This window comes from Squalius cephalus, assembly GCF_949319135.1.
Source record: "Squalius cephalus genome assembly, chromosome: 4".
In the NCBI taxonomy this organism is placed as follows: domain Eukaryota; kingdom Metazoa; phylum Chordata; class Actinopteri; order Cypriniformes; family Leuciscidae; genus Squalius; species Squalius cephalus.
This window is the reverse complement of record NC_137125.1, coordinates 8,052,204-8,124,292: the sequence shown is the minus strand read 5'-3', so window position 1 is coordinate 8,124,292 and position 72,089 is coordinate 8,052,204. Positions and strand designations below refer to the sequence as shown.

The window sequence follows — 72,089 nt, the reverse complement described above, 5'->3', positions numbered from 1 at the left end:
TTTTCCGCGAGCCGCGAGTGATCCGTGTCCATTCCGGCAGGAAGTCACACCAAGAAACACGAGACATCCGGTCAATTGTCAAAATATAAGCAATTTTCAAATTAAAATACCGCGAGAATTAACTAAACACACAAACAAACAGGGAAACAGCGAGAGAGAGAGGCAGGCAGGAGTTGATAAGAAGTGAAAATGGATGATGTCAAATTAATCATTGAAGTGGAGAAGTACAGGGAGTTGTATGACCCCCAGCACACGTACTACAAGGACAACAGCAAAAAGGACAAATGTTGGGAGGCTGTAGCAGCAGCAATCGGATCAACAAGTAAGTATAGCCTATCGTTTGAATCAAAAGGTGTCCCACAAGTTCTGTGCAAAAATAATTGTCCATAGATTGTGAAATATATTTCCTCTATAGATTAAATAATAGCCTACATCTTCAACACTGTGACCAAAATGAATCCTGCTACAGGGGCCACCAGACAGGGTCCCTCAGCCATTAACTCCACCATCCCCCATTAAAGACTACTCATTAAATGCAGTTTTACAGCAATATTATATAAGAAAAAAATAATATAGCTTACATACAGATAGGATAAATACAAGTATCATTGTAAATACAGCTTTAATTGTTTAAAACTTTTTACTTTTATTTAGACCTCATATTCCACTAGAGCAAGCTCATTTGGAAGAGACATGAAGTATTATTTTTATGTATTGCATATTGTGGTTGTACCTATAAAGTTTTGACAATAAATTTCTCCCATAATGTTAATATGTCATCTATTAACACATTTGGCTCATAATAACCCACAGATTTATCTTTATCTCTAAAGTATGTAAAAAAAAAAATCATACATAAAGATGTAAGCAATGCTTAAATAGTTCAGTGAAGACTGTAACTTTACTGTAAATAGACATGTAAATTCCTATCTAAAGAAGAGGTTGATGTCAGAGTCCATGAAATAATGACAAATAAATTGTTTTTCCTTCACATTTATTTCAAGCATAATATACAGCAAATTAAGGCCCTAAATAATGTGTACATCTATGTCCCCTCAAATCCAAGTCCCTCTAGCTGTGGTTCAGCATGTCACTCACACCATCCTATCCTGCCAGGAAACACTGCCCTCTGGAGAGAGGAAAAATGCACTGAGTTTTTCTCTTGTTTCATATGCATCCCTGCATCCTCTGTTGCCACCCATGTTCCTGGCATCCTGGAGATGTTCCCCTTGCTCTTCTGCCTCCTCCAACAAACTCTGATTTTCCACTGCGTTAAGGAGGTAGTTGTGCAGGATGCACACAGCCATAACAACAGCATCCACATTCTCTGGTGCCATTGCGATGTGTGTATAGAGAACTCTCCACCTTGCTGCCAGAATGCAAAAGGCGCATTCCACCACCATTCTGGCCCTGGACAGTCTGTAGTTGAATATCTTTTGCCACCGATCAAGGCGTTGCCCAGGGAATGGCCTCATCAAGTACCTCTTCAAAGGGAAGGCAGCATCTCCTACCATGGTGTATGGTACTGGCCCTTTTTGGACGGCTCCTGGTAGAGGACAGTCAGCAGGAACATGCAACGTTTTGTTCTCCATGCAAATTCCCAAGTCCGATCCACTGTACACACCTCCATCACTTGCCCGTCCATAGTCCCCCACTTGGATGTTGATGAAACGGTAGTTTGCATCTACCAGTGCTAATAAAACGATGGAAAATGTTTTTTTATAATTGAAGTACTGACTTCCGGTTTTTGATGGTGCTTTGATGTTTACATGTTTCCCGTCAATGGCGCCAAGGCAGTTCGGAAAATTCCACTTAATCCAGAATGCAGAGGCAATGTCTCTCCACATCTGCTCCGTGGGTCTGGGAAACTGGGTGTCCATCATCCGCCTCTCTATTGCCCGGCAGGTCATGTGTACGGAGGTGGACACAGTACTTTTCCCTAACCTGTACTGGAAAGCCAGGCTGGAAAATGTTTCCCCTGTACCAAGGAATCTGTGGAAATAAAGAAAATGTAACTAAATTTTAAATGATATCTGTGGGATAAAAACAGGAAAAAAATGTGAGTAAAAGTATATGATTCAAGAACAACAGTAAACAGTACTTAGTATTTAAAAAGAAATATCATAATAGAAATATCATAACTGTGTAATAATACAGATAATATTAAAAGGAGTTATTGCATTGTTTCCTATTAATTCATGTATGTTACTGTGTCACAGTGGAAGAATGCAAAAGGAGATGGAAACAATTACGGGACACATTTGTGAAGAACAAAAACAAAACTGCTCCGAGTGGGTCCGCTGGGGGCAGTGCAAGGGACTGGAAATATAGCACTATCATGTCCTTTTTGATACCTTATACCTTATACCTTATACTTTATACCTTATACCTGATACCTTATACTTGGAAAAAGAAGAACAACAACTGACCCAAGCTATCCAACCAACCCCATTATCTTGGCAGCAGCCAACCCAGTCACAAACACCAGATTATTCATATACATCAACATCCAATTATCAACGAAGCCACCTTCCACCCCCCACCCCATCATATCAACAACAAACACAACCCCCAATGTCCCACTCACAGCAGAGACAATACACCCCATTGCAAACTCCAGCTCGAGAAAGGAGCATGTCTATGCTTGAGGAGCTTGAAGACCTCTCGCCCCCCACAACATTCCACCATTTTTAGTAGAACTGGGAGAACCTGAATAAATCTTTGTTGTTTCAAAGACTTTCATTTTTTATTTATATATTTACATTTGTCTAAGAAGTTCTAATTTTGTTCAATTATATTGTTTTTTGTATTATAGTTAAGGTTTTAGATTGTAGTTTTGCAGTTAAAAAAAAAATAAAAAAATTAAAAAAAAAAAAATCACCCAATACATTGTGCTTAAAATGCTTATTTATTTGTTATCTTACCTCAGTGTAACAGCAAGACGTTGTTTTGGCTGGATAGATTCCCGGTAATTCGTGGTTTGTTTTGTTAGATCAGGCCCAATCAAAGACAGAAGATCATCCATCTTTTCAGCAGACATCCTGAAGTATTTCACATGGCGATCTCTGTCCAGGGACAATTCCGCCACAAGATGGTGAAACACACCAAATTCTTTTCTTTTTTTGTTAATGGGGTGGACCCACATTCTTCTTCTTCTCCGGCGACAACTGCAAAGTAATAGATATAGTGCAAGGGCTCTCCTCCTGTCTACTCGCACTGGGAAACAGGAAGAGGAAAATAGATTTAATAAATTTGAAGAGAGGATGTATATTTCAACGGTATATCTACACTACTACTGTCTACCATATTCTCTCTCTGGCTGCGTGTGTGTCTCGACAACGGATTAATAAAAGAAGTGTACAAACTTCTTGGTTACAGAAACATGGTGTATTCATTTTATGAGGTTATTTACTTACCCATGATGTAAAAAATAGCTCTGAATAAACAACAACTGAGCAGAAGCGCTTGTCGACCGTCGCGGAGAACACGCGTCTGGTGTGAACAGGCAGGCGCCGGACCGCGCGTGATTTTCCGTTCCGCGCCGCTTCCGCGTCCGGTGTGAACCAGGCGTCAGCCTACCTCCGCATCCGCGGTCGCTCACATGCCACGTGCCTCACATGTCCTCTCTCGTCATGTCCTCCTCTCTCGTTGCCGCCTGCCGCGGGCGCGCGCGCCCCCGCGATCCTCCTCTTCCCCCTCTGCTCGTGCCTCTCTCTCCCGCGGCCTCCCGCCGCGGCCACGGCCACGGTCACGTGCTGCCCCTCTCACAACCGCCAAAGTGTCCTTTTATGAGCCACCTTCCTCCTCCATGTCCCAATCACCATCCTGTATCCTCTCCTCTCACACCTGCCGCGAGTTTCCCTCATCAAGCCTCGTCCACCGCCATGACACTGACGTGGGAAACCGGAACCGTCCTGGTGTTTCCGCAGAAGCGCTCCCCGGTGGAAACATTCTCAAAAAAAAAAAAAGGTTCCCGCCTTCGTCACCCCGTGACAGTTGCCCGAATTTGATCTGAAATTACTATTCTTGGTCTTGCTCTTCGTTGTCCTTGTACTCTTCCTCCTTGTCCACCACCTCTTACACAAACTCGTCCTCCTCTGCCTCTCACACTGTTTCCATCCATTGCTGGAATCAACATTCAACGTACCTGGGCTCCCGTGCACTCTGAACTGGCTTATATTCTAGACCAGTGGTTCTCAACTCCAGTCCTCGTGACCCACTGCTCTGCACATTTTGTATGTCTCCCTTATTTAACACACCTGAACCAGATCATCAGCTCATTAGGAGAGACTCCATGAACTGAACTGAGTGTGTCAGATAAGAGAGACATACAAAATGTGCAGAGCAGTGGGTCACGAGGACTGGAATTGAGAACCACTGCTCTAGACAACTGATTTGATCACATCATTAGAAACAAGTGTGAACAATTTTGAGTTGTTGTGTGTAAACGATGACAGTGGTGTTGTAGTTGTGTTTAACTTTTGCCACATGTATTTACCATTTTGCAACACAGTGCAAAATGTGTTTTAGTGAGTGAGAATGTGTTTAGAGTTTTGCAAAAAGAGTGGATGAGATTTGCAAACAGTGTCTTAACTACCTGAACTTGTTTAAGGTTTTGCCTACAGAGTGACTGATTCGACAAATGGGTTTAGGCCACTGAGCATTTGGTTCAGAGAATGGGGTTTAGTGTTTTAGCAATTGTGAAATACTGTAATTGTCCTCGGTTCTGTACGCAGTCTCATCCCTGTTCCTGATGACAGCAACCACAGTTGTATCATCCATAAATGTGATGGTATGGTTTGAGCTGTGCTGGGCAGCGCAGTCGTGGGTGAGAAGGGTGAACAACAGAGGTCTGAGCACAGAGCCCTGGGGGACACCAGTGTTCAGCTTGATGGATCTGGAGGTGTTCTTTACAATACTGACAGACTCGGGCCTGTTAGTCAGAAAGTCCTGAATCCATATGCAGAGGGAAGTTATCATTCCCAGTAGGCTCATTTTCCCAATCAGCCTCATTGGGATAAATGTATTGAATGCTGAACTACAGTCTATGAACAGCATTCTGGTGTAGTGTTTTTTTCTTCTTCTGTGTAGGTGTGTGAGGATGAGGTGGAGTGCAGAGGAGATGGCATCATCATCATTCCTTCTGTTTATATTATATTTATAATATTTCTGAATCTAAACAAGTCACTGTCAAATATTACAACAGAAAAAAGGGAAAACAATTCCAACATGTATGGTGGTGGTGAGCAGGAGAGCAAAAATGTTACATCTCTTTGCTTGATGAGATCACATGACCACCGTTTGCAGACAAAGATTAGTTCTTATATATAGTTTAAACCAGGGAAATAGCATTTCTTACAACACTGCACTCAAGTTTTAGAAATTAAGGTAATGAAGTAACTGGACACACTTTTCAGTCCTGCAGTTCAAGTGTAGTAATTAGGATAAAGTATTACTGCAATTAGTAAAAGTGTTGTCCTGATTCTCAGTAACTTGTGTTAAATGAGTGACTGTCTGAGAGTGACATCTAGTGGATGATTTATGATGACTTTACAGCAGGATTCCTCTTTCTATTCCTGGAAAGACACAACAGAGTTTAGTTCCAACTCTTACTGAACATACCTGAATCAACTAAGTTTTTGCATTTAAAAAAACATCCAGGTGTGTGAGAGTGTGGTTGAAAATGAACTCAGCAGGAGTGAGGAAACTGCTTTACAGTTTTGCAGACAAGTTTTTCACACAAAACTCAAACACAGAACCAGGAAACAGGAAACTCTTCTGTTCAGGGAAACTGAAACTAAAGTGAAGTTGAGCTGTTGTGTGTTTGTGTCTCTGTATTCAAGCAGTAAAATGGCAGAAGCCAGAATTTCTCAAGATGAGTTCCAGTGTTCAGTGTGTCTGGATCTCCTGAAGAATCCAGTGACCATTCCCTGTGGACACAGTTACTGTAAGATCTGTATTACAGGCTGCTGGGATCAGGAGGATCAGATGAGAGTCTACAGCTGCCCTCAGTGCAGACAGACCTTCAGTCCAAGACCTGCTTTAGCTAAAAACACCATGCTGGCTGAAGTGGTGGAGAAACTGAAGACTAAACTTCCTGATGACTGTTACGCTGGAGCTGGAGATGTGCAGTGTGACGTCTGTACTGGAAGAAAACGCAAAGCCGTCAAGTCCTGTCTGGGGTGTCTGGAGTCTTACTGTCAAACTCATTTTGACTGCCATGAGGAATTTCACTCACGTAAGCCACATAAAGTGACTGATGCCACTGGACGACTGCAGGAGATGATCTGCCAAACACATGATAAACTCCTTGAGGTTTTCTGCCGCACTGATCAGAAGTGTATATGTGTGCTGTGTACGATGGATGACCATAAAAACCACGACACTGTATCGGCTGCAGCGCAGAGGACAGAGAAACAGGTATGAACTATAAAGTAGACACTGATGAAATAATGTTGACACTATTTATATTGGCACCCATATGATCAGGTAACATCATCCACACTGCAGACGTCAGCAGAAGTGAACAGAAGCTGCAAGCAGCTCCACAGTGAACTTAAAGGGATGGTTCGGAGTAAATTCAACCGAGGGTCCTTTGTACCATGACCCCAGCCAAACACCCCCCCAGAAGCTTTTTTTCCCTTGGTTGAACATTATTAAAGTTAGAGCTTATTTAGAGATATCAGCCGGATGGCTTAGTGCAGGCGCTAATGCATCCACGTTTGTATCATAAATTACCCCACTAATAATGCCCAGAATGGTACCAAACTTCTACAGTAGTACAAATAAGTTCTGTACTCAGAACTTATTTGGGTTCTCAAGGGGGGGGGGGGGGGGTGTTTGGCTCATGGTCATGGTGCAAAAGACCCTAGGTTGATTTTACTCTGAACCATCCCTTTAACAGAAAATGACTTAGAAAATTCACTGAACAGTGAAATGCAATTCATTGCAATTCAATCCATAAACATATTTATCAACACAAACTTTTGTAAAACAGGCTTTGATGAAGCAACATAAAATAATGGAAAATATTCACCTATTGTTTACAGACTATACCTCTGTCAGGAATAACGCAAGTTAAATGCAGTGACAGACAAAAACACTTTCTGCTCAGTAAATCTGATTTGTATTGTGTAATGCTAAGTATTGTGAAAAGTGCTATACTAATAAATGTGAAATGAGTTTTTTTCTGACTCGGTCCATTTGAACTCAGTTGTTTAGAGCTTCTCTTCAAACTTGGGCTTTTGTTCTGTGTAGACTAATCAGTTTTTTGATGGAAATATGATGCCAGTCTTCATGTTACTTAAAACGAATGATTCCCAATCAACATTTTATAATTGATGGCCGTTATTAACAGAAATACTCAATGTAGAGATCAGTTATACATTTTTTTGTCCTATAGAGCCACATTTCTGTTACGCAGCATAAACACTTTCAGTGTGAAGCTTTACATCTGTGTCAGTTTCACTTTTATGATACTTATGCTTTCAGTGTGAAACAGGCCTTATGCTTCATGTAAATTCATGTACAATGCTGGAAAATGACCCATCATCCCTTCAGGAGTTTGAACCTACAGCCATTGGTTATTAATTCTACTTTTACTAGATTCAACTCTTCACATGATGATATAGTGACAGCAGTATAAACTGACATCTCTGTTATTGATTTGTGGTGCAGAAGCAGCTGAAGGAGACGCAGAGGTCGTTCCAGCAGAGGATCCAGCAGAGAGAGAAAGATCTTCAGCAGCTGAGAGAGGCTGTGGCGTCTCATAAGGTGAGTCTGGAGAAGACGAGAAGTTTGAGAAGTCTCAGTCAGGACTCACTGAAGCTCACTGTGTGATTGTGATGTGTGTCCTAACAGCGCTCTGCACAGACAGCAGTGGAGGACAGTGAGAGGATCTTCACTGAGCTCATCCGCTCCATTGAGAGAAGCCGCTCTGAGGCGACACAGCGGATCAGAGATCAGGAAAAGACTGCAGTGAGTCAAGCTGAAGAACAACTTAAGCGACTGGAGCAGGAGATCAATGATCTGAGGAGGAGAGACGCTGAGCTGGAGCAGCTTTCACACACACAGGATCACATCCATTTCCTGCAGGTAACAGAGATCTAGAAGAACAGGATCATAGTGGACTTGAGCAAGAGACTCACAGAGAAATATTTCATGAGAGCAGAATGAGCTGTTGACTGAAGAGTTGTCAGGAATTCAGTTTGCGGGCATTTGTTTATTCACAGCTCTCTGAAGGCCCCGCCACGGCATTTCAATTGGGTTGAGGTCTGGACTTTGACTGGGCCACTGCAACACCTTCATTATTTTCTTTTTCAGCCATTCTGTTGTAGATTTGTTGGTGCCTTGGGATCATTGTCCTGTTGCATGACCAAATTTAGACCAAGTTTTAGCCATCGGACAGATGAAGGTGGACAGAGTAGTTCATGGTCGACTCAGTGACTGTATGGTGGCCAGATCCTGTAGCTGCAAAACAAGCCCGAAATCACCATCCCTCCCCCACCCTGCTTGACTTTTGGTTTGAGGTGTTTGTGCTGATATGCTGTGTTTGGGTTTTACTGTACGTTCACACCGCCGCCCTGCCTCTGACGCCGTAGAAAGATTCGGGGACGCTCTGACGTAGATTAAAATGCGTGATTTTTTTCCTCTCAGGCGGAGGACTTCTACATTCCGATTGGTTGCCGCTGGTTGCCGCCGAACCGCGTCATTACCATAAAGTTGACTTGATTTCAACTCCTCTCAGCGCTCTCGCCGTTCAAGATGCACTGCCCTCGCCGGAGCTCGCTGCCGGCTCTCATTGAAAATGAATGGCTTCCGGACACTTTGACGCTCTCGCCACCGGCGGTGTGAATGCACAGTTATAGCCAAACATCTCCACTTTGGTCTCATCTGTCCAAAGGACAGTCTTGACAGTACAGAGGTCTTGTGGTTTGTTCAGATGCAACTTTGCAAACCAAAGCCATGCTGCCATGTTCTGTTTAGAGAGAAAAGGCTTCCTCCTGGCAACCCTTCCAAACATGCTGTACTTGTCCAGTCTTTTTCTAATTGTCCAGTCATGAACTTTAACATTTAACATGTTAAAGGGATAGTTCACCCAAAAATTTAAATTAGCCCATGATTTACTCACCCTGAAGCCATCCTAGGTGTATGACATTCTTCTTTCAGGCGAATACAATCAGAGTTATATAAATAAATGTCCTTGCTCTTCGAGGACTTTTATCACGAATGGATAGGCTTTGATGGACTTCCAAAAAATATACCCATTGACTCCCATTATAAGGCTTGGAAGAGCCAGGACCTTTTTTTATATGACTCCGATTGTATTCGTCTGAAAGAATAATGTCATATACACATAGGATAGCTTCAGGTTGAGTAAATCATGGGGTAATTTTCATTTTTGGGTGAGCTTCTAAAGATCAACAAGAGCCGAACAAATATGACTGTAGTGAAGGTTATTGATGAAGGGTGGAGGTGATGAGCTTTGATTTCTGTTTTCTGTAGAGTTTCCAGTCTCTCTCAGCTCCTCCTGAATCTACAGACGTAAATGACAATCCCTTCAGTTCTCTCTCCTCTTTTGATGGAGTGAGAGAATCTGTCCATCAGCTGAGAAACAAACTGGAGGATTTCTGCAAAGAGGAGCTGAAGAAGATCTCTAACAGAGGTAAAGTCCAGGGGCCTCATGTATAAAACATTGTGTACATTTCATCCTAAAGGGGCAGATTATGAGTACACAAAAAAGTTTTCAAATTTATAAAACCATACATACACCCGAATCTGAGCAGAATTCCCTTTATAAAACCCAGTCAGTGGAAGATTGTGCATACATGCATCTCCACCCCGTTTTCTATGCCCATTTTGTGTATATGCAACGTTTATACCTCAGGAGATTCATCTGCTCTCAGAAATGATCCTCCATCATCTCATATCATGTAGAAGATCATATTAGAAATATCTTAGGAACAGGTGAATAGATATTTTTCTCTTGACATGATAATCACACTCTTCACATCTGTTGATTTCCACAGTCACTTTCACCAACATTGTTCCCAAGACCAGGAACGACTTCCTACAATGTAAGTCACTAAGAAAACAAGCAGAATAACTCACTGAGTGTGTTCATGTTCTTCTTGTAGAAGGTGAAAGAAAACATGACAGAAAAGTTTTAGAGGTGATCATGTAAATGATGATTTGCACAGGATATCTGATAAAATGTACTGAGACACTGCTGATATATTGAACATGAAGAGTTCAGCTACATTGAAAGATCAGATTCATAATTCCTGATTCTGATGTGTTTTCTCTCCATCAGATTCTCAACAGCTCACTCTGGATCTGAACACAGTGAATAAACGCCTCCATCTGTCTGAGGGAAACAGAGTGATTACTAACACTCTCACAGAGCAGCCGTATCCTGATCATCCAGACAGATTTGATGTGTATAATGCTCAGGTGTTGTGTAGAGGGAATGTGTATGGACGCTGTTACTGGGAGATTGAGTGGAGCAGGAGTGTGTTTGGTGCTGTGTATTTATCAGTGTCATATAAGAGCATCAGCAGGAAGGGATTGGGTGATGAGTGTGTGTTTGGATATAATGATCAATCCTGGAGTTTGTTCTGCACTCCATCCAGATACTCATTCATACACAATAGCATAGAGACTGAACTCCCTGTAGAGTCCATCAGCAGTAGAATAGGAGTGTATGTGGATCACAGTGCAGGAACTCTGTCCTTCTACAGTGTCGACAGAGAAACAATGAGCCTCATCCACACAGTCCAGACCACATTCACTCAGCCGCTCTATCCGGGGTTTAGGCTTTATTATGGATCAGTGAAACTGTGTTGATGAATCAGAAGAGACTCCATACCATACCGAGGTATCAAGATCAAGATCGTGGAAAAAGCCATTTTATCTAGAATTTTGAGTTTCTTTGCTGGAACAGCTGGATAAAGCTGGATAGATGGAACCGGATAAATAATTTGAATGTTCCAAACCAATCTGACTTCTGACCTGTAATGCTGCCTGAGTCATAATCATACACTGTTCATTAGTTGGCCAGAGGAGAACTGGCCTCCCGACTGAGCCTGGTTTCTCCCAAGTTATTTTTTTCTCCATTCTGTCACCTGATGGAGTTTTGGTTCCTTGCCACTGTCGCCTTTGGCTTGCTTAGTTGAGGACACTTAAAGGAACCATATGTAAGATTGTGGCCAAAACTGGTACTGCAATCACTTTCAAATTACTGTAGAGCGGTGTATCCCCCTCCCCCTCCCCCCTGACTCGAGGTTGCCAGATAGGCTGCAGGATCCAGTTAGACATTTTTTATCCGCCACGTTTGTAGCTGCAGCTGTGGTAACTAGAGCAGAGCTGGCAACCCGGATGCCGAAACACTCCTGACTTTGTGACTGGTAGATAGGTGGAGGGTGGAGCATCAGGCCAAAACACAACATGACAACATCAACATCAGTTGAGGGCTGCAACTTCACTTTTAAATGACAATATCCTGGCCGGACTACTGTTGTCAGTGATATAAGTATTTGAAATGAACATGATTTCTTAATGTCTAGTGCCATATCAGGGCCATTTTATGATTAATTGAAACACATTTCTTACATACGGTTCCTTTAATGTTCAACAATATTATTTTGTCTGCCTTAATTGACACCATTATATGAGAACTGAACTAAGCTGGACGATGACATCATGTTTTTTTTCACGGCTATATAAATAAACTAAATTAACAACTTTTTTATAACAAAAATTAACCATCACTGAACTTACTTAACCTAGACTGACGCTATTTTCTTCTAGATCTGCTGTACAGCCTGTTATCACTGTAAAGCTGCTTTGAAACATCTGTATTGTAAAAAGCGCTATATAAATAAAGGTGACTTGATTTGACAGCTATGGTTGATGCCTCAAGTGGAAGATACTTTAACATCTTTCTCCTCCCCAACATTGCGTCATTACTTAAGGCCCAGACACTGCCCACCAAACCCTGCCGAACTACACCTAATGTGATGGGCAGAGCATATAACCCAGCAGGTCAGGTTGGTGCATGTCTACACATAAAAAAAAATATGCAGGCATAACAGGCTGACATATTCAGGGACATTGATGTGTTTAAATGGTTAATTCAGCCCCAGCCGTCGACCCCGTGCTCCTAGTTTAAGCAGCAGCGAATTAGTGGTTACCGCTCGAGCCCAGAGGCTGCTTCGGAAAGAAGTACTGATGCTATGTGCAGGCCTCTGAGGGTGCCCTCTCAGGTGCGAAAAGATCTCAATTCTCCACGGAGCCCTTGGGAAATCAATGTTTGAATCCCACCATCAAGTGCGCTTCGGGACACATCGATTTCCAGCTGAGGTTGTGGAGACCAGCCTCAACTCTAGAGCTCCCCCACAAGGAATATTTTAACCATAGTGAAAGTTCACTCTTGTTGTTAGTTGGACCCAGCTAGACCATCTCTCTGCCAGTCTTTCCCCATCCACACTTAAAGCCCATGTTGCAGGTTAACCACCACTGTCGATTAATGGGTACATAAATCACTCAAGATATGTATATCATTTTTAAAATGTCTCAAAAATGGTCTTAAAGACCAGTTTTTTATGTTTTTGGTATTAACGGGGGGTTTTTTCCACAATTCGGTGATGACGTCACGTTGGGGAGAAGTGGAGGAAAGGTAGCCTCAGCCTAGTATTATGGTGCGTTCAAGCCATCTCGTATAGATCGTATTTACGAGTTGTACGCACTTGAACGCCACCACAATGTCGTAAATACTTAATAATTAAATGCATGGTCCGAGGAGAATGAGTGGAGAGTTGGTGAAGTGTCCTGGTGAGTTGCTATCATTTAGCAATGCAGCAATGAGCACTGGAGCTAGTCTACGAGCTGCAGTGCACAATAACGACACATTTTTTATTTTTACTGTCTTTGAATAGCACCGAGAGAAAAATCAACGTTTTCTTTATATCTAAGCAGTGATCATGACGTTAGTTCAGATACGTACCGGTAACCTTTTTCATAGTGTCGTAACTGTTAGTACTGGTAAACTTTGTCTTTGTCATCTAGAAATAGAAGGCATCATGCTAGCTATATGGCCGTTTCTAAGCGTTTATCTCTTCCTCCGGTGAAAATGTTGTTGCAAACGTAGCCGCCGCGTGTCTGTCGCTGTGTTTGGCAGGTGCTTGTGTGGGCACCGGCGGTCCCGTCCCATGGAAACTGCGTTGGAAAGCTTGTGCTGTAGGGAAGTGAGTGCGTTTTGGTCGCTGGTCGAGCTCACCCCGCGACCAGATGTGACGTGCCTCACTCAGCATCCAGAGTTTTTACACCAGCACAAACACAGTAGTTCACCATTGTCAATCTACCTACTATATATTTCTATATATTTATCTATCTAGCTGCTAGCTATCTATGCTAATGTTATGCTATCTGGCTGTCTGCCTATCTCTCTCTATTCTAGCCTATTTATCTATCTGTCTGTCTATCTATATCTATGCATTTATCTATTTATCTATAATCTGCGCTATCTGAATACTCTCGTCTGCTACTCGTCTCTCTCTCTCAATGCTCTCAAGGCAGGCTTTGGTAAATTCTCTCCCCAACGTGACGTAATGCAATGCATTGTGGGGGAAAGGAGAGTCGTTGCAAACCGCTGTAAGATAGTACCTACTTTTTCGTATTATATTCCGTTTTGTAATACCCAACAACATAAAATACAATGTATAACAGTTTAAATGTTTATTACCAACAAGTAAATTGCACAAATTCGTTGAAAAATTAACCCTGCAACACGGCCTTTAAGGTCTGCATGGCGACCAGTCTCCTTCCACGCACCACTAGCTGGTTATTTGATTCCTTCATGGCATTATGAGGATGAGGCCTGCAGCTCAGGTTAGAGTCCCTGCATGTTTTTGTTTTTTGCATGTATTAGCAGTTTATACTAGTTTACACTTACTACTATTAAATTCTGGATTTATTCTATTATTTTTCAGAAATGACTTAGTTATTTAATTGTATAAATCTAATTGAATTATTGTCCTAAACATACCCGTTGGTAACCCTCTGGAAGTATTAAACCTAATTTGTTTCAATATATGAGCAAATATATTCTGGTTCTAAATTCAAGGTATAGCGGAGGATCTTTCCGAATTTTAGATAAGACCCGCCCTCTCCACTTTTTGAAAAGTTTGATTGATTCACCAGAATGATTGACAATTAGGAGGACCAATAGTATAGGCATTCCACCCGGAAGTAAAAAAATCCTCCACTATACCTTTAAGTTTTCTTGGAAAGAAATACTATTTTCTGTGTATGTGTTATCGTGGCGCTTCACGTCTGATGTGTGACACACTTTAAGTGCTGTAAACGGTAAAACAATGTTGTTAGTGTGTTTGTTAGTACGTTAATAAATCAAAATAATTTGAAAACAAATACCAGTTTCCAACATCCAGCAGCAGACTGAACTGTTTTTGCACAGCTAAATAACTGGAGACTGCTGACACTGAATGTCTGAAAATGGTCACACCCGCTCTTACGTTCAAAATCACTCTCCATATACCAAAGATAATTTTTATTTTATATTTGGGAGATATTCCAGATGAGGTTGAAAAATGACAAATAATTATTTATGATTTAATTGGAAAAAAGTAAAAAGGCAATAACTCAGAAATGGTACAAGGAAGAACCAGTTACGAGAGAAGACTGGTTCAAACTATCAACAGAAGTTAGAGAAATGGAAAGACTTGCATATACACTTCGGCCGCAAATGCAAATCTTTTGAGTAAATGGTTAATTTCCTCTGTGGTTTAGATGATTGTATTTGTAAGTGTATATACACATGTGTACAGATATAATGTACTGGTGATAGTGTATGTCTGTCACGGATGAAACAGGAGTCAGACAGGTGGTAAGAGAAATGTGGCTTTATTTACAGAAACACGGAACCAGATGGAGATATGGTGAGTATGCAGGCAGAAGATTATCAGACAGGAACTTAACTGAAGAATAATCAGATTCTCTATTTCAGATGGCAGCTGGAAGATCTCAGGAAGAGGGCTGAAGACTGAAGAAGGCAGATGGAGCTTCGGATGTAGACGCAAGGCGGATGACTCTCAGGTGAGTAGCATGTAAATAGCATTAGAGAGTTTGAGTGTCTTGTAGAGACCAGACCAGACAATAAGTGTGAGACGAGGAGCTGAATATAAAGGGTAGTGGAATGATGAGATGCAGGTGATGATGATTAGTACTCTGGAGATGATGAACGAGTGGGAGGAGTGAGTGAACGAGTGGTATAATTTGATTCACAATAATAATCCAGCCACTACAAGTAGGGCCAGAGCGGCATGGGAGGGAGACTTGGGATTTGAAATCTCTGATGAACATTGGGAGCGCATTCTTGCTCTCATACACACATCATCTATAAGTGCAAGACATGGCCTGATACAGTGTAAGATTCTACATAGGGTTTACTATACAAATGCTAAACTTGCTAAAATATACCCCTCTGTCAGCGATGCATGTAATAGGTGCAAGCAATCACCAGCAGATCTCATTCATATGTTATGGGGATGCCCTAAATTATATGATTACTGGACTAAAATATTCAAAATTCTGAGAGAAGCCTTCGCCATAGATCTTGACATAAATCCTCTTCTGGCCATCTTTGGGATGACCGTTGGAGTTAACCTTTCTGTAACGGTTCAAAAGGCTCTAGCCTTTACTACTTTGCTAGCAAGACGTCTCATACTCCTGAAGTGGAAACATGCCTCACCCCCTTCTTTTGATTCATGGCTGAAAGAAGTGTTCACTTGCATTAAATTGGAAAAAATCAGACTGTCACAGACTGGATCTTTAAGGACCTTTGATAAACTGTGGCGCCCCTTTTTAGACTATTTACTAGCTAATTCTCAAGACACTTAAGCTGAGCATCCTCTGATGATTTATTTATCTTATTTTGAAAATGCTTTAAGATATCAATATTGTCTTTTTTTTTATTTATTTTTTATTGGAGGCTGTATGTTGTTTACTTGAGGGAGGGTTTTATTGGGGTATTAACAGTGTGGAACGATTATTTTATAAAATCATTGTTATTATACGTTGACGATGTTCCCAGCAGAAAAACCAATAAAGAAATTTAAATTAATAAATACCTGCATTTGGGTTCACTAACATCTGTCTCCAAGTCTGGAATATTCTTGACAATAGCTTCTTGTCATCTTATTTTTTGGAATAATATCACTCATCGGCCCGAATGTAAAATAACTGATTATAATCCATCAGTGGCTTCATCAAACATGCTGGCTTCGCTCTGAGAAGTTAATATGGATCACTACTGCAAAAGCAACAAGAGAGAGACAGTAAGGGGAGGATGACATGTCCACTGAGAAAATACGTCATTGAAATGTGCGCTTCGAGAGGGGCTATATATAGACATGAAACAGGTGCACCTTCAGGTATCACTTTCACGGGGGTATCACGCCCCTAGTGCAGCAATGTAGCGCAGCATCTCGTTCCTGCTTTTTCAGGGAACAGGGTTACAGTCAATCAATCCGAGACATACCCTTTCAAAAGCTACTCAATGCTTCTCTAACGAGAATACCAACGCCTCTGCACTGGAAGTGTCTGGACACCTCAAAGTGTAATGCAGGGGTCAGCAAGTAAGTTTGGGCCAAAAAAAATTTCGCCACTAGATGGCGGGCCAGAACATAGTCAAAGGATAATTTAAGAAATGAATTGATGAAAAATGCAGCTAGAACTGCCTGTGACAGAGTAACAGCTCACTACCAGTTACAAAAGACACTGTAACAGTCTGTGTTAAATCCTGTAGTAGGACAGTCATTAACAAAAAGCCACATTTGTGTGGTTTTACACTGGATAAATTAATAACGCAGTAGTGACACATAACCTGGCAAAGTATCTTCGTTCACCAACTTGCAACACAGACAAAACACACAAATGTGGAAGATGCGGAATGGATAAAAATAACTCTTAACTTGAAAATAACTTGAATAAGCCAGGCATGTTTGAGTCGTGCTCTTAACGAACTATGTTTTATTTCCTCTTTTCATATTGTGAATAATAAATGTGTATCATTTTAATTTGCTTGTTACACAGTGGAGCCTAACTTATTGTAATAATACATTTGTTTGACGTAGCTCATAATGATTCCTTGGCATCCTTACGTACTAAACTGCATTTTTTTTTATAGTTTGCATGCTGGAGGTTCGCTATTGCGTCGTGTGCAGGGTGATGTTAACACTTAATCTAGCTGGTGAGAGAAAATGGCACCATCAAAGAGTCTAAAGAGGAAAGTTGACAGCGAAAATAGCGCATACAAAGAAGAGTGGAAAGCCAACTATGTGTTCATCCTACCTAGTTTTGTGAATGCAAAGCCGGTGTGTCTTATCTGCAACGTAGCGATCCACAGACTCTTTTGAATGTCTTTCAGAACTTTTCAAATTAAAAGCTCTCAATTCATCTCACAATAAAGCATTGCTGCAACAACATTCTCGTACTTTTATTTTGAAGGCGAAATCACTAAAGACGAAGTGATTGTAACTGCTACTGTCATGACAGATCTATTTCAGAACCAGCAGCTATCAGAATAATCTGGCGCGGGCGCGGGCCAGAAACTATTCTTTTTGCAGAGGTAGCCCTAACACTCAGAATAGTCTGCAGGACATCAGCTGGAAGACCAGCATTCATCAGCTGGTCCCCCTCAGGGGCCAAACGTGAAGGTTCCAGAGCTCGGCCCAAGGATGAAATATTGTCCCGAGACAGAAGGTGTCTACTGTTCTGAATCGCTCAGGGAGAGCCGTCGAGGAGGGATATTATCTCCGAAAACCAAATTCTGGTCGGCCAATGACAAGGGTATATATATATATGTATGTAAAGTCTAGTCTGTGGTTTCCTCTCTCTCCCTCCACGCACATCATTCCTCCTCAAGTCGTGGCGAAACTCGAGAAACGCAGGTTTCACTTGCTAGCACTCACTCCTCTGGCCTGAGAAAGCCAGTGAAGAGCAGAAAGCAGGAGACAGTATAATGATAATAAAGAATAAGCAGGGTTTATTGAATAATCTCAGTTGTGTATGTTTCAATGATCAGGCTTCGTTTGACCATAGCGGTGTTTGATTCCAGGTTATTTGGAGTCGATGGAATCAACTACTCGACTTTATTTACACCAAAACAGGGTAAGGAATAATACAAGATTGCAGTCCTTATTGCATACTTCATTCAATTTTTCCCCTACCCAAAACCTTAAAAATTCCCTTAAGAATGACGATCCAAATTAGTCCAATTTAGCAATGACATTACGTTGACTTGACGAGGAGCAACGTCGATACCTAGCTGTTGCCAACACCTTATTTTACAGAGGGAAAAATCATGAAAAACAGCATGTATAATGTCATAATTAAAAGAGAAAGAAGGGATTCCTTCATGAATTCATCTCAGATTCTTCAAAACCAATACATACTGTAAACAAACTAGAGAATATTTGACATTTTATATACAATAGTAAGAAATAACTTCAGGAGTCTTAGATTGTGCTTGTCAACAGCTCTATAGAATTATAAAAAAGCACAAAATGAAGCATAGGCTGTGCTATAAAACAAAAAGACATTGCTGAAAAATAAATTATTATCTGTACATTTAACATGTGCCTGTGTTTTAGTCGTTACAGGTTTCTGGCATATCGCTCCTTTGTGAACTGGTGCTGGGGTTTCCTTGGCCGTCGGGTACGTGTCGTGATGAGGATTCGCCGTGAGTTTCCAGATGATCAGGGCAGATGATCAGGGCAGATATGTTGGTTTCCTACCAGCTGATGATTGAATCTGGACACCATGGTGGAGATGACCTCCTCCTTGTCTGGCCGCTCACACTCCGCACAAAGGTCTGGTGGTATGGGTATCTTAAGTACCTCATCCATGTATGGAGCGGGGTCAACAAAAACATGCTCAAATATTAGGTCCTGCAGGTCATCTAGGTACTCTGTGCAATAAAACAAAATTTATTTGTAGATAAAGTATTTTACCCTAACTTTCAGGAAAACTTGCAATAACACTGTTAATTTATATTTCATATTTCAAAATTTAAAGTAACTTACTGAATGTTGGTGGTGTCTTCACTTGTTTGATCGTGCATTGTCCTTTCCTGGCCTTTGGAAAGTTCACTTTGAATAGTGGATGTCCTGTTGATGATGTTGCTTGTGCACGACCAGCATTTTCATTGTAATGAAATGCAGCCAGGTACAGTCTGCAAGTGCACAGACACAATTCAGGAAAATAGCCTATACAGTGATGTAAAGTTATTTTAACAGCAGTTCAATTACCTGCACAACATTCCAAGAAATGGGAACGCCACATTTTTTGGGGCAAAGCGTAGAATGACGCTATGAAACGACTCCAAAGATGAAGTCTGGTGATGTGGACTTAGTTTGGTGACGTCCTTCAAAATCCGCGTGTTTGTCATCACTTTCTCCAGCTTGTAGAATGCCTGAGTTCCTATGAGAAATGATACAAAAATTGCATTAATTACAACTAATAACTTTAATTTTAGGTTATTTATACTTTGACTAACAGTCCATTTTTTTTTTTTTTTGTCGTGTTGCATAAAAATAATATTTTTTTACAGTATCATACCGGCAACAAGCCACTTGTTTCTGTCTCTGCTTCCCTTTAGAGGATGTAGACAAGCAGGAAAGTGTGGATCCTCATGAGTGTGTACGTTCCTGACATGATTCAGAATCGATTTCCATTTGGCCACTCTTTCTGGTCCAGTGGTTGAAGATGATGCAGTCCAGTAAATGTGGTTTTTAATGCTTCTCTGCCATTTCCGTAATTTTTCACAGTCTTTCATCTTGGAAATGTTTTCAAGTTTCCTCGCAATCCCTGTAAATAAAAATATAGACAAGCATTTTAGTAAATACAGTGATGTTCACAGTTTAGCAGTACTAAATATTTGTGATATGCCTATAAACTGTCACAATTTCTTAATTTTCATATTATACCCACTTATAAATCTATGTTATTGAATTTGTACGATTTATAATGAATAAAACCTTTTTCGATGTGCCACACATCATAAAACTGGTTGATGTTGCGTTCTCTGAGGTACTTTTGTATTTGTGGGTGGCGGTCAGTTACAACACACTCCAGAGTAACACCACGAGCTTCCAACAGGGCAAGGCTCCTCTGTAATCCTTCTTTTTCCATGTGGCAGCTTCCTCCCACTTCATTACTCTGAAACAGACAAGTAGGGAACGAAACAGTCATCTTAGACAAACCAGAAGTTTTAAACTTCTCAAAATGTAATTTTTTTAAATACTGATGTGTCTTCTCTCCCACCTGAACCAGCTGTGTGTCCACAACGGTGTTGGTCTGAAGGTCCATCAATGTATAGCTTCCAAACTTTGCAGAGTGGCCTTTGAAAGTAATATTTCACAAAGCATTATTACCACGAGTGCATTGAATTCAGTTAGATACTACCTATAACCAGTGGTGGAAATGGGCAAAATTCACTGGACTCTATTTAAAAAATAAAAAAATAAAAAAATATCTGTCTTTAGATGACCTTTCAGATGTTTAAAAACCTTTATAATTTATAATCTATAATAACTAAATTATATAAATTATTTATTTTATGTTTCATTTAACCCCTGGGGTCGGCTATTGCAAATAATAAAAACAAAACGTTGTGTTTTTCGTAAAATAAAATATAAATAAACGTGATGCGTTGTCCCGTCTCTCTCAAAGTGAAGTTCATTCTGAAATGCGACAGAAAATGATCTGTAACTCCGCGAATGCTCGTCACTGTGGCATGAAACATCTGTCTTTACAAAGTCTTCATATTTAAATGATGTTAACCATATAAAAAAACAAATATTCTCTGTTTAAGTAATCCATATGAAAGCAACGACATGTACAGTTTCTCCAGTCCGAGCTAATTAACTCTAATGTGACCACGCGCGCACGAGCGATTGACATGCAAATGATCCACGTGGAGGAACGCAGAGCTGTTTATGGACTCATTACCTCAAAAACAAGTACCGTATTCCTGTTTTTCCTCGAGTTTGGAAGACTGTGTTTGTGCTCAATGTGCTGTGCTGTTTAACTTGGATTTACCTCAGAAGAACACGATTTGAGTATTTATGAGAACGATTTTTAAGGTAAGACACTCATAATAGTAGCATGTTATTGTTGCATAAACTACATTGTAGTTACTAGTTAAACTGGTGCCAGACTAAAATGTACGTTATGAAATGTGATATGAGTAAAAACATGAAGCCTAATGCTAAATGTATATGTACGACACGAGGATGTTTTTATATGTTCGATAATAAAACAGCACGATATAAAAGTAGGCTAGTACGTGTGTTTACTCTATGGTGAATATTATAATGTTTAGACCAGTGTTTACTGTTAAATACGGTGGTTGTGGATATCTGCTCAAACATAGATATTTATAATATGGTAAAATGATATGTTAATGTTATTGAACAGGTTGTCACCACCACAGGCTACAGCAACCAGCTATCTAAAGAATAACAAAGACATATGCTATTTAAATTCACATTTTACTTTCCATTTACTTTGTTGAACTTAGAATTACCAATTAAAAGAGTGACCAGATGGCCTTTTCCTCCTTCACGTTCCCCTTCTCTCTCTTCCTACAGGCTAAGTGGTCAGCACTCTGTCGTCCTCAACGTCACATAGCTCATGGGCTCAAACTGTGCCAACGGTGGCCCACTGCGGCTCAGGAAAAGGATGCTGCTCAGTCTACCAATCCCAAGAGAGCTCCTAAATGGAGTAAGGGTGGTGTTCATAGACCTAAATCCTCTCTCACATTCAGCAGTGGACACAGCAACTGATTCCAGTGCAGTGACAAGTGGCCTCAAATCCTCTGGGACTGCTTTTCCACCACTCTCCTTGTACTCCCTGAAACCATTAGGGAGGTGCAACCTCTTGCACATCGAAACCACCTCTGCTTCGCCATACAGAATATCGTAATCATCAGGCCAGTATCTTGGGTAGATGGTCCTGCAGGATGACAATATGGCATCATATTCAGAGACATGAGTAGAAGACCCAACATGTGGCATTTTAGAGGCTGATGTTGTTGTCATTAGTCTTTTCCTAAGAGAAAATGCCAGACTGTCGTAAAACTTTTGAGCATGTATGGCAACATCTACAATTCTCCCTGGATGAAGTGCCACACCCTGGAACACCTTCACCTTCTGACAGACCAATGAGTGAGCCAGAGGAAGAGTGATGGTGTTACCAGAGCCCATCTACGGAGAGCCTGGCCACTCCCTATTAAGTCCTATTGTACCAAATTGTGGTTGTAGATCCACCAGAGCTCCACTGGGGGCGATCGCCCATGAGTGCAGAATGAATGGGAGTCTATGGGGCTAGACGGCTAAATTAGTCTCTTTCACCCGATTGCCGTTGAGAAATCTCAGATTTGATTGTAGGTTTTGCAAGTTCAACATGGGTTATAGGTCGAAAGTTGAATGAACGAGTTCTTATGTCCTTTTGATTTCTTACAGGTTGAGTTATTGTTGCCCATAACACGCTAGCATTCTGCTAATGAACGCTGATTGGTCAGTGAAGAACTGATTACGACCAGAGATACCGCTTGATGGCATCGTGGCATCCGAAGCGGGGCCAGAAACAAACAAAACAAAAACTCTTCTAGCACGTGTTTACCTGTGTCAGCTGTGTTGTCGATGCCTCGAGAGAAAAGAAAGTGCAGAGCGCGAAAGCACCAAAGCGACTGAAGGATTGCCGTAAAGCAGTATCTCTGGTCGTACGATGTGTATGACGTCATTGACACTTTAAAAGACTTTTTAAAGCAAATAAGTGACTCTAAATAATCTAACACCCAGCAATGTGTAATTTCTTTGCATCTCCTTTCGAATACAACACTCAAATTACTAGACAAAAAATTATATCCTGAGAAAAGTGGATTTTGAGGGGTATAGCGCCATAGACCTCCATTCATCCTGCACTCGTCCTGTGAGCGCCCTCATGTGGAGCCAGAGTGGAACTGCAACCAGTTCAGAAGCCGGAAGTGTAGTGAGAGTGAAACTTCTCGCCTTATTAGACATTCTCTGGTGTTACTCTGCAACATGAGTGACAGCTCTGATAACTCTATTAGAGCATCTCTCATTACTCCAAGGTTCCTGACAAAGGCTGTTGCAGTAAGTCTAGCTGCAAGTGCTTGTTCACGTCCATCTCTGCGAGGATCTTGGGCTGCTCTCTGAAAGTGCTCATGCAAGGCAGGAAACAGCTGCCACACTGCTCTGAGAGTGCGTTCGCTTGAGGCTACCCATCTGACCCCAAGAACTCCACCAATGGTGAGAAAGATGACAGAGAGCTCTTCTGCATTGTGATGTAGCGCTCGCTCATTTTTGGGAGATGCATGATAGAGGGAATACAACTTATCCATAAATGCTTGGAAGTGGTTGATTTCCCCATTTTCCTTGATGGTATCGCAGTCAACTGCAAGTGCCAACCTGTGGTTACAACAGTGCCACACAATAAGATCAGGGTAAAGGTGTTTCAGCTGGGTAGAGACTCCAGATACACGATGCACCATCTGAGGTGAAAGAGATCCAGTTGCGTTTGAGAAACTCCTCTGGAAAGTGCTGTTGCAGACACTGCAAAAGTGAACTTGTAATGGACTTTGCTGTTGTTGAGGTTAAAGCAAGTACTTCAAATATTACAGTTGTGGGTGGGTTTGAGCCAATCGCACATCTAAGACAGACAATTAACACAGTCAGATGGCTTGCTGTAGTTGCCTCATCAATAAGCACTCCTATTTTTGAATCATTTTCAGTGATGTGTGTCACCAGTTTTTTTCTCATTTCTTCTCCGATAAACTCACATATGTCCCCACAGCTTTTTCTGGACTGAAGCACACCTCCCAGTGTAATACCATTGGCTTCCTGGAGATCAACTAAGTCCTCCATTAGGCTAAAGGGCTGCTGGTTTTTGCAAATCATATATGCTGTTCTGAAAATTTTGTTATTCTGATCATTTTCCTCCTCATTCTTGTCCTTTTTTTCCACCCTCTGCCTTTTCAGTCGTAGCTTTTTTGACAGGTGGTCCAAAGTAATTTAATAATGTTCTTTTCATCCTGTCGAACTGACTATCTCCTTCAAACTCTTCTCTATCTTTCTGTCGTTTTTTAATTTTATTATTATCAATAAAAATAAGCGTGGCAAACTGTCAGTTTGTGAATGTCATTGTATTTGAAGAACAAAATACATTTATTTACAGATATTTAATCAGAATATTAGATATTTAAATTTGTCAACAAGTTGAATAAGAGGAAAAATCTGAATTGAAACCGATGCATCAGTCATACAGTGCCATTGTGACTATAAAGTGCCAAGTAACAAAAGGTTGATGATATGCAACAGCATAATGATCGCAGTAATAAACTCCTGCTAGTTTTTTGTCAGTGTTTATTTAAAACATCCAATTATGCAGAATTATACAATGTCAATATTTAATTGAATACAATATATACTGTAGGGTATGAATTTACCCCTAAATACCCATATTGTTTCAAAATGATATTGTTTCTATGAATTGCAGTGATCCATTTGCGTAGCTTTCGCCATTCTGTAAAAAATATACTTCAGATTTGTTGTTAAATCTAATTGTGCAGTCAATCGTAAAGCTCTTTCCCTTTTTAGATGTGTTTTCCAAACAAATTCTGCCACTCAGTCTTTTATGGGGATTTATGGTATTTTTATTATTTATTTGCCAAAACAAAAACTTTTATGATCAAAGACTTTTACCTACAACCACTATATGGCTCCAGAGGATTACTCAATGTGTTTTATCTCTTTTAGATTTAAGTTTAGACATTTCTAAAAATCATTATTATATCAATACAATTTTGTTTTTGATGTAGCTGATTTATCTATTTTAACACATCATGTAAGAGAGAGCAGCTTCACCATTCTTTTCTGTGTGTGATTTTGAGGAGGGGGTATTATTTAAATAAAATATTATTTACAGAGAGTTTAGCCTAAATTGATTACCTCACAACAAGGCTACAATTAGCCAAAAAACTTTTTTCTTTTTTTCTTTATTCCCTTAAATGCCTATTAATCAATAACTAAAATAACACATTAGCTTGAAAACCCCTACAATTAATAAACAAACATTATAGACTGTTCTTATTTATCCGTACAGTATTACATTACCAGTAGATTGTATTTAATAGATTTCACTTTGTAACTGTTAAACACATTTGCAGTTGGTTTGTAAAAGGTATCATCATTACATGATTGGCCTGTATTACATTTACAGTTTTGACCAGCATGTGTCGCCAATTGTGTGCGTTTTGTGCGTCTCACGCATGTATTTCTGAATTAGCCTACAGTGTGCGTTTCTGGATCTGTTACTGTTTTTAGCGCAATTTTCCACCGGACAAACTGCGCTTGTTAACTCATGATTTCTGTTCTGTGCGTCTGTGAGCACCAATCTTGCACTTCTATCTCCTCCTCAACCAGACCACCTAGAGACTTCGGGTTTTCGGCATTATGTTAAGGAAGGTCTAATCTCGGGAACGCACAAAAAAAATCCAGGAAAAGATTTACTATCTCTTAGTGTTGTGATCCCATGACGTGAGAAAATTGCGCTAAAACACTCACTGAGTTTTTATTACTTTTTTTTTTTTTTTTTTCACTAACGGAAATTTGATTTCGAAATCCGAAAAGCTCTTTTTTAACAAAACAACCGGTTAACTTTAAGATGGCCATTTTTTTATTATTTTAGACCGGATCATTTCAGCTACGTTAATACAGCTTACACATACGAAAGTTTCTTTTATGACATCTGTTAAAGTAACGGTTTCTATTCAGATTTTCGAACAATATTACAGTTCATCATCCAAGATTATTCATTTACCTCAAGCGGTCTGTTTTGAAGTTCTGTGATGAGCAGTGAGAAAGACACGCCCTGATAGAGAAGCATTTCCATTGGCTGCTGTCTGCAGGCATTGGCCAATAACAAAAGACGACATAGTGCAGGCAATTTTACAGAATGCCATTGATAAATATCAATATCCCTCTAAGTTTTTATTATCATATATTGTGCTACATTTATGTAGCTATTATATTGTAGATAAAATATAGTAATCGTTACAATGTCCACAAAAATATAAATAAATATATATATAGCCTATATATAAGCATTTTTTTTTCTTTCAACTGGAACGCCGCCCCCCCTTGAAATTCACTCCCCACACTCTGTCCCCCCGCATCCCCCCCCCATTTCCAGCCCTGCCTATAACTACTATGCATGTTATGCTTCATGATCCGGAAAATACCCATGTATCCTTCTTATTTACAACTATGTACCTGGTGAGTCAGCCCTCATGTCACCTCCAACGACGACCCTTTCCCTTTCACTCAGGCGATCCAGCGTCTCATTTTGCCAGTGCGTCCACTTGTGCACTATAGCTGGCTCAACGTACAGTCGGGAATGCCGCCGAAAGGTGTCATACTTGAAAAGCTGCAGATTCATTGTAGAGCATATCTGGTGACACAAAAAGCGGCCAAGATTATGTAGCACAATATTAGTTTTAAATAATAAATTGTAACATGGTAAAGTGTTATTAAAAACTTCATATTTCATTTACCTTTTCGAATTTGTAGAAAGAAGCCCCACAAAGATATACTGCCGCGGAGACGTGGAGGTTCCCAGCTGGAGTGCTGCCCAGAACCGGCTGGCTGCTCCATCTGCGTGAATACTGGCAGTTCTTGCAGAGTTGCTCAACTCGTATGAAAGTCCCGACTCTTTGAGAGCGCACAGAACAGCTCCGCTTGCAAACCGGGCACACCTCAAACAGCTCCATTATGCAATCTTCATATATTATGTATTTTCTGGTTTTATGAATGGGACAAGATGCTTGAGCACTAAGAAACAAAAACTCGTATTGGTTAACAAATATTAAATACAAAAATAACAAAATATAATAATAATAATAATTTAAAAAATTCTGAACCAGAGGTGTTAAACTCAGTTCCAGAAGGGTCAACAGGCATAGTTAAGTCAAGTCAAGTCAAGTCAAGTTTATTTATAAAGTGCTTTTCACAAGTAAGCAGCAGCTTCACAGTATTAAATTAAAACAATACATCAATGTTTGTTTCTAGTGGAACGTCCACGTTTGGTAATGCTGATCAATAGTATCGTTGATTGATTAATTAAATTAAATATCCCCAAATATCCCCAACTGAGCAAGCCAAAGGCAACAGTTGAACTTTTTTAATGAGCCTTAATACACTGTGAGATTTTCGTCCGATTTTAAGCCGAATTCTGACTCGTGCGACTCTTTTTCGTGTCGGGCCAGGCCGATTTTCACCTTTGTCGTGCGTCGTTTGTCTTTCGGATGTCGGATTTCAGAAAGTCGGATGAATTTCTGGCATGTTAGAAATTTCGGTTGCTATATCGCACAGTTGAAGCAGAGCTACGAACCGATTGCCCTAAACTCAGTGGTTTTCCCTCACTGCGCCTGCGCGAAAAACAGAGGTTTCATCTGCAGCAAGAAAAAAAAATAAAATAAAATAAAATAAATAAAAAAACGAAAAAAGGGAGATCTTTAAGTTCTGTAGATCAAACTAGCTACAAATTACTGTTGCTTACCACCAGTTCGTGTTGCAAAATGGATTAACCATTATTACCCACGTCTTCCAAGCCACCTGCGATGTACACTTTGCCTCTTCTATTAATTTGTTAAACAATGTTTTTTAAATAAAGCTGTTTTTTATTTTCATTGATGAATTATTGCAGTGTTCGGACATATTATAGACTGTTAATAATTAATTATATGTAGGCTATATAATTCATTGTAATCGACCTGAATGTTTTAGACAATTAAGAAGTAAGCTTTTATGTAATATTTTATTATCCTCACAGCGCGTTGGTTATACGCTATGAAATTGTTGCATGGCAATTTAATTATAATAGCCTATCAGTTTAATAATAAAAGTTTGACACCCCTGTTCTGAAACTTACGACATGTCTGCTGTGTCCGTCTCTGCTGGATCAGATGTATAATCTTCAGGTGCTACTACAGATGATGTGTCCATCAGGGTTTCTTCATCATCCTCTTCCTCCAGCTCCACACGAGGTCTCTTTGATGGCCACTTTATAGGTGTAGTAGAGGTCCTATATATTAAACCAGATGCTGGTGGCAAACTGTCAATGTCCGAAAATGTATCTGTCGTCTGGACACCTGCAATGTACAAAGTAGTTGTGTGTTACTGTTATGTGACACGTGTGTAACAACACTAGTTATAGGTGCTCTGTAGCAGTAGGCTATCATGTGATACATAAACATACCTGAACTCCCGACATGAAACCTCTTCATTGGTAACTGAGTACAAACAGACTTGGTCAGCGGTTCTGCGTCCGTCTGGCAAGCAACATCTCTGGTTCGGCTGCTCTGTCCTGATGTGCTGTCCTTTACACATAAAGAGTGCACTATCAGCGCGATACAAACATAACAACACAGCTGGACTCATGGTGCGATCACAAACTTTACAAGTCTCACATGTTGTATGAACTTGACAAACTCAAAGGCGAACGCGTAATACTTACTTCCAGATGTGTCGCTGGATCACGGACAGTTGGCACCGCTGCGTCCTTCAGGAGCAACTTTTTGGCAAAGCCTGCTTTATACTGAGCCCTGTTCACAAAGCTGTCCGGTGTAAAATGATTCGAGCAGACATAAACGAATCTTGATACAGTTGAGGGAGCATTGTCTTCAAAAACAAAATTAATCCACCTCGTCTTCAGCGGCTCAGATTTCGGGAGTATATAGAGAGAGCTGTATGGATTATTACATCCAGCCACGCAACACCTACCACGCCTGGTAGACATCATCATCATCCTCTTCAGTGCAGCGATGGCGGATCACGTGCTCAACTCGCTGTGAACTCGAACAGGGCGGGGCTATGTGTCTGTCATCACTCGTGGGCGGGGCCTGTGCTGCAGTGACGTCACTAAAGCTGCATTCTGGACACAGGTCGTAGGGTGGTTGTGTACACACACTGCCAACACACATTTATGTCCAAACAGCATGCAAAAGTGAATTTTTGCATAATAGGTGCCCTTTAAAAGAAATTTACTTGATTAATGAAACTGCCTACCGAAGCTTTGATTTACACTGTTTTAAAACTTTGAAACAAGAACTGACCACAGAGAAGTCTTCTGATCAGATTTTATCCATTTTTAATGCTTATAATTTGGGCCAGAGTCAACTTACTTCACCTAACAAAATAATTACCAAATAATAAGGTTAAAGGTGTTAAGAAGAAAGTACACACTGCAAAAACACTACTTTAAATATGCACGCAGAGTTCATGCATTGAGCACGTTGGTAAAATCAAGCATTTTTCTGTTGTGGATTTCCTTTCCTGTGAATCAAAGAAAGGTTTTTCCCTTTTTTGGTTCTGTATTATAAAAAAAAAAAGTAAAAAAAAAAAAAAAAATCTTTTAGAAAAATCTTTTAAATTCTCTTTCTAAAATGAAAAATGAATGACCAGAAGAAACACGTTATTCATCAAATCAGTCCTTTATTAAATTAAACCAGTTTTCCAGATAAATCAACCACCTTCATGTTTGATAAATGTTAATAAATGACAAAAAAAACACAAAAAAAACAAGAACATATATATGGCAATGAGATTAAATAAGGCCTCAGGTAAACGATTGTCACATCAGATCATTGGTAGTGTCTTCATCATCATCATCATCATCATCTCTATATTACACAGCACATAAAGCCCTTCTATGAGCAGAACATCATCACATCCGCCACTCTCGATATCCTCCTCGTGATCAGTCCACAGTTACCCCTGCATTACTGTAGGAAACAGCTGAAGAACTGCGAGTTTACATCTCAGAATAGTGCAAAAGTAAACGAGTGCAAATATTTCACTTCAATTACAGATGATATTTGGTCCCTAAAGCGCACATGTCCCAAACGCCACACAGAATCCCCATCAAACGCACCAAATGCCGGCCGACTAAAGCAGAAACAGAAGAAAACAGGCCAAAGCGATGGCCTGATAATGAGCTCCTTCCCTCAGTGTCGTAGTGTCTGCGGCGGCGGCTCCAGCGACGCTCATGTGCCGTAGCGATCCTGCAGGAACACACAGAGGTTAGTCGCGCGCGTCCACACGGGTGAACGGGTTCAGCAGAGGCAGAAGCTGACCTGTATAGAGGACACGACTCCGCTGGCCATGCCCGACAGCTTTCCCGCCACCGACCGAACGCCACTCTTCAGCTGCATCATGTCCGGCACAGAGGGCATCATGTTACTCAAGCGGGACGAGCCGCCGGACACTGGGACACAACCACAAACAACATCACATCCATTCAAGCCGAGTCACTGGGCAAAACAGCAGCCAATCATAATGTCAATCCAGTTTATTTAATGGCAGCGGCTATTTGTCTTTGTACTAAGAGTAAATAGTTGTTAGATGCTCTTTATACTTAGTGCAAAATACTATTGTATATTATAAAACAGTATGCGATAACAACATATTCAGTGTACATGAATATATTTATTAAAATCATGCTTTATTGGGACATTACTGTCCCCTAAATCCCTCCACTACACGATAAACACTAAATCCCCACTATTACACACCCATTAGGCACTTCATTTTCACTTTCCTAATATTTTCTTCACTTTTATTTGTAATAAACTCCTCTCTGAGCTGATGTGTGATGGAGAAAGGGAGAAGAGAGAGTTTGTAAGAGTTCACGCTAAACGCTAGCATGAACCTCTCTGCTCTCCACGCCACTGCTACTGTTATCAGACAGGTTTCTGCTGTCGTTTCTCCGGCTCACTCAGACACTGGTGGGCGGAGTCAGTGTAAATAAGGGGAGATATTTGCAATTACTGTAAAGAGACACTCCATTATTTCATTTATTTGCCCTAAATATGAGTCACGATTTTTAATGGTCTTAAACGTGCTGCGACATATTCCAACGCAACACACACAATGCAATTAACATCAAGCGAAAAATAGAAGAGAAAATATAGAAGATATAAACTCACAATTTTACGAAAAAAAAGTTACTTTCAGCCGAACATGAATAAAAGCTCCATATTAGATATGGATATTAAATATTACTGTGGTAACATGTTAGGTTTTATTATGTAACATGCACATATGAAAAAAATAAATAAATAATTCCTCCAATTAAAATATGATATACATCTTTCAATTAAAACAACAGGAAAAAAAGATTGTAATTTCACACAGAGGAAACCTAAGTGTGTTTATTCAGCAACCACAGTCGCAATTGAGATTCCAGATCCATGTTTAGATTTATTACGGTTCATCACTGAAGGTTTGATGGCAGATTTAGTCGCACAAGCAGAACGAACGACACTTAAGGTGTGCTCCATTCGACATACGTAAACTTGTGTGTTTACTGTTTAAACCGTTTAAATCTCTTCTAATGGCTCTGCTCTGGTTAGCTCAGACTGGTGACGCGATGCGCAATGACAGATGGGTGATTTTCTCTCTCCACTTCCTGTTAAGTGATGTATCTATGTTTCCTTATTCCCTACGCCGTTTTCAGTGCCCTTCGAACTGAACATGTTCGCTCCCTTCGGATTGGGATCTCACTTAAGATGGAGAAATACCCTGTGAAGTCCACTTACGGCCCAATGAACGCACCTTTATACTTGAGCAGAATATCAAGTTACTTGGATACACATGGATTTAACAAAATAAAGATGTGCGCCGATAAATCGTTTATAGTAAACACTGCAATATTCCATAAAAACACAAGAATAGTCAACTGTGATAGTGTGTAAAGCACGGCTGATCTGCGAGTGGAGGCACGCACCTGCTGATTTCTTCTGCTCATCGAACAGATCCGCGGAGCTGATGGCTGAACTGCCCGAGTAGTTCTCCAGTCGCGCCCGCACCTCGTACTGAAACAGGAGAAACGCAGGCGTTTAACACCACAGAGCTCAGCACACGTCACCTGAAGCGCTCGAGCGCAGGCGTCACCTCAGAGTAGTCCTGCTTGCCGAAGAACATGTCGGATGAAATGGCCTTGGCGTTGGCGAACTTCCTCTGGGCGTCGTCAGAGACACACTGCGGCTCCGTCGTCCTCCTCACCACGGCCCTGTGGGAGAACACAACCACACTGCGTTCAGCGCACGGCATGCTGGGACTGAGGCGGAGCACAGGAGCGACACAGGACTGTTTAAGAGCACAGGAACTGACCTCTCCGTGTCCTGGTCCATGTCAGCCTGCTGAAAGAAGAACGGGTCTGAGGACTCCTCGTCCGGGAGCCTACGGGAAGAGGCAGGACACACTCATGAACAAGAGCACACACACACACACACCGCTCTCAGAGATCAGCAGCGAGGCGTCACCTGGAGGAGAAGCGCTTGTCCTCGTCCTCGTCATGAGCTCTTCTGCTGGAGGAGCTCAGAGCTGGAGCCTCTTGCTGGATGATCCGCAGGTCCTCCGTCACCGAGTGAGACAGGCCGCTGCAACACAGGGAGACACCGCGGCTTAGCCCCGCCCACACTGACAGCTCATTGGCCAAACACAGCCCCGCCCACACCGACAGCTCATTGGCCAAACACAGCCCCGCCCACACTGACATCTCATTGGCCAAACACAGCAAGTCGTGAGACACTGACACACACTGGTATCTCAGCAGTGACACACGCACTGGTATCTCAGCAGTGACACACACTGACACACACACACACACACCTGCGAGCACCGAAGCCCATGCCGAGTCGCTCCGCTTGCTCCTTCCTCTTGCCGTCCATGCGACTCATCTGCTGCTCGTCCCTCTTCGCACTCCTCTGCAGCTCCAGACTGTCAAACGAGTGGCTCAAGGACGATCCTCTGAGAGAGCACACACACACACACACACACACACACACACACACACACACACACACACACACACACACACACACACACACACACACACACAGAGAAGGCTGAGCACTCGCTCCCCATCACCACTGTCTAATACACTTCTTACACTTCTTCAAAAATTCAGATTTTTTTCAGTTTAGATTTCTGGATTCTGTTGTTTTCGCTTTCATTTTTCTGGAGAGTGATTTGAAATGATTTAAATTAATTATTAGTAATCAAAAGCATGTCTAGCAACTTGAAAAATTGAACTTAATTTATTAAAAGTTAAACAAAACACAAAAAAACTTAAGGCCCAATAAAATTCCCTTTAGTTTTTTCACAAATTCCTCCTTTTTTTTCACTTAGATTTTACTTTTTCATTTAAAATTTTCTGGACTCTAAATAAAATATTAGCAACCAAAAAGCATGTCTAATTAAAATCATGAAACGTATACACGTATAGCGTTTTCTTGCGTGGCTGAGATGCTGACCTCAGGTGTTGAGGCTCGGTGTCGCTGCTCTTCATCTCCTCCTGGAGTCTGTCCACGGCCTGAGCTCGCTTCTGCTGCGTGCTGAAGCTCTGACTGCTGACCTTCTGTGCGCCCAGACCCGCCTTCCTGCCGCCCACCTGACACACACACACACACACACACACACACCAGACGAGGATGAGCGACGTCTGAATCTGGGCATTACTAGCTCCTCTCCTGATTACTGCCTCTTTATGATCAATCACTTGTTGTGTTTCTAAATATTTGTCATGGTGAAAATGACTGTTTTTGATGTCGTTCAACACCCTGAACTGAGCTTATGCCCTTCGGTATGACATCACTTCCTGCTCTACGTCACATGGCTCACTGCTGTGAGGAATAATACCAGTGAAGGACCGTGTCTGCCAGTGAGAAACTCACGGTTTTCCTGCCGGAGGTGGCGGCGGGTTTCTTCTTGATCAGAGAGGGCAGCTCTGTAAGAGAGGGTTATGAGTTATGAATATGATGATGATGATTTCAGCAGTACGTGTCTGTCTGAGGGGTGAGAGCGTCACCTGATGAAGATGAAGAGGGAGATGTGCTGAGCTGCTCCACACTGGGACCCTCCTCACCAGCACCGGGACCAGCACCAGCACCGGCACCTGCACCCATCAAACACCAACAGCGTCCAGACAAACCAAACAACAGAACATATACTGTATATCTGAAACACCAGAACACACCATCATCATCATCATCGTACCGTTATTATTCCTGTCCTGGACGGAGTCCTGCTGCTGGCTGGTGTTCAGCTGGTGTCCCTCCTTCAGCATGGGCAGCTAAACACACACACACACACACACACACACATATAAAGATCCATGAGAGCAGCATCACACATTCATACAGAAACATCCTGCTCACTGCGGAAGAGTTCTGGGTGGCTCATAGGGTGTTGCTAGTGTGTTCTGGAAGGGTTGATAGGGTGTTGCTGGGAAGTTGCCCAGTTGTTGGAGTTTTTATAGAGTTTTTAACATTTTCTTAGCATGTTTTATCACATAGCCAGACCATGCTAACATGATTTTGCATGATGCTAGCACATTTAGACTTGTTTTTATCATGTAGTTAGTATTTTAGCATCTTTTAGCACTTAGCTAATTGCTTTTAGCATGTAGCTATTGACTGCTAGCATATGTTGCATGTTGGAAGTCCTGTTTGCTAGCATTAGTCAAAAGATCCAACCCCCATGTCTCTACGATGCTCTGATGCAGAGATATAGGTCTTGCTAAACGGTTGCTAGGGTACTCTGTTTGGTTGCTAGGAAGTGGCTTGTCAGCTGCCAGTGATAATGAAACTCCAAAGGCTGCATGTCAGTATGAATGATACAAACCAACCGCAATCCCTCTATGACATTCAGGTGTGAAGATATCGCTCCTTAATTTTGGGTTGCCAGGGAGCTGCAATGGTTGCTAAGGCGTTGCTAAGAAGTGTTTAAAGTGAATGGCTGCCCCGAGTCAAACGAGCCCATCCTCATGTTTATGACACTTCTATCTAAAGATAACCCTTTGATCTCTTTGAATGGAAGTCTATGGGATCAGTTGCTAGGGCGCTCGACAACGGTTGCCAAGGCGAGGCTTGATAGACTGATTGATCATCATCACCTGAATGTGCTGCGTGAAGAAGTCCTCGTGTCTGTCGCCGGGAGACGAGGGCGAGAGCGGAGCCTGATTGTCCAGCCACAGCTAGAGAGACACAGAGAGAGACATGAGCTTCGTCACACTGATCGGCATAATGGTGATCAGCTGATCAGTGACGTCATCACCTCAGTGCCGTGCTGGCGCGTGGCTTGCGTGGCCAGACTCTTGATGCGCTCGCGGTACAGCAGCGCCGCCTTGCTGCTGTATTTGATGTTGGCGGCGCTGGCGCTGCAGCCGTGTTGACTGAAGAACGCACTCTGTGGAGAACACACACACACACACACTCACGGTCAGATCAGAGTCACATGACTTCATCGTCATCGTCATCTTCATCACTCACCGCGCTGGCGTTGCCGCCGACCTGCATGCAGCGCAGCTGGAACCAGGACCAGTTGGAGTCCAGCTCCGTCGACCTGCAGAGAGACAGACCAATCAGTGCCGTGATCATGTGACCTACTACACCCGCTCCCACAATTATTCACACATGCAGATCGTAGAGGGCATAATGTATTAGTCCTCCATATCTAAACTTATCATATAACATTTTTATTTTTCACAGTTCTGACTTTTTTTTCTCACGCGTTTATTTCACACAAGTGCAAGAAAAAAAGTCAACTGTGTGATATAAACCTTCACTCGCCGTTTTGATTTTTGTTTTTATATTCCGTGGCGGAAACGAGCTTCCGTTTCTACTTCAGAACCGTCATACTTCCGGTGGAATGGCGAGGGAAGTGGTCGCGTTCTACTGAAGCTGCTCACCGTCCCGGAATAGTTATCATGTAAGATTGATATCTCCATTTTCTAATACCGAGACTGTAGTATACTCACCCGCGAACAAGATGAAAAATGGCAAGAACCCTCCTGCGGTCAAATCCCTCTCTTCTAAACGTTCGGAAAGAGCGGCGGAGCATGAATATGCTATGCAAACGGAGCTTGCTAATTCCTCTGCTAAGCGGGGAATAGAAGACTTGACCCCAACAAATACACCAGAAAAAAAACAACAGGAACAAAAGCCTAAAGATACACCTGAAGAAAGTGCATGTGATGTTTTGAAGAAAGACATTTTGGCAGCTATTAATCAACTTGGACAACGGCTAAACGACCGCATGGACGATATTAGCTCTCAAATACGACAACATAGTGCAAAAACAACACAGCTTAACTCAGAAGACATAGAGGTGTGCAAAACAAAAATCAAGTCCTTGGAGCAACAAGTTGGCTCCCTCCTCAAAGAGAAGGGGGATCTGAAAGAACGGCTGGTGGAACAAGAAAGGTACAAAAGAAGATGGAGTCTTCGGATTAAAGGGAAAAAAGAAGATGTAAATGAAAACATCAGAGCCGATACCGTCAACCTGGCCCCAGACCCGGCTGATAAGATGGAGGACGCGGTGGACATCGTCCACAGGGTAGGAAGAAAGATAGAGAACAGGCATCGACAGGTAATATATATCCGAGATGACATCTGGAAAAGAACGAAATTATCAGCGGCGTGCAGGGAGGCGGGGGTCCGGTTTGCTGAGGATCTAACTAAGGATGACCTTCTGGCAAGGCAAGAGATGTGGGCCAAGATTGAACAAGCGAGAAAAGAAGGGAAAACCGCAGGTTTCCGAGGTCCATATGGATACATCAATGGCAAGCGCATCGAGGTGACACCTAAAGGAGCGGGCTGAGTATGAAAAAAGAAAGAAAAAAAGGGGACATTCTGGGGACAGACTTTTCTAAAAATGGGACGTTCACAGTTATTGCTTTTACCTCCTTAACTGACTTCTTTTCTGTTTTTTTATGTGTTCAATGCTGCCACAAAGTGTTATTTCTTGTTCATCGTTTAATGCAAGGGGTTTAAAAGATTCTGTCAAAAGAAAAGCGATCTTTCTTACTTTCAATACTTTGGATTTGGAGAATATTTTTTGGATATAATTAAAATGTTACACACAGATATTAGTAGTTGTGTTTCCCTCCCTGAGGCTACAACCCCAAGATTCAACATTGGTAGAGGGATAAGACAAGGGTGTAGTTTATCTCCACTGTTGTTTATTATAGTTGCTGAGTTATTGTCCATCTGGTTAAAAAACTCTGAAATTGAAGGCATTAATATAGACGGTAAACAAATACTTATCAGTCAATTAGCGGATGACACGACACTGTTTTTAAAATATAAGGATCAAATACCTGTCGTTCTTCAGAGGATGAGTTTATTCTCCCAGGCTTCAGGCCTAACACTTAATCTTAATAAATGCGAACTTTTAAGTATTCATGACAGTTCAGATACTATGTTGTATAACATCCCAGTGAAAAAGGAGGTTCGTTATTTGAGTATATGGGTTTCCAAAGACTCTAGAACTAGTAACAACAAGAACATCCAGAAGCCTATATTGAAAAATCCAGAAAAATATTAAATAATTGGTTGCAGAGAGACCTAACATTATTTGGAAGATCATTATTGACAAAAACTGAACTTATCTCCAGACTAATATACCCAGCGTACTCATTACCGCTTTCCATTAAAAACCTAAAAGAAATAAACACTCTCATCTTTAACTTTATTTGGAAAAATAAACACCATTATATTAGAAAAGGGATAACAAATTTTGATCTAAAAAACATACTAACATTATAAGGGCACCCCAGGAAACATTATAAAATAATAAAATAATCCATTCTACGGCACCTTTAATATAATAAGGAATAATTTGGATCAGTCCCTGAACCCGAGATTACATAAAACAAAGATCAATGGTATAAACTTTGGTGACAAAAAATGCAATCACCGGTTGCTGAGAAAATTGCTAATTGATGAGATCTATCCTGGGTCCTCTAAAAGAACATATTATTTTAAAAACTTAAACAAACAAGAAATTAGATCAATTAGAACTAAGTTTGTGAAATTTCCTATTCCTCCTAAATTTAAAGAAATCCATTTTAAAATGGTAAATGAAATTTATCCTTCACAAGAATTTATTCAAAAAAATATTCAAATTTGAATTGTTATTGTTGTTATTGTTATTTTTGTAAATCATTGTCGGAATCAACAGAACATCTTTTTTTTTTGAGTGTGAGATTGTACATAATTTGTGGAAGGAAATACATAACTGGCTGATTTTTAAGTCTATTCAAATAGATTTTTTTTCCTGGAATGGGATCAAATATGGACTTTTAATGAAGAATAAAAAAGTTGAATATTTGATAAATAATATTATACTGTTTGTTAAATTCTATATCCACAAATGTCGTTTCACAAAATCTCTTCCAAATGTGAATGCATTAAAAAATGACTTTTCTTTATTTTGTAAATCCTTAAAGAAAATTGATACAGTCCCTGCTATTAACTTCTTCTCACTTATATCAGAATATCAGTTGATATAAACCCCTATGTTAGGGAATTTGAATTGTTCTTAAGTTTGCTTATTTATTTTTTAGCTATATTTCCTTGGTTGAGTTGTTCTTGTTTTATGTGCTTATTAATTTACATACATTATAGCTGATAGGGTCAAACCTTTTTGTTTAGATATCTGTTGTTTAATGCATTTTAGTTAGGGAGGATTAATTCCTTCTCAGATTTTTTTTGTAAGAAGGTGTAATGTGAAATGGTCGTTTGTTATTTGGTATGTCTTTGTGTTTTGTATGGTTTGAAGTTTAAATAAATGTATATAAAAAAAATAAAAAAATAAAAACTTCAGAACCGTCACTTCCTGTCTGCAGCTAGGCCCCGCCCACTAGACACGTCATCGCTGTTTAAAACAGCCAAGCGGTGTATCACTGCTGAACACTAGACTCACTCACAGCGTTATTTCACTCCTGTCTTTTCTGTTGTATTTGTCCCGTGATGTGACCTTACAGTGGTGTGTGTGTGTGTGTGTGTGTGTACCTGATGAAGGACAGGTGAACCCCCAGAGAGCGGTGTGTCCCGGAGCAGTCGATGCAGAGAAACACACCGTATGTGACGCTCGCCCAGCTGGGGTTCTTCAGCGAGCAGTCGAAGCACATCTGCACACACACACACACAACACACACACACACACACACACACACACACACAATCAACATACTGCTCATAACAGCCAGTACGACTGATGTGACACTTCAAATGATGCTATAATGCTGTAAATTCATGCTGATTTAGAGACAGAAACATTTGTACACACAGTCAACTAACATTTCAATGTTTTTACACTTTTTGTTTAGTTGAGTTAGTTTTCCTGAAAACACGTTTAAACGTCCGCAAGAGCACCAGAGCGCCCCGTCTGCGTCTGTACAGGTGTGTGTTCACGAGTGAAGCTGGTTAAATGACACCATGACGCGTGTAAAAACACGCACTTCATCTGCCATATGTTCCACATAAACATGCGACGTGTCACAGAAGTGTTCAGTGTTCAGCTCGCCGCAGTCGCAGTGAGCCCTCAGGGGCCACACACACACACACACACACACACACACACTCACCTTGTTGGTGGGAAGGGAGCGCAGTCGCTTGAGGACCGTGGTGATGTCGTGTTTACTGGGGTCCGTCATGTTTACAGCTCTGCGTCAGTCAGACACCGAGTGAAGAAACTCTCTGCGAACATCCGCGCTTCACTTCCGCATGCGCCGCTGACGTCCGCGCCGCACCGCGCGCTGATTGGCCGAAAACACACGTGTGCTCAACTCATGCAAAACAGCCGAAATAAAAAAAATAAAAAAAAATTAGAAAACCGAAATAATTGAATTTAAAATAATAAAAAATATAAACATAATTTAGTTTACTATTACTTGGCTAGAATAACAGTTAAGTAGAATAAAAATAAATAAACAATATAATAAAAAAAAAAAAATATATATATATATATATATAATAATGTACCATAAAAACAATAATGTACTTCATTATGAATAATTAATTAATAACTAAATTATCATTTCTGTTTGGTTAAAATGAAAATACATAAAATCTTTTAACCCTTTCAGGCATGAATTATGACAACCTCAGTCAGGATTTTTTCCCTATGTGTTTTATTGCTCTCAGGGCATACACAACAAGATTAGATTTTTTATTTGATTTTTTTTACACATTTTTCAAAGAGATTTTCAGATGTCCACTTGAGTGGACGGCAAGCGTTTATGGTTTAAACTGAAGAGATGAATTATTAAACATAATACAGTAATCAAACAGATATAGTCTGTGTATCAAACCAATCAATACAATTATATCAAATCATGTGAAAACTATAAAATATATACAAAAATAAAATGCAAAAAATAAAAATATAAATGCGAAATATTGCAAAGGCAATTGAACTTCATACGAGTTGCACTTGGCGTATCTTTGATATCAGAACATGAGGACGTGATCCTTCAGAGATTTCCTACAGCCTGTCAAGGTACATCTGTGGAAACCACTCAGACGCTCCTCCAGTGCACCAGAGTATGGAGATTTATTATTCTGGTTATGTTCAAGACGGACACATTTCTAGCACAGCCCTCCTCTGAGAAAGCCTAGCGATCTGGGCCCGTATTCACTCTAAGAATCCTCTCAGAAAACTCTTAAATTAGCTTAAAAACTTTTAGCTTAAGAGCGATTCGGGACCGATCTGAGAGCAACTCTGAGTGAGGAAAAGACAAACACCTTCATCTTAGTGAGGAGGCGGGGCTGACCCCGTTGCTATATGACACAATCTATTGAAGACTGATTGGTTGGTTGTCCAAGAAGGGATAAAGGAGTGATTTTTAGTATAGGGTTCCTGCTAAACAGCGGTCCCAAGCAGCCGTGCTCAACATCTCTGGTCACTCAGAGACAAGTATCACCGGTTTGAAGGAGGGCGCAGACAGCTCAGTGATTCAGCGGGTGCAACTACAAAAAATGGACATTTCAATAAACCAACAGCCAAGTAACACAATATAAAGACACATTTTTATTTAACATAGGCAAGGCCATTTCTCACATTTCTATCTGGCATTCTATGAACTGAAAAACCTCAAATTGGCCTAAATGTATTTTAAATAACAGAGATTAAATGTTTGAGCAGCACAGAGCCTTCAGCAGAGGAGTGGAGATCGCAGACGGGCGACCCTCGGCCCGAACACATGCCTTCTGCTCCGACACCATCCCTATAGACACAGAACACTGGAGACAGAGATGGATGTCCTAACGCAGCAGAGAAGAGGACTCCATCTACAGGAGGAGGACTACAAACTAAACATTGAGCTACTCAAAAATAAAACTAACAAATAATATCTTTCTAATGAAAATGTTGGCTGAGGTGTGTCTGTGCAGTCACGATTTTTATATTGCATTCACTGTAACTTACATGAAATGCAAATTAGTAAACTGGGCTCTGTAAGGATTCCCACTTGTGGAGGGTGTTCTTCATCCTCCTCTTCATCAGCCCGATTGCCCGTGGGAGGGTCTGCAGTATGTCCAGCTTTACAGAAGTACTGAAGCACTGCACAGGCTGTCATCACAGGCCTTTCCTGGCGCCAGTCGCACCTCTCCATGCACAATGTGAGAGCGCCTCTTCAGTTGACCAATGCCCTGCTCAACTACGGCTCGTGTTTTCTTGTGAGTTCATGAAAGTGAACAGAATTCAGTTGATATTTTCACAACACAATGGTAGGTTATTTATGGGAAGTAGAGTAGCCTACAAATACTACTGCAACACATTTGTTGTTCTCTAAATGTGAAGTCCACACACATTAAGTGTATGCTGTCACTGTTACCTGTTGTAATTTAGCTGTGCCCCCTGGTCAGGACGGAGGTAAGAGCCATGGTCTACCAGGATAACCACTGTCCCCCAACAGATGTCTCAGGCCTCTCTCCGCCAGTGTCCTGGCATCATGTGTTGTGCTGGGCCATTTTGCAACAATGTCTACAATCCTATAATCTGCACTGAAAACAACTTGAACGTGTATGCTGTGGCACCTCTTTCTATTAACATAAACGTCCTCGTCTTCCGACGGCGCAATAATTCGGATGTGGGCTCCATCGATTACTGAATAACCCCAGGGAAGCCGGCTATATCCATAATGCAGTGTTTTGAGCCTGCGCGGTGGGAATGTCCAGTGGAAACGAAATGAACTGCGACACCATAAGAGGTTCTGGAAGTGCTGTAATCGTGTGTGTGTGTGTGTGTGTGTGTGTGTGTGTGTGTGTGTGTGTGTGATCACTCTGCTGACAGAAGGTTCTGACAGACCCAGATCTATGGCAAGCCGTTTTAGCTTAAATTGTACCCAGCGTTACTCGTCGTAATTTCATTTTTACTAGTAAGAATTCAATTAGAGAGCTCTACAATTCAATTCTTACTAGTCATATGTCTCCATTGACTTCCATTCATTTTTAATTAGAGATCTCTAATTGAATTGTTACTAGTAAAAAACTAATTAAAGATATGTATAATTGCAGAGCTCTGTAATTGAATTAAAGAGCTCTCCAATTGGAATTGTTAGTTATTACAGTTCTGTTATAATGTATGGCGTAATAGCACTTTTGGAAGTACTTCGACTCGGCGCAGTAAAAAGTCACGCCGGATCCTCTTCCTCTCACTTCTGTCAATAGTGGAAAGAGGATCAGGCGTGACTTTTTACTGCGCCGAGTCGAAGTACTTCCATAAGTGCTATTCCGCCATACATTATAGTTATCCTTTTTAACCCGCTTAGAAAAGCTTAGAAAATTTTATTTTGTGTCACCATACGTGGTCGTATAATTACTCGTGTAACTGTTTTTAAATAGGGAAAACGTTGATGTGTTTGGTCACTTCTAAATTCATTGCTGCCAAATACCATTGAATATACTGGGCTAAGCTAAGTGCTATCAAAGTGTCACCGCGCGCTAGAGCGATTAAGTGCACACACTGAGACGAGAGAGGTATGTATCAACTCGTTTTAGTTAAGGGAATAACATAGTTTAATATGAAAAAACGGTGGAGTATCCCTTTAAGACCTCTTTTAAGGGTTATGATGCTTTCTGAATTACTTTTTTCTTTACTAGGATTTTTTCTTTAAAGGGTAACTAAACCCTAAACCAACTTTTTTTAGTTAATGATCTGTAAGACTGGGGCTTTATTAGTGCTGTTCATTGATTCGAGTAACTTTTCTGACATTTGGGTATAAAGTGATTTAATTCTACAATATATGGTGTAAAAACGTCTGACTGCTGCCCTCTTAAGGTTGAACGGTGGCTACTGCAGTTTAATTTTCCTATTGGATGTTGCGGTGGCGCAGTGGCACGTGACGTAAGCAGGTTCCAGCTCACCACGCCCTCCCTTGGTACGAGCTCACCGCGCCCTTGGATGAGCTAGCGTAGATTTATCTGTATTTAGTACAGAGTAGGTGTAGTGTTGCAACAGCACTGCTGGACTGCATAGCTTCCCAGCAGACTTGGAAATTAGCGCCAGTGGTTGCATGCACTTGGCCTGGAAGACCGTGAGTGTGACACCTGCATTTTACACGGAATTGCTTTTCCAACGCAATAGAGGTGGAAATGGGCTTTTCCACACAGCAGGTCTCAGGTGCACGCCCTCCCGCTCACGGTTCGTCCCCTCTATCTCCGCTGGGCACTGCCCACTTTTCTAGCATTTTTCAAATATTGCCAGGGGGTGGAGTCAGGCTCTGACCAGGGCCCGTATCCCTAAAGAATTTTTGTGCAAAAAGTGGCTCCTAGCGGACAAATTCTACGAAAATTCTCAGAGTCATGACGTTTTCTTAGAATTTCCCCTAAAAGTGACACGAAAATCCCAGTTATTATAAAAGCTATTCCTCAAGATTCCTAGCGCTTAAAAGGGCTCCTAAGGCGAGATCTGCTAAGAGCAGGGAAGAGGACTTTTAGTGGCTTAGGAGTTCCCCTAAGCAGCTGCACAAAATGGCCAACAGAGGAGGCAGGAGAGATGTCCTGCAAACACTGGATGACATTCCTTTTTTTCTCCATTTTCTGTGTTTGTTAACAAGCCTTCATAAATAGACCAGCCAGCAATCACAGACATTGATAAAAGCTGAGCCGTGTTACCCTCGTTAAGACCACACTGAGTTGTAACGTTGCAATTTCTACTTCATTAAGGACAGCCCCTTGAGATAGGCCATCTTGTTTTCAATGGGGTCCATATGGGAGTGAAAGTACAAAATATGCCAGCTAGGATATTAATATGAGCAAATAAGACACAAATCATTATTTGAACAGGGTGTAATGAGCTTAAGTTTTCACATATTTTAGATTCTAATGTTAGGCTATAACCCCTACAGATTACTATTCATTTTCCAGATATTTTCTTGAATGTGAAATATTATTTACAATTACAGTCTGCATAAGATTAGAGTGTATAATTATGTTTATTGATTTGAGGGTACATCCTTTGCTCATTATCACCAAAAGTTCATTTTCATCAAACTTGTAGGATCAACCAATCACGGCTTTTGAAATGATGACTCATACCTAGCAACGGGGTCAACCACACCTCCTCACTAAGATAGGATTTTTCATCCATTCCTTGCTCAGAGTTCACTGAAAATGTTCTGGAATCACTTCTAAGCTAAAACTCCTGGCAAGGAATTTTTAGGTTAAGTTAGGAGCTCTCTGAGAGGATTCTCAGAATCTTTAGGGATACGGGCCCTGGTGTTTAGTTACCCTTTAATGTTAAGAGTAAACGCCCACATTTCTAGGAAAGGGCCCTAGGGCCCGTATTCATAAAGATTCTAAGAATCCTCTAAGAAAACTCTTAATTTAGCTTAAAAACTTTTACGTAGGAGTCTTAGCTTAAGAGCGATTCAGGGCCGATCTGAGAGCAACTCTGAGTAAGGAAAAGACAAAAACTTTTATCTCAGTAAGGAGGCGGGGTTGACCCCGTTGCTATGTATGACACAATCTTTTGAAGACTGTGATTGGCTGGTTGGCCAAGAAGGGGAAAAAAGTGATTTTAAATATAGGGTCTATTCTAAGCCTTCACTTTGAAATTACATGCGTGATTTTTCCTATTTGACCATTCTCACACACACACATTATATATATAAATCCTTATTTTATTAACCATGCTGTTAATTTCCTTTAAGGTATTTGCTTGGCTTAGAATGATAAAAATTGTTCCACTCTTTCCAGTTACACTGATTGTTGGCATGTCTATTTAAGTGGTGGTTTGAATGTTGGTTTTAATGTATCAAACATGGAATTTTCCCAGTTGCCAAATATCGTAATGTAGTGATTACTTTCATTTCGGGCGCTATGGCATTTCTGCGCTGTGTTGGAGATGTTAGCGTGACTCTAAAAACATCTGTCACAAACATGATCCCTCACGATCTAATCTATAGCGTCTTATTAACTCACTGTCATCCATCGTCTGCAAGACATTTCTTCTCCTTGGTCTTTCTGCCATGTTCTCCTCTGCTAAAGAAACTCTTCAGCCTCTGAAAAGTCCTCGTCCGTGCTCCTAACAATTTTGACCTTAAGACCTCTTTTAAGGGTTAAGATGCTTTCTGAATTACTTTTTTTCTTTACTAGGATTTTTTCTTTAAATTTAAGAGTAAACGCCTATGGTAAACGCCCACATTTCTAAGAATTTTCTTAGAATTTTGTCACTAGGAGCCGCTCTCTGCATTAAGATTCTTTATGAATACGGGCCCAGGAGTTTTCAGTCTCATGTGAAATGAGCAGTGTTGGGGGTAACATGCATAACGCATTCAGATGACTTTTTTGATGTTACAAGTAAAGAAACACATTACAAGTATAACGTGCATTACGAAATCAGATAACTTTTTGATCTAACAAGTAATGCATTACAAGTCACATTCATTATGTAATCGCATTACTTTTTTTGATGTCAATGAAAAAAACAATCTAATAATACAAATACATGTCAAAAAAATTACAGTAGATAATTTTTTTTCTAAAACAACAGTCACAGTATAAGTATGAACTGTAGCTGAAATATAGCCATTGATGCATGAGGTCCACTATAGTGGACAGATGATTAATCAGAACTTTCTCCCAATCTATAATCAAATTTTCCAAGTTTTAACAGTGATAGGACTCAGTAGATATTGCTTGATTACAATATATTTCTATATATCTATCCTCTGTTTTAATTGTAAATATACATAGGCAAATATTATAATGCTTAAATTCAAGGGGAAAAAAGACTCAACACAATGGAAATTCAGCTCATTTATTGCCAGCTTGACAAAGTACAAAAGTAAATAATCTCCAACTGTGTAACTGAGTTCTGCCATGTGACGTCAAACAGCTCACCTGACGCGTACAGCAATGCTAACAACTCAATCGGTCCGATTCGCTTCTGCACACACGTGTGAAGAACATGGCAGCACAATCTCACACACACACACACACACACACACACACACACACACACACACACACACACTCAATCTCACACACACACACACACACACAATCACACACACACACACACACACACACACACACTCTCACTCAGCGAACAGCATATCCGTATACGAGCGCTGTGATAATGACACCTGAGAGGCGGAAGGAAGGCTTTGGCGTCGACTCTTATTTACACACAACACTAAAACATTCAGCTCGTGTCAACATTCACAATACATTCTCAGAGTGATCACAGCATCTGTGCACTGAAGCGCAGGAGAACTCTCACACACTCACTCACACACACTCACTCACTCACTAGTATAAGCGTGTTCAGGAGTGTGTGTCTACAGCATGTGGTCCAGTGCACACGTCCAGGTCCAGCTGAAGACCGGACTCATAACCATGAGAGTAAAAGCACACAGCGCAGTCTCAGTGGCCTGGGGGTCAGAGGTCAGGGGTCAGGGGTCAGAGGGGTCAGTGTGATTATGTTCCTAAAAGCAAACAGCATCGGTAAAACTCTTTAAAATCACGCTTTCCTCAGCGAGTCACAGTCTGTGAGCTATCGTCTACGCTCGGCATCTGATATGTGTGTGTTTGTGGTGTGTGAGGCACTGTGATGATGTTTCCCCTCATGCCGCAGTGCGTGAGTGCGTGAGTGTGTGAGGTGGCTGCAGTCACACACACACACACACACTCCGGTCTCACTGCAGGTCCTCCGCGTAATTGGCAGGATAGAGTCCAACGGTGCCGTCGCTCAGACGTCCTTTACACCAGCCCTGCTCGTCCTCCTCACCGATCTTAGTGAACTCCTCTCCTGCACACACACACACACACACACACACAGGTTAGTTTTGCTATACTTGTGAGGACATTCCATAGTAATGGTTTTTATACTGAACAAACTGTATATTCTGTCCCACTACCCTAACCCGACCCCTAAAGCTACCCATCACACACACTAAAACTGACTAGAAATTCTGTGTTGCTCGGGCCAGAAGAGTAATTTGACGATGCCAATTTGTAGAGACTTTAATTTTGAAAGACTACACACATAGGCTAGCGCTCTTCGCTTGATGTTCACGCGTCAGGTCAGTCAACGGTTATTTGTGGCTGTTTGAACAGATTCGACCCCCTGAGCGTTTACGCCACGGTGTGTGTTTTGGACTTCCTCTGGAAGTGGACGACTCAAACCATTTTGCGACCATTTTTTTCCTGCCTGTACGACCAACATTTGATATAGTTGCACAGCATTAAATGGCAAACGTAATGCGGGACGAAACTGCGCTGCTCATTTGTGCTTCAGGGACCGGTTATCAGTTAAGACCAGTAATAGAGAGCGCAGCGACACTGTTACTACACAGCGCTGGAGATCCAGAGAGGAAATACACAAGACCCAGAGGAAGCATTCAGCACTCACTGGAACTGTGGTATTGTGACAGAAATAGTCAAACGCTTACAAGCACTGCACATCTTTATCCAGCACTTCAAAAATTTAATATCATATTTAACTGTTATTTTTAATGTGATGACCAAATCCTTCAAAGATTGTCCCCATTTATAAAACAAAAATTTTCAAGATTGAGAAAAACTCACACTTATTTAAAATAAAACAATATTAAATTACCTTTGTGACCAGTAGGTGGCAGCAGAGGACGCTTATTAGATATATTCACTCACTAATATCTATTTTTTCACTCGTTTTGCTTTTGCATTAATATTAAGACGTTATGAATGATAATAATTAAAGTTATTCAGCTCAGTGCTTTACCACAGCGGTTTCCAAACCCCGGGTCGCGACTCTCGGGTGGGTCGCCAGGATGATTTAAGGAAAATATAATTAAATTAAACAAGTAATAAAAACTCAGTGAGTGTTTTAGCGCAATTTTCTCACCTCATGGGATCACAACACTAAGAGATAGTAAATCTTTTCCTGGATTTTTTTTGTGCGTTCCCGAGATTAGACCTTCCTTAACATAATGCCGAAAACCCGAAGTCTCTAGGTGGTCTGGTTGAGGAGGAGATAGAAGTGCAAGATTGGTGCGCACAGACGCACAGAACAGAAATCATGAGTTAACAATCGCAATTTGTCCGGTGGAAAATTGCGCTAAAAACAAAATTTGTTTTCAGAAAATCATAGTCTTATAGGCTTATATAAAAGAAACACGCGAAATATGGCTATTTAAACTATTAATAGATTAATAAAACGAAAGAAAAAACGGTAACACTTTATAATAACTGCAAACTATTAATCATTAATTAAGTATTAGTAAACAGTTAATTCATCATTTATAAAGCATTAATAGACATCAATAATAAACATTAATAAGCAGTTTATAAATACAGCTATAAATGCTTTATTCTTGATTTAAAACGTATCTATAATGTGTTTAATAATTGTATTGTATTGTCATACTTTATTAATGATCAATTTATCATTTCTAAATGAAGTATTGCATTATTTACAAACCAGTTATTTAGGTGTTGTCACTGATTCATAAGATCACTTATTCCATCGCGCCGGCGCCTCACACACACAACATATTCCAGCATTGCAATCTCGACATCGCAGCCGGTTCATTATCAAAATAAAATAGTCAACCTAACATAAAAATTACACTGCTCTGTTTAAATAGTCAGTAGCCTACAATTCGTGCCATTCAGCGTAAGCACTGCTCCACTGTGATGTTTCCAAGCACATTTTTGCGCATGTGAAGAGGGTGATTTTTTTGAAGAGGGATCGATACTGGAACGTGAGTGAAGTACAAAGAAGCGTAATTTCCTATGGAGACAGGGGGACATGGGGGGGCGCGCGCATCGACATAGGCTCAGTCCTGCTCCTCCGTGGTATCGCGGTAAACAACAACAGGTGGCGTTATATGGTTATATACGCTATCGTTATATGACCCCGCTCTTATTCATGCAAATGCTTTTAAACCATTCATGCGCGACAAGACAAGAGAGAACGCGCTGTCAGTGAATGTCCTCCTGTCACACACACAGACCCACCGATAGACGCGCGCCAATATCGCACAGACAGTATCAAGTTCTCTTTCGCGCTAGAACAAACAACACACATGTATGCCAAAATGTCCGTTTTGTCGAGTATCCTCACAAGAACAGTCTTAAATGAGTTAAATAAAATCTTAAATGAAAGTAAAGAGTAGTGAGTAAATCGCGAATATGGAAAAAAAATGTATTCGAATGAGAGAGTTACGTGAGCCCAACGCCGCTTACTTTCACTTTCCCTTTAAATTATTTAGTTTTGGCTTGTTTATAGATATTTAAAAAAAAAAAATTTGCACGTGCATCATCAAAAGCGGTTGTTGATAAAAGTGCTGAGCTGAATTTTTGTGCCAGCTGTGCACAACAGAGCACTGTTAAATGAGAATAAAGTCTAATGCGCCTTTAGCCCCATTGTATTCTGTATGCTTGGCTTAAGGCTGCGTCTCATTTCTGTTATTATGCAGCGTTCACACCAAACGCGAATAGAGCGTCAATTTCGGGTCTATCGCGTCTAGTTCGCCGCTTGAACATTTTAAATCCATTCGCGCGTCCAAGGCGAATAGGACGCGCGTATAGAGCGTTTGAAGCGAAATAGACGGGCATTCAGAGCTATGACTCCACTACCCCCTGTTTGAGCAGTCACGGTGTATTGCATTTCACGCATCACCCGTGACGCTTGCATATGAAAGGGAGCACGTCGATCGTTGCTCGCGTTGACTATGTAACGGCCCTAACAGTTACAAGGACATTTTACTAGAGAATGTAGTAACAAGAAGAAATGTTTAAATTATGAGCCATTTTCCCTTTTCTTTTGGCAGTTTGTAATGTAACTGATTGTTACTGCTGGTTGCCAAGGTAACAGAGTCTTAGACCTAAGTTAGCCTGGGGTAAGAAGTGTCTAATTTTTTTGGTCTAAATTAAGTCAGTCTTTATTTTTGTGAAACAGTCTAACTTGCATTAGACTAGTCAATGAGCAAATTTTAGACTTGTCTAACACTATAGACCGGTCTAAAATAGCTTTGTGAAACCGGCCCCAGGCAATCGATATCACAACCCGAGACGACGGCATCTTCGTTTGTTTATGTCAACGCGTATCGCCTCTGTTGACGTAGCAGCAGCCAGCTAGCGGAAAGGGAAGATGACGCAAACGGTAATCGAGTGGTGTCTCATTTCTTAGAGAAACGTTCTTCCCCCTACCCCTCTTCACTCGGTATCGAGGGGCAAGGGGAAGACGCAGACAAAGGGGTAGGGGTAGGGGAAGGGGTAAGAAATGAGATTGGCCCTAAGAATAGGCCTATATAGGCCTATGGGTCGCATCAATAAAAAAATAAAAATAAAAAAAAGGGTCGCTCTTGAAAAAGTTTGACAACCACAGCTTACCAGATACTCTCTGCAGAACTCAGTGTCCTCAAGTGTTAGTCCGGAGCTCGTGAACTTAAAACTACACATTGTAATTCCTGTAAGTTAAGGCCGTGTGTCTACCAATGCGTCTTTAGCCAGCTGAAAACGCCTAGCTGTGGGCGCTCTGCTACACTAAACACTTGAGAGCGTTTTGGCAGAGTTGCGTTTTTTTCCAGTTGAGACGCTTTGCTTGTTATGATACGGCATATCCGCGAAAGTGTTACTAGTATCTCATTTCACACATATTTTGTTTCTGTGTTGATTCTGTATTAAAATGGCGATACAATGCAATGTATTTTCTCTGGCTCTCGTTTTAAACTATATTTTTCTGTTATTATGCTAGTTGTTGTCATCGGTTTACGTTGTAGGCTACAAGCAGAATGTGGCAGTTGGTCATTGTGTTATTAACCCCGCCCCTCCTCCACTGTGATTGGACGGTTGGGTAAAAAGTGACAGTGATGAGCGCTGCGTTTTACCAAAAGTTGAACATTCTTCAACTCTTGGCGACCGGTAAAAAACGGCAAACGCTTAGCGCTTCAGCATGAAGAAAACGCTCAGTGCCTCGTTACGTACGCGGCGCTCCCATTGAAAACAATTTAAAACATACGCCAGCCGCGTGAAAAAGCGCTTGGGTGGACACACGGCCCAAGTCTATTTATTACACGGCTCTGTTGAATACTTGATTCTGATTGGTCAATCGCGCCATCCAATGGTATATTATTCCCAGATAACAACCGCTGAACACAGAAACACAAGCTCATCCGGGTCACTGAAGTCAGCAGCGCTACACACTCGCTGATCCTGATCCCCCTGTCGGGTGTATTCTGAGATAACAACCGGCCGGATGTACATTATCCCGCTTATTACCAGGTACAGTCAGTGATGCAGTTATGTTGGGGGTAAATGTGAATAACAGGTGCATTTAAGGTGAGTCCCTACATCGTGCCTAATAAAGTTAGGGGCTACAGCGCTCCTACTCGTACAGCACGCGCAAACACACTCACTCACACACACACACACACCTGCTTTGAAGCTGAGCTCGTCCTGCTCCTGGCCCTCGTACTCGTACAGCGCGCGCACACACACCGACACCACTGGAGAAGGAGGCTCGTCCTCGAACGGGTTCCCGTTAGCGTTAGCGGAGGCGAAGGGATTCCCTGCCTCCTCATCCGAGCCCTCGGCCACCGGCGTCTTCTCCACCACACCAGCGCTGAGGGGAAACACACACACACACGTGTCAGACACACGCGACACAGAGCGGGAAGAGTGAGAGGAAAGGACACACATGACGTGAGTGTGTGTGAGAGAGTGTGAGAGTGAGTGTGTGAGTGTGTGTGTGTGAGAGAGTGTGAGAGTGAGTGAGTGAGTGTGTGTGCTGGTGTTTTCAGTGAATTTCAGGCATGCAGACACACACACACACACACACAGAGCTGCTACGAGCACAAGCAGAGGCCGGAGGAGGAGAAACACAGAAACACAGACACAGAGAGAGAGGAGATGAGATCATCTGTGTGTGTCACCAACGTTTGCTGGACCATCATCACTTCCTGTGGTGTGACAGTGTTCACCGCGCTGCTCTCGGGCTCCGCCGGCTCTTCCTCTTCCTCGTCATCCTCGTCCTCGAACGGGTTCAGGCACACGGGCTCTGAGCTACTGGCTACGGTCACGCTAACAACACAGAGACAGCGTTACACACACACACACACACACACACTCACAGACTGTGTGCTCAGCTAGTGCTAACAGACGCTCACAGCCTCAGGCAGGATCTGTAACACTACACACTGACAGAACCGGTTTCACATTTACATATTCACACACACACACACACACACACACTCAGTGATGGCTGGCTCACGACTGCACGGGTTCACACTCTGACATCTGATCATTCATAATTACTAGATTAAAAGTCAAAATTATGTGACAATTAGCATCTTGTGTTTTTAACTTTCTCATAATTATGACAGTATGACACATTTTTAATGTGTGTAATTTTGAATGTCTAAGTGATAGTTGTGATTATCAGATTAAGGCAGAGATGGGCTTCACTTCTACTGGGAAAGGAAATGGACAAAGAGACAGAAATCTCTCATCATCCATGTTCTCAAAACTAAACCCACAGACACATCTCTGGTTATTATAATCAGTTATGATAGTCTGATTATAGCGTATATTAGAGACTAGAGATCTGACTGTGTGATCTGTTTTTTGCTCACGACACACACACACACACACTGCTGGTTTGAAGCTATGCTCACACACACACACACACACATATCCTTGTACATCTCTCTTTATGAGGACATTCATTGACACAATGCAATCTCTAGCCGCTTACCCTAACCTTACCCATCACAACTAAGTGCCTAACCCGACCCCTGACCCTAACCCGACCCTTAACCTCATCATAACCTGATCCCTAAAAGTCTTGACCCTCAAACAGCCTTTAAAGGCTCTCAGAAACTGAGGACCGGCCAAAATGTCCTCACTTTACTCACTTTATCCTTACTCCAATGGTCTAAAACTCAAACTGGTCCTCACAAAGATAGTTGTACAAGTACACAGACACACACACACACACACACACACACCTGCTGCTGCTGCTGGTTTTGGAGGCTGTGGTTTCTGTGGTGTGACTGATTCCTGTGAGAGTGACTCCATCAGTGGGTTTCCTCTTAGTTTCCCGTCGGGTGAGTGTCCGGTTCAAGTCCATGGAAAACTCCTACAACACACACACACACACACACACGTCCGTGTCACAGAAGCCGTCCGGACAACACTTCTGAAGTCATGTGATGCCGTGTGTGACCAACAGACGTTATGCGCTGGAAATATCTCCCTCCAACAAACGTGATAATGATGACTGAATATCTAATGATTCAATATCTGCTAAATTATTAAATCACATGTTTTAGACTTTCCTCCAAATTATGGCCTCGGTTCCCATAATGATGATCTCACGATAAATAATCTCATGATTTTAGACTTTCCTATAGACTTTCTAATAATGATATTTCGACTTTCATAGTGACTCAGTATCTCATAATTATGACTTTGAACCACATGATTTTGACTTAATAAAACTTTGATGTTTCATCTCATAATTATGACTAAATATCTAATATCTAAATGTCTGGTAAATTATTAAATCTCATATTTAAGACTTTTCCCTCATTATATGACTCGGATCATATAAGGCTTTCACAGTAATCTTTCTAAACGTGCGGACAGTGGGGATATACCTGACTTCAACAGTGATTCCCATCCCCCAAACAGAATCTCCCAGAGGCCTCAGTGAGTTCAGACCGACTGCACTGACTCCCAGGTGATGAAGTGCTCTGAAGAGGACACACTCATCCCCCTAGCTGTAGATAAATCAGATCAGATCCACTACACCTCGCACATCTGGCGGGGGCAAGAGTGCTGAGGATGCACAGCTCTTCCTTCCTGACCGGGAGTATAGCCATCTTGAGGAACCGCATCACATGCAAGACTGTAGCTCAGCCTTTAACTAAATGCAGCCTCACATCCTAACTGAGCGATGAGCCTCATGTTTTCAGTTACCCGAGCAGATCTTCAACAAACAGGAGGCAGCAGGTCTGTGTGAGTGGAAACATGTCCTCTCTCCCTCTGCACACACTGACACTGCAGGTCATCTCGGGGGAACAGCCACTTGGTGAAGTTTCAGACGACTCAGCCCTTCCTTCTCTAGGGCAACCAATCTGATCACCACAGTGCCCTTACGCAATCTGACGACAGCTTCCTGGATTTAAATGTGTCTAAAGCTAAAGAATTAATCATAGACTTCAGGAAGTGACGAACCAAAACCGAGCGTAATACACAATGCAAGTGTTCAAATAGTCCAAACACATAAGCACTTCGGCCCAGTGTTCGACTCGCACCTGAAGTTCAGCGAGAACACGGACAGCATTATCAAGAGCAAGCCAAAGAATAACCCTACTGAGGAAGCTCAACTCTTCTGGGGTCTGGAAAATAAGTATATGCACATTCTATCAGGCCTTCATTGAGAGCCGATTAACATTATATCTTTCTCGTGTTGGTTTAATGGAGTATCTGTGAAGGCAAGAGGAGCTTGAGCGGGTTAAGGTACGCTCAAACATCACTGGTGCCCAGTTCAGAGATCTCTGTTCTCGCTGGAAGACACGAGTTCTCCAGACAGCAGACAGAATAACGTGCCAGCCAGATCATGTACTCAGTAATGGACTGTTATGATGCAGTCAGGGCGGCGGTGTAGTGTGTGTGCCAGTGCGGAGGAAAACTGACCGCTGTGCCGACTCACTCATTCCCTCTGCTATAGGACTGCTAAATCTACAACACACAACTACAACACAACTGGTTCTAGCACTCCGCTGCTCTGTTCCGTCACTGGCAGGTGAATGTGTGTGTGTGTGTGTGTGTGTGTGTGTGTGTGTGTGTGTGTAATGACTGGGTCATGTGTAAATGTGTGGATGTTACGGGAGAGAGAGAAGCATCTGCACACAGGGGGATGTATGACTGCTGCAGTACGTATTTATTGTTTATTTATTTGTATTTATTTGACATTACATAATATACATTATGTGCTAATGCACTTTCTAACGTTACCCCTAATGGATGGGTTGGCTGTAAAACTGAACTGCCCCCTTGGGGACTAATAAAGAATTATTATTATCTGAATCTGAATCGATTCATTCTTATGAGTTGATTGATCCTGTCTCATAACTATGAATGAGTTTCTTATGATTTAAAGTTTTAATCTCATAATGACTCAGTATCTCATGATTTTGACGTAATCACCCTAGGGTCCTTTGCACCATGACCTCAGCCAAACCTCAGGGTTCGCTATAACAACCACCTCGCTCTACATTATCACTTCTTACATGGCTACCTACCAAATAAATCAATAATTTGACACAAAATATTGATTTAAAAAGGAATTTATTGATTTAAACCCGATTGTATTGCTTCCGCTAAAGAAAACAGTCCGTTCCGTCTCTACGGTTACAATCCTGCGTCCATAGCAACGCTCTGTTTTCCATGGCAACGGTGTGTTATACTTAGCAGTGGTCTGATATCAGGAAATAACACACCGCATTCTACATTAGAATTCAACCAAGCCATGTGATCTCTCTAAATAAGCTCTAACTTCAATAGTGTTCGACCAAGGGGAAAGGCTTCTGGGGGGTGTTTGGCTCGAGGTCATGCTGCAAAGGACCCTAGGTTGATTTCACTCCGAACCATCCCTTTAAGTATCTTAAGATTAAGTATCTTAACATTTCAACTTGATAATGATATTTCGACTTCTTTCATAGTGACTCTGTGTCTCATAATCATGACTCGTGATCTCCTGACCGGCACTGAAACTCTCTCCCTCCAGCGGCGCTGTCATAGCTCCTCTGTGCTCCTGTTTTCACAGACTCTGTGTGAATATCAGTGTGTAATATTTCTGCCAGTTCCTCAGGTACGGTGTCGCATGACTTTAGGACAGTACGGCGTTACATGATCTGTCACATGACCTGCTGTTATGACACAGTTATCGTGTGATTGTTGGCGTCCGATGGCCCTGTTCTCTTTCACTTTCATGAATGTCTCGCGTGGTGACGTGTTTGGAGATGCCTGTGTGTGTGTGTGTGTGTGTGTGTGTGTGTGTGTACCTCGAACTGAGGCCAGCTCATGGGCATGCCGGGCCCGTGGTTGGAGCGGAACCAGCGGAGGTCCTCCTGCGCGTCGGCGGCCTGGATGGTGTCCTCCAGTGTGTGATACACAGTCGTGTACCTGAAGGACAGACACGTTAAACACGTAAGACACTCACAACTTCAATTCAATTCACATTTATTTGTATAGCACTTTTCACAACACACATCGTTTCAAAGCAGCTCTACAGAGTTATGCAAGTTATGCATTTCAGAAGTGTACATCTACAAAATCAGTTAAAGGTATAAATGTAAACGATGTACTAATGTAATGCAGAGACGAAGAGCTGACTGAGGGACTGAGCAGTAGTTGGCTAAGGCACGTGGGGTGCGCCGTGAGGTTCTCACTTGTGATTGGCCGAGAGGTCGAGGTGCTGCTTGACGCCCAGCAGGAGCTCCTTGAAGAAGCCCAGCCTGTTGTCCTCGAACTGCTGCCACTGCTCGAACACCTGCTCCATGTTCTCCATGTACTGCGGCGTCACCTTCTCCAGCTCCACCAGAGACTTCTCGTAGCGCTCCTGAGCCTGAGGCGCACACACACACACACACACACACACACACACACACACACACACACACACACGAGAGATCAGAGCTGCAGCGGATCACACAACTCACCGTTCGCATCACTTACACTTTATTCCGTAAATGCAATTTTTCATACATTATTAAAACAAGTGACCAGTCAGTAATAAAATAAGAACAAATACACAAATTACAAGCAGAGATGAATACTAAATAACAAAGTTACAAAGTCTAACAGTATATTCAGGTACAGAAATAATTAATAAAGCCTAAATGTAAAATAACACCATTTGTTCACTGTAAAAATTAAATATTGTTTCATCTTTGTTAAAGCTGTATTTATGTTGTTTTATCAACATTAATGGCACAGACAACTGTCACTTTAAGACAGAATAAACCCTCTCTCTCTGCATGTGTGTGTGTTAAAGCATAGATAACGCACGAGTCCCGATTTTCACCTCTTCTTCCGCGTTTAAAATCGTTTGAATGTGTAAATTGGCAAGACAAAACACGTCCAGATGATAAACTTTCCCTCTATGATGGTTAAACTTAGCAGTTAATCCGATCCGTTGCACCCCTACAAGAGAAATACAGTGTAACTTCCACGACTCAGACGTGAGTGGTCAAAGCTGCAGAACCTCAGGAACACACACACATGCACAGGCCTCCTCCTTCAGCCAATCAGAGACCGACTCCTGGGACTGACCTTCTGCACCTCCTGCTGGCTCTTCTCCACCTTCTCCTGCAGCTTCTTCTGCACCTCGGGGTTGTTGTTCTCCAGTTTGCTGGCGTTCTCTCGGCTGGCGGCCGCCTTCTCGTCCTTGCAGGCGACGTGGTACGCCTTCTTCATCGCATCCACCTGTGCATCATCATCATCATCATCATCATCAGTGTTGGGGAACTCATCACAGGTGACTTGAGCAATCACTGCACTTCTGCAAGTTACTACTAAAGTAACACATTACCTTTTCAATTTACAACAAAATATCAGTTACCTTTTTCAAATAAGTAACGCTAGTTACTTTTCACATTTACTGACGGACAGCTCTCCTGTCCTCATGTTGAGAGAAATAAAGTGAGGAGGTGTGTGTGTGTGTGTGTGTGTGTGTGTGAACATGATGGTTACTTTAGTTCTAGACTAAATGTGAACATGCATTTACTCGTCTCACTTGCAAAATTCAGTGTCTTTTATAATTAAACTTTTATAATTAACTATATTAAATTACACAAACATACTTTATGTATTTAATCTCACTTTATTAAATGTCTTTGCTGCTGACCTTCAATGATCTAATTTAACCATACTAATAAGCAAATATTACTTTAGATTAGATTTAGGATAAGAGTGTTGAACTTCCTTCTCCTGTCTCCTATTGTTCTTCAATCCAGAATAACAGCAGCTGGAAGTTTTGTTTGTACATCTACTTTTACATCTACTGTACTCTACTGTACTCGGCCTCTACTCTACATCTACTGTACTTTACTGTACTCTACTCTACCTCTATCTACTATCTACTGTACTCTACATCTACTGTACTGGCGTAACTATGAATTTCCTTCAGTCTGAGGATTATTCATTTCACTTTTGGTGTGAAAGGGCCTTAACATTTGCCCAGAAATATAACTTTTCTGTTGTTATTAAAAACCAGCAAGCAGAAACAGCACAGATGGACGGCTTGCACATGTTTTTTGGGACGCACCCTTCTTGCATACCTAACAGAGCAGATAAGATGCAAATGTAGTCCTCAGGAGCACAACCCTGAGCAACTGCGATCACATGACTGCACCGGCAGCTGTACCGGCCTGACTCACGCTCTTGTTTGTTTTCATATGTGTTTTATATTTATATAGAGGGCTTAAGGTATCAGAAGTAGATTTATTTCATGGAATTTAATTATTTTTAAACAAAATCAGAATGAAACGATTATTTTACTATTTTTAAGGAGTCAAAAAGAAGATTTTAAAGGAGTTTAAAGGTATAGCGGAGGATTTTTTACTTCCGGGTGGATCACCTATACTATTGGTCCTCCTAATTGTCAATCATTCTGGTGAATCAATCAAACTTTTCAAAAAGTGGAGAGGGCGGGTCTTATCTAAAATTCGGAAAGATCCTCCGCTATACCTTTAAGATTGTTTTTTATGAAATCAGAAGTAGAATTATTTAAGATTTATTGTTAATGGACTCAAAAGTAGAATAATTTTTGAGTAATTGGAGGTGGAATTATTTTTGAGTAAACTTTAAGGAACAGGAAGTGGACTGATTTCAGCCCAGCTGGTTTGGTGATGAATGGGTTTTAGTTAATTAGAAAGTAAATGGAAATCAATACACAGATCTTCCTAAAATGATACTGCACTGATCAAATGCAGCACAATCTAACAGATCGAGTGTAGGTTGTGTGGGTGTGTTGTGGTAGATTTACTAGACAGCCTCGTGTGTGTGCAAACAGTAGGACACACCCATGCTGAAAAGAGGCTTTGTCATGGCCTGAACGCCTGTGTGTGCTGCAGTCGGTGCGCCTGTACCTCCTTGAGCTTCTTGGCCCAGGGTTTCTGAGCCTTGCGAAAGCCGTCGTCTGCTTCTTTGGTCTCCTTGAAGCCGCCGATCATCTGCTTGTGGTAAGCGTCCTTCTGCCAGTTCTTGACCTTCTCGTAGTCCTCGGCCATCAGAGCCGCCTTCACCTCCATGTGCAGGTCGCTCACCTTCTCGGCCTCGGTCATGAGCGCGCACCAGGCCCGCTCCAGCGTCCCGTACTGGGGCCCTGCAGGAGACAGCACAGTCTTACCCTGACTCTGGGTCACACACACAACTCAACAACAACAACAGAAGCCGGTTTCTCAGGAGTGCCCCAGGGTTCGCTACTGGGCCCGCTGGTATTCCCGTGTTCTGCACCACACACACCACCGTAGACCGGCGGAGGGCGTCACGCTTACCTGGACACTTCAGGACTTTGATTGTTCAGCCCAATCTGGGGTGTGTTTCCCATACAACATCGTAACTCGCTGCTTCACTATCACAGTACGATGCATCGTTGAAGAAATCAACTAGCTAGTCACGACTGTTTCCCAAAACCATACTGTCGCAAATTAGTCGTTCAACCACGTTGGTTAATGATGTCGCGCAGCTGATGGAGTAATAAGTACTTTTAATGAATCTGTTTGAGATCGAATTAACGCTAGATGTTTTGCTACGGACATCTGAGGACTATTTCTTATTTTCTCAGTTATTTTGCTTTATTTCCAGATTCAGTCATAGGCTCGTTCTTACACACTAGAGCTCGTTCACACATGCGCACTCTTCAAAACCTGTGCTTTAAATCTCTTGACAAACTGAAAGACCTAAATGACATTTGTCTGTCTTCTAAATTAAAGACACAGATTACACTGAATGTCAGCTTGCTTATTTTGCTCAAGATCAGGATTTATTGAGTCCACATGTCATACACACGAGAAACTCTTCTTCTAACCACAGTTGGAGATCTGTCGCTCAAACACACAACTCTGCGATGCTGTTTGCGAGTGTTCGCTGGAACGATGGTTTCGGGAAACACCGACTCGTTGAACTGCTGATAACGACGGAATTTTCCACCATAGTTGGCTAACCATGCTTTGGGGAAACACACCCCTGAAGGACTCGTCTATAACTAACTACTGCTAATCTACTGAAGCACACACTCTGAGTGCATGTTGTGTGTTTCTTCATTTTTTTAACACATGGACTCTGTGGAAGCTTGTGTATATTAAGGGTTTAACTTTCACTACTGATTAAACTTTGATGGCTAGCTATTAACACATCATCAAGTGGTCTATTTAAATGCTGATTTGAAATACATAACTATAAACGACTCCAATCGCAGGAAACATCTGAGGTACGAGCAGAAAAGTGCAGCGAAAGCCAGTGGACAAGGAAACACTGCTCATTTCCTCAGTATCACATTTAAATATGGCCTTTAGCTAAACAGAGATATGAAGCGTGTGCGCTATCAGAGCCAGCAGCTTTCACAACACTGTGCGACGGGTGGACCAGAGCCGCGACCTGGAGACAGGAATCTTACCTATCCAAGATAACACACATTATCAGACAGCAAGATAACTGCACATGATAAATCCAAGATCCAAAGCCCTCTGGATGAACTTTACTTTCCTGAACACCTGCAGCAAAGTCTTCATCATCATTATTATTATCATCGACCAGGAACAACCGGGGCCGGTTTCACAAAGATAGACTTTGACTATGGCTTAGATATAGTAGATAGTCAGACTTCTAAATCAGACCGTTGCACAAAGCTCTGAAGACTCTGACTATCTTAAGTAGGACTACTACACTGCAATGCATTCTGGGTAAAATAAGACACTTTTCAAAACAAAAAACATGGCGGATCGAGTCAGCGCATTCAACTGCTCGGTGCAGTTTACCCCAGCGGAAAATATGTGTTTGTTGGAGGAATATAACAGTTACAAGGACATTTTACTTGGGAAATTTAGCGGAGAATGTAGTAACAAGAAGAAATGTGTAAATTATGAGCCATTTTCCCTTTTCTTTTGGCTGTTTGTAATGTAACTGATTGTTACTGCTGGTTGCCAAGGTAACAGAGTCTTAGACCTAAGTTAGCCTGGGGTAAGAGGTGTCTAATTGTTTTGGTCTAAATTAAATCAGTCTTTATTTCTGTGAAACAGTCTAACTTGCATTAGACTAGTCTATGAGCACATTTTAGACTTGTCTAACACTATAGACCGCTCTAAAACAGCTTTGTGAAACCGGCCCCAGGTCTCGTTTACAAAGCCGTTCTGACACAAATCTTCTGATTCATCAAAATCCAAATTCCAAAATCCAAATTTTAGCATTTACCATAATAATATATAACAAAATTAATTAGATAAATGTGAAATTAAACTTCATTGATGAACAAAAACAAAAGTCTACTTAACTTTTCACTATCCTGAGCACCAGCAGTATTTGTCTGCATGTGAAACATTTTAATTGGATCATTTTCATTCGGCCAGTTTATCTCTCTTGCATTTATGAAAACGACTAACCTGAGAGTCTGACGATCACACGTCATTCCTGCACATATTATTCACATACACACACTTTTAATTAATGGGCGGGGCTTATGTTAATTGTGAATGAGAGAGCACTCATGACTGGAATTCATTATCATACATTAAACAATCAAACCTGAGGTTTAGGAAAGATTTGTGCGAGAAATAAAATGCAAATATGGTCAAGGATGAAGAAGGCTGCCAATAAAACAACATCACCCACTTCTGGATAGACTTGTTTATGCATATCTAAAACCCTAGATTACTAACCAAAAACAGTCATGGTTATTGATACATCAATGCTCTCTTTATCTGAGACTGTATCTGAAACACACAGTGAACATTCAACAACATATGAACTGCACAACACACATAAGATCAGATGATTAACTGCCAGTGAATGAATCCCTCCTGTTGAGACTGAGAGACTCAGAACAGAGAGAGCTCCGCCTCCAGATTCTGATTGGACGACACACTCGTGACACTGATGTTCTGATGTGTCAGTGGATTATTATTATTCATAATCTAGTCACATTAGATAGAGCGAGTGATGTATGATCGACAGTGTTAGAAATGTAGCGCTCAGACTCAATAATATTACTAATAATTCATTACATTCATATAGTGCTTTTCTGGGTACTCAAAGCGCTTCACATAGAAGAATCTCCTCAACCACCACCAGTGTGCAGCTCCACCTGGATGATGAGACGGCAGCCATAGTGCGCCAGAACACACACACACACACACACACACACACACACACACACACACACACACACACACCAGTTTACTGGTGGAGAGGAGACAGAGTGAATCAGTATATGGGGATGATTAGGAGGCCATGATGGCCAGGATGCCGGGGTTACACCCCTACTCTTTTTCAAAGGACATCCTGGGATTTTTAATGACCACAGAGAGTCAGGACCACAGTTTAACGTCTCATCCGAAGGACGGTGCTCTTTGACAGTATAGTGTCCCCGTCACTACACTGGGGCATTAGGACCCACACACACACCACAGGGTGAGCACCCCCTGCTGGCCTCACTAACACCTCTTCCAGCAGAAACCTGGTTTTCCCAGGAGTCTCCCATCCAGACACTGACCAGACTCAACACTGCTCAGCTTCAGTGGGGGACCAGTCTTGGGCTACAGGGGGATATGGCCCAGATCCTGAAATTATCATGATTATTACTCTACTACTGTGTGGATGATGGGAATAGCACACACACACACACACACACACACACACACACTCAGAGAAGTGTTACATCAGTTCCCAGTCTTGAGAAGCACTGCTTCCTCTTCCTCATTATAGGCTCCCTCATATGATTCACCATCCCGTCAGCAGCCCTTTATAGTGTGTGTTCAGGGGAAGTGACGTCACACCCACAGCCTAACTAGTGAACATGGCCCCACAGACGAGCCCTAAAGCTCCTTCAGACGAGGCAGTGTTCTGAGAGATAAGTGAATGAGCGCACCTTACACACACACACACACACACACACACACACACACACACACACACACACACACACACACACACACACACGCACCTCTCTCCACCAGCTGCCTCCAGCGTTTGGCCCACTCGCTCAGCTGCTGAGAGTAGCTCTTCTCGATGCGCGCTCGCTCATGAAGGCAGTTCATCATGTCGTTGCACAGCCGGTTCCCGTCGTCCACGCGCTTCACCACACGCTTGTAGTTCCCCACCTGACACACACACACACACAGAGGCGTTACACACACGCTAGCGGCTAACGGGACACACAGTCTGCGCCGGGTAGAAAGACACGTACCTCCCAGAAGCTGTCGCTGGAGACGTCCACCAGAGAGTCGTGGAAGTCCGACATGCTGGAACGACAACGGTAGAAACATTACTCTCATCACTGATCTCAAACACATTTACACACAAATACAGGGACACAACACCGACGAGATCAAACCACAATGTGTCTTCCCCATTTGACCGTTTCTGGGTTCCATTTTTTTACAATTAAGTTTTAATGATTAGGCTTAAATAATACATTAAATTATATAAAAAATAAAATATAACTACTTTAATTTATAAAAGTTTAACAAACATTGCATTTTAGCGTTTTCCCCCCATTTTAATATTTCTGGATACCATTTTAATGAATTAATTAAGTTTTAATATTCAAAAGGTATGTCAAGTCAAAATAATTCATAAAACCTAAAAAAAAAAAAAATGTTTAGAAACTTTAAATTAGTTTAAAAAATTATTATATTTATAATTTATTAAAAAAAATATTAGTGCACAATAAAATGTGTTGACTTAATTTAAGAATTTATTAACTAATGAACATTTATTATCAAAAATTATGGTAATCAAATTAAGGCATAAAACATTAACAATTTAATTGATCTTTTCAAATGTAATCAACTGAAAATTTTGCAATTCCTTAAATGTTTATCAAGCAAAGGAGGCTTACAGTTTAAACTATAACATGGATGAAAAATTTAGATTATCTCTAGAATATCTCACACTAAAAGTCACCATGAGAGGAGAGTTGCACTAGTCTTTTCTCCTCTATTGTGCCGTATATCTGAGTGGAACAAGAACAAATGTGGGCGGGGCTTGATTGTGTCCGTGGGAACTGATTGGACGGTTGTGGTTTGCTATTGGTAATACTGATAATAATAATAATAATAATGCAGCCCTGCTTTTAATGGTGTTACTTATTAAACTGTGCGAATCCCAGAGCTCTGCATACAGAACTGGAAATATGAACCGAAAACACAACTCTCTCTGTGTGTGTGTGTGTGTGTGTGTGTATTGAGTTTCAGTTGTTTCATCTGAAGCTGAAGTTCAGATCACTGAGAGCGACACACACTCTTTCCAGGGAAGTGATGGAAATTCCTGCCATTCCTCCAGCGGCGTTCCTGATCCGCTTTATCACACACACACACACACACACACACACACACACACACACACACACACACACACACACACACACACACAGAGAGTAAACTCATACTTTCCACGATTAATGACTCAAACAATATTACATAATAAGATTATTTCACAGTGGGAAAGAGGAAGATGGAAACTTCTAGACGCTGAGCTCTTAAAGGGACACACACACACACACACACACGTCTTCTGCTGTTGAGAATTACACAACAGTGATTGTTCTTCAGCTGATTTAAACACATCCGTGTGCTCGTGTCTCCGCATGTTTCTTACGTGAGGTCAGAGGAATGTCACATTCCCAAGATGCTTATCAGCACTTGATACACATTTATTATTAAAACGATATTTATGGATTCAATACAATACGTTAGAGAAGAAACACACGAACCCGCCGATTTTACTCTGAAATCTGTCGATTAGTGACACGCAGAAACTCCGGCAACCGAGCAGTTACTAGGTGTTAACTGGGTGTAAACCAGCTCTTCTGCTGATTGAGAGAGGAGATACTGCAGTAGATCGACTGTATTTTACTGTCATGAGTGAATATACTGTAGAGAAATCCACACTAGTATTAACACAGGCTTGCAGTGTTTATAAAGAGGTCCAGCAGGGGGCGCTGTGGGAGCGGCAGAAACAGCAGTTTCCACGGTAACGGCTCAAAAACGCTGCTTTATTAGGAATAATAGGAAAGATTAAATGAAAATAACATCGAAACGTTTCTAAAGGCCGTCAGTTCCCTTCAAAGACGCACTAATATAAAAACACCAGCGCCGCGTCTCGACTGAAACGGTCAGTGTTCGTGTTTATTCACCGATGTCAAAGCCTTTGAAATTAACTTTTATTGACAACAGTATCATGCAAAAACGTCATTATTATAAATAGTCTACTATTAAAGGCTTCGGTGATTATAAAAGGAGCGCTCTTTACTTTCTGTGAAATTCAGTCACAATGTGAAGAACAGGTTTTGTTTTTCATGAGACTTTGTGCCTTTTCTCTCTACTTTCCCCCATATATTAGCGATGGGAAATAGCTAATGAGTCCATTAGTGCTCCTCCGCCGCCATCTACTGGTTGTAGTGGTAATTTTTTATTTTTTAAAAAAAAGTGTTTGTTTGCTACGAAGTGTTGGTAACTTCGTTAAACTTTTAGTTTTACAAATCATCACATTAAACTTCACATTAATAATTTGCATTAAACTTCACATTAATAATTTGGATCATATTTGGCTAGAGTTTGAAGTGCTGGAATAAGTGTGAAGCACTTTAAAAAGTCCTTGAATTTCACTCCCACACTTTGCATGAACCCTATAATGAGAAATGTACAAACGTTAGCCTGTTTCAGCGCTGCTACACTACATCCATGGTGAATGTTGCTGATTTGAGGAGTGAAAAGCCTCGTTTAACTTGTTCATTCATGGCACAGTGTTTCAACATCACTGCTGTTTATTTAGCCTAGTCGATTTCTTCTTTAAGGATGCACTATATGAACATTTTGGCTGATACCGATAATTCGTTATACTTGAAAGCTGATAACCAATATATATTGGCCGATATCATTTTGAGAGCCTGATTACAAACACACAAGTCTCACCATTAAAGGCCATGATCCAATCACACATTAATGATGTTCTCTTGATAGTTTCATGAAGCCTAAATCACAGACTTAAGACTATTGACAGAACTATTATTGACCTAATTTCCTAATCGGGTCGATAACACTAACATTAAAGTTGAACATATATCGTCCGATATTGATATATCCCTATATGTTTTAATCAACCTGTTCTTCAATATTTAATGTAGCCTATGTCATGAAAACAAGTTATTACAGCCACAGTTTGTGTTTCAATTAACTGGAGAAGAAAAATAATTTTGTTATTAAATTTTTTTTTACAAAAACTGCCTTATGTGCAATTTAGATGTTCATGAAAGAGCCTATTGTCAGTTTTCACTAAAAAAATATAATTATTTCGGTGCATCACTATCTTGGTCTAAGTGATTATCAATATCTAGATCTCTGACTAATCGTCTGTGTGTCAGTGTAATGGTGTGTGTGTGTGTGTGTGTGTGTGTGTGTGTGTGTGTGTGTGTGTGTGTGTGTGTGAAAGAGAGAAACTGCTGGTCAATCACAGCTATGGCTTCATTGTGTTCAGTGAGCGTCATGTGAGCTTCACACTCCAACAACAACAACAACAACAACAACACCACACTGATGCGGTTCCACACACACACACACACACACACACACACACACACACACACACACACACACACCTGTGTGACTGCTGAACACAGGAGAGGAAGTTACTGGACCCCACTGACCTTCACGGTATGAAACGACACCTCTCGAAGACTCGTGATCATGTGATCGAGTGCTTCAGTGGCTGATCGCTGTTTCAGTGAAGTGTGTTTTTGCCACAGGGATGTAATCAAGCGTTATACGAGCATGACCCAGACCAACACACACACACCGTCGACTGATGAATGGAGTCACTTCCAGAGCCGACTGCTGCGCTCTGTTATGTGCTGGAGTATGATTCACGACTCAACCAATGCACATTCACACACACACACACACACACACAGCTCATATTAGTCCTCAGATTCTCAACACTGAACCGAACACGAGGTTTCACACACCAGAGTCACACACTCAGCAGTGAAGACTGCATTCATGCTGACGAGTGATTGACAGCTGAGTGGACTGATGCAGCTCACACACACACACACACACACAGCATCTGATGTTTTTCAGCGTCACACACCATGAACACACACACTGAAGCAGCTGGACACGCATGATTAATAACCAACGGCCCTCTTATACTAAAATAACACTAATCATAAACGCATTGACTTCACTCAACTAAAATTCATAGTGATTTTAATTTTATTTTTTGACGGTCCTATTATGCCCTTTTACGAAGTCTTGATTTAGTTTTTGGGATGTAATATGTTTTCATGCTTGATTGTTCAAAAACCGCATTATCCTCCACATATTGTCCATTATTGCAGCTCCTCTCCTCGAGTCTGGCCGACAGAAGCCCCTCCTTCAGGAATACTGCGCTGTGATTGGTTGGCAGTGTGCTGTGATTGACAGTGGAATGTCCCGCCCCCTTCATAACCACAAGCTCTACTCTAGTGTAAATATTAACCATGGATCAATTTCAAACTGAACCGAGCCGATTCAGACCCTGACAATGTTCCCGAACGAGCGGATTGTGCTAAACAGATTCGGAGAGTTGTGTGTTTGCAGTTTTCTCATACATTTAGATACGATGTCATCCACCATTTAATCGTGATATTTGTCGGAAAACTAAGGTAAAACAAACAGTAATCGACCACAGAACCATGGTTATTATTCCTAAGGAGCGGTGAACCATCTCACACAGAAGCAACAGAAAACAAGCTGTTCCCCGTAAAATGAGCAGCGCACAGATAAACGTTGAGGTTATAGTGTTCAGCAATTAATCTTAACCTCTCCAAGGCCGTTTTCAGACCTAATGATCTGTTTTTTATGTTACGAAACAGAGGCTCAATTTGTTAAAACGTTCCATTTTCTTCTTGGTTCGGTTCACTTTCACAAGACAACCTTTCAATGCGTACAAGTCACATGCGAGTAAAGCTGTCCTCTTATTGGTCAGCGTTTCCTCAAGATGAGTGACAGGTTCGCTCCATGAGTTTATTGTTCAAATGAGGGACATTATGACTTCATAAGATCTGGAAAAAAACTTCTTGTAGTCCAAACAAGCCGTTCGTTGTAGTTCTTGAAAAGTGGATTCTGTTAAATATAATATCTCCCTTTGACTGAAATATTATTAAATATAATATCTCCCTTTGACTGAAATATTGTTAAATATAATATCTCCCTTTGAAATGGACGGTTAGGGTTAGGGTTCGGGTTAAGGTTCGGCTATCCTCAAACAGCAACATTACACACACTGAATACAGTAGAAAAAGTGGAAAAGCATAATAGGGCACATTTAAGCTGTTTGTACAAACACCAAACGGCTTGACTGAACAATGTTTTTCATGAGTCATGAGTGAGTGACATGACAGAGCAGGAAATGATGTCACGGCGAGGTCAGGTCATGTGGTGCGGCTTTCAGTTTATTAATTTTATTATTTTCATGAATTAGATTTAGGCTAGTTATTTGTAACTTCAAGTTAAACCAAATGAAAATGACAGCTGTTGCCTTTGTGACGCGAATCTTTTTTATATCTTAAAACGTAATCTGAAAAAAGCATCTGAAAGAGTTACAACACATTCATCTATTCTCACATGTTTGCTTCGTATTTCTTTACAGATTTATATTAAAATTATATTACCGACTAGCTCTAATCTGATACATGTGACAATAAAGCATAAAGATATTAAGATATTATAAACAATGACAATAATTAAAAAAAAAAAAAACGGGCTGTGAAGTTTCATTATAAATATGAAACCTGTATAAACTAAAATGTGGTCATTAATTGATTGGATTTAAAGTCATAAACACTTTCGATTGCACTTTATTTTAAGGTGTCATTGTTGCCACGCATTCATATAATATAACTACTGAGTAATATTAATTAACATGCACTTACTATAGAGTTAGGTTGCATGTAATTATGCATAATTTACTGTTATTACTATAGTAAACGTAACATTCTTTACATGTTTACCATATTTATGAAGCTCATTTATACCAGTGATCTCACTGTAATCAAACACGCTGATGACTCGGCTTTAATTAAACTATTCAACCTATGTTGAGTACATTAGAAGTCTTGAACACTGGTTTGAACATTGAGAAGAGAAAGGAATTATGCTGAATTATGAGTGAACAAGTTATTATAGCAGGTGTTGCACATTTTAAATATTTAGGTATAATTATTGATGACAAACTCTCATTCCAGGAAAATGTGGACCACACACACAAGAACACAAGAATATAAGATTATATTATAAGATAACTATAAGAAAACAAGACAGCGTTCAGGTCTGAGTTTTAGCATTGATAGGAGGATCCTAACTACTGTTCTCAGATCAGTGAAACTATTTTAACTTATAATATCGTTTCATGGGATGGCAATTTCACAGTGAGACAGAAGAGACAGGTGAGACGGAGAGGTATAGGTGTATGAACGTGTATGCATAACGTGTGTGTGTATTTATGCAGATATATTTGTATTCATGTGTTTTAATCATGTTTCTCATAGAGTTAAACGTGTGCGTTATATGGTGTAAAAAGTTTTTTTTTTTTATGCCAGTGTTAAAGATGAATTTCTGTCCAGTAAATCTGAATAGACAATAAAGTCAAGCAAACCAACAAACAACGTGTAACAAGAACACTAAAATAAAGTGTAACCACATGTTTTCCCATTTCTAACTCCCGCTAATAAAAGGGGTTTTCATGTACTTCACATCAGTGACAATAATACAGCCACGCCATAAGTGGTGTGTGTGTGTGTCCAGTTCTCCACCAGGTTAAATCAGTTCAAACAAACATTTGTAAATATAATAATGTACAAGACAGTGACGTTACTGATGAAGACCGTGACGTCACACGGCAGCGTTATGAGGTCACAGCGACAGATGACCGATCAGAATAAGCGAGTTAAAGACCCAGAGAGAGTGAATATGAGCCGCGGAAAAGCCCCACACTGCCCCGCCCTGCGAACACACACAGCTGTCGGTGTCGAGTACGCGTGTAAACACACACACACACCCGGCGCTGTGGACGGAGATATGACCGTCTGAACACCCGTCCCGTAGTGTGTGTGTGTGTGAGAGAGAGTTTGATCCGGTGATCGACAGACTCTGATCATCAACGGACGCGTCGGAAAGTTTGCTCAGACTGCGCGGAGAGTGTGTGTAAAGTGTCTGAATCACAGCGCGCGCGATGTTTCTATCGTTACCTGAGTGTGTGTGACAGTCCCGATCCAACGCTCGCGTGTCCGTGGATGATGTGACGCTCGCTCGCTGACTTTCTCCGCTTCTCATCGATACATTCAACGACTGCTGTGAGCGGAGCGGGGGCGCGCCTCTCTGACGTCACATCCCTTCAGGGCGCGCGCGCGCACGCACGAGCTCGTGCTATTTTTACCATAGTAGAAATACTACATTCATCAGTGACGTAAACAAAAAGCATATATTTTATTGTGATTTCATTTAATTATTCGTAATCTATTTATTTCCTGAAAATGATTAGATTTGCAGGATTGTTTCACTTTCAAAAAAAAAAAGAAGAAAAAAAAACATAAAATAGGAATAATTTTATATATATTAGTCTTGTATGCATCACAGTAAATATTTATACAGGAGACTCCAGTGGATATTTCAGTGGTTTAGTGTAAACACGAGTAAAACCCAATAACGGGGCATGTTGTCACAATGGGAATCTGCCTTGAACAGCGTAATATTGCCTTTTAAACCGAGAATTAAACCGAGAAACACGAAATATTTCGTCAAAACTGAAAAAAATTAAAAGATAACACCAAATGTTAATATATTATAACCAATGATTTTATACAGTGTAAATGTGTCAACTTGCACCACTCCTAACATTTGTGCAAAAGTTGAACCTTCATCGCGTTCTTGATTGTGTTGATACTGAATTTGAGTTTGGAGGACACAATTCACTGAGTGTGTCAAACCAACATATGATATGAGCATTCATGACTCAAAACCTGATATCATACAGAGCCTGTGACAACTAGCCCCGGTGTCCCTGTAGTACTCTCACTATACACTGTATGACAGTCATTATATCCTCTAGTCTGTATACATTTCTACACTACTGTTCAAAAGTGTCTCTTCTGCTCACCAAAGCTGCATTTATTTGATCAGAAATACAGTGAAATATTATTCTCATGTAAATCATCTGTTTTCTATGTGAATATATAGTAAAATATAATTTATTCCTGTGATCAAAGCTGAATTTTCAGCATCATTACAAATCAGTATAATATGATGCTCAAGAAACATTTCTCATTATTATCAATGCTGAAAACAGATTCATATTTATGTGGAAACCATCATACATTTAATTTTTTAGGATTCTTTGATGAATAGAAAGCTCAAAATAACAGCATTAATTTGAAACAAAAATCTTTTGT

At 41.2% G+C, this 72,089-nt stretch overlaps 5 protein-coding genes and 1 long non-coding RNA gene across 10 annotated transcripts in view; 1 reads left to right on the top strand and 5 right to left on the bottom strand.

The window, feature by feature from the left end:
- Positions 1-5,781: 5,781 nt before the first annotated feature.
- Positions 5,782-11,897, top strand: LOC307157260 (tripartite motif-containing protein 16-like). The gene is made up of 6 exons (XM_079869130.1): positions 5,782-6,420; positions 7,678-7,773; positions 7,861-8,094; positions 9,505-9,664; positions 10,029-10,076; positions 10,313-11,897. Exons 1-6 carry the CDS (start codon positions 5,851-5,853, stop codon positions 10,843-10,845), a joined length of 1,641 nt encoding a protein of 546 aa, XP_079725256.1. The 5' UTR covers positions 5,782-5,850; the 3' UTR covers positions 10,846-11,897.
- Positions 11,898-18,773: 6,876 nt separating this feature from the next.
- Positions 18,774-26,869, bottom strand: LOC307157608 (uncharacterized protein; the record flags this gene model as incomplete). Its single annotated transcript, XM_079869537.1, has 8 exons — positions 18,774-18,985; positions 19,101-19,249; positions 19,326-19,497; positions 19,636-19,884; positions 20,055-20,235; positions 20,341-20,417; positions 26,373-26,550; positions 26,654-26,869. 8 exons carry the CDS (start codon positions 26,867-26,869, stop codon positions 18,774-18,776), a joined length of 1,434 nt encoding a protein of 477 aa, XP_079725663.1.
- Positions 26,870-28,083: 1,214 nt separating this feature from the next.
- On the bottom strand, positions 28,084-28,897 carry LOC307157308. The gene is made up of 3 exons (XR_013820928.1): positions 28,615-28,897; positions 28,357-28,477; positions 28,084-28,249 (listed from the first exon to the last, which is right to left on the bottom strand). It is a non-coding gene; the product is annotated as an uncharacterized lncRNA (long non-coding RNA).
- Positions 28,898-29,581: 684 nt separating this feature from the next.
- Positions 29,582-39,733, bottom strand: arfgap3 (ADP-ribosylation factor GTPase activating protein 3). Its single transcript, XM_079869136.1, has 16 exons — positions 39,532-39,733; positions 38,957-39,075; positions 35,432-35,504; positions 35,217-35,348; positions 35,056-35,136; positions 34,158-34,233; positions 33,970-34,056; positions 33,836-33,888; positions 33,416-33,552; positions 32,772-32,909; positions 32,423-32,539; positions 32,271-32,339; positions 32,052-32,169; positions 31,885-31,972; positions 30,233-30,363; positions 29,582-30,160 (listed from the first exon to the last, which is right to left on the bottom strand). The coding sequence occupies exons 1-16, from the start codon at positions 39,598-39,600 to the stop codon at positions 30,143-30,145; spliced, it is 1,506 nt and encodes a 501-aa protein (XP_079725262.1). The 5' UTR covers positions 39,601-39,733; the 3' UTR covers positions 29,582-30,142.
- Positions 39,734-46,194: 6,461 nt separating this feature from the next.
- On the bottom strand, positions 46,195-71,001 carry pacsin2 (protein kinase C and casein kinase substrate in neurons 2). 2 transcript variants are annotated; one of them, XM_079869138.1, is made up of 11 exons: positions 70,890-71,001; positions 63,849-63,903; positions 63,606-63,762; positions 59,536-59,771; positions 57,719-57,871; positions 56,836-57,011; positions 56,449-56,569; positions 53,386-53,516; positions 52,316-52,459; positions 51,814-52,001; positions 46,195-47,201 (listed from the first exon to the last, which is right to left on the bottom strand). In XM_079869138.1, the coding sequence occupies exons 2-11, from the start codon at positions 63,900-63,902 to the stop codon at positions 47,089-47,091; spliced, it is 1,473 nt and encodes a 490-aa protein (XP_079725264.1). In that variant the 5' UTR covers position 63,903; positions 70,890-71,001; the 3' UTR covers positions 46,195-47,088. The 2 variants fall into 2 exon arrangements, with proteins under 2 accessions (XP_079725264.1, XP_079725265.1); XM_079869139.1 differs by lacking the exon at positions 52,316-52,459.
- A 1,086-nt stretch (positions 71,002-72,087) lies between these two features.
- The window catches only part of ttll1 (tubulin tyrosine ligase-like family, member 1), a 13,969-nt gene continuing 13,967 nt past the window's right edge, over positions 72,088-72,089 (bottom strand). For all 4 annotated transcript variants that reach the window (XM_079869148.1, XM_079869150.1, XM_079869149.1 and 1 more), the window contains exon 11: positions 72,088-72,089. This exon is cut by the window's right edge and continues 716 nt beyond it. The gene's annotated coding sequence lies outside the window, so the exon portion shown is untranslated.

Coding starts and splice junctions, on each gene's coding strand:
- LOC307157260 (XM_079869130.1), top strand. CDS start 5,851: ATGGCAGAAGCCAGAATTTCTCAAGATGAGTTCCAGTGTTCAGTGTGT. Junction 6,421..7,677: donor CGCAGAGGACAGAGAAACAG/GTATGAACTATA, acceptor TTTGTGGTGCAG/AAGCAGCTGAAGGAGACGCA. Junction 9,665..10,028: donor GAAGAAGATCTCTAACAGAG/GTAAAGTCCAGG, acceptor TGATTTCCACAG/TCACTTTCACCAACATTGTT.
- pacsin2 (XM_079869138.1), bottom strand. CDS start 63,902: ATGTCGGACTTCCACGACTCTCTGGTGGACGTCTCCAGCGACAGCTTC. Junction 52,002..52,315: donor GTGATGATGGTCCAGCAAAC/GTTGGTGACACA, acceptor GTTTCCCCTCAG/CGCTGGTGTGGTGGAGAAGA. Junction 47,202..51,813: donor CGAGCTCAGCTTCAAAGCAG/GTGTGTGTGTGT, acceptor GTGTGTGTGCAG/GAGAGGAGTTCACTAAGATC.
- arfgap3 (XM_079869136.1), bottom strand. CDS start 39,600: ATGACGGACCCCAGTAAACACGACATCACCACGGTCCTCAAGCGACTG. Junction 33,889..33,969: donor TCCCTCTTCATCTTCATCAG/GTGACGCTCTCA, acceptor CCTCTCTTACAG/AGCTGCCCTCTCTGATCAAG. Junction 32,540..32,771: donor ATGGGCTTCGGTGCTCGCAG/GTGTGTGTGTGT, acceptor CCTGTGTTGCAG/CGGCCTGTCTCACTCGGTGA.